Source organism: Chanos chanos, chromosome 9 (genome assembly GCF_902362185.1).
Source record: "Chanos chanos chromosome 9, fChaCha1.1, whole genome shotgun sequence".
NCBI classification, from domain to species: Eukaryota; Metazoa; Chordata; class Actinopteri; order Gonorynchiformes; family Chanidae; genus Chanos; species Chanos chanos.
In genome coordinates, this window is record NC_044503.1 from 15,295,639 (window position 1) to 15,366,804 (window position 71,166).

Below are 71,166 nucleotides of genomic sequence, written 5' to 3' on the forward strand. Positions count from 1 at the left end.
AGACTACATGTTGCCTGGAGACAGGTATCGCCAGGGGTGAGGATGTCGATACCAGGATAGTTTCTTTACAAATCGAAAGAAGCACAGGCTAGTCAAAGTTATACACCTCCTTCCTATCTCTTGTCTGTTCATTCTTAAAGGAGGTCACACAGGGAATATCAAGACACTTTTAGTGAGTTTGACCCAGAGACACCCAAAGGCTACCATCACCCTGAGTGTTGCTATGACGACGACCAGGAGCAACCCATTTTCCAGGAAATCAAAAGATCCCCAAAGAGACGACTGCTCCTGTCCACTCCGCAGGGTGGGTTACACTCTGTCAATTATTTGCATGCCTAGTTCAAAACCTGTTTGACAGCACTGTATAATTCCAAAATTAGATTCAGTAGGCAATTTGTAGGGAGATGAGGGGGGATACCATCCCCCTTGTTAGCAAAATGACCAAAATGCATCCCCCTTGTTAACCTGCTATCTCCCTATATAATCTATAGAGTAGTGTCAGTGACCATAGGGACATCCCCCTGTTAAAAAATAACATACCACCTTCTGATTCCATTCTATTACTTTTCCATTAATTTGGTAGAAAATGATACATGTAACATAACACATACTGCCACAACATTAATGTCTTGGCACCATAAAACAGCAGCCAACAAAAACAGATTCATATCTAATCTTCTTTCCATTGAAGAAGATTCATATTTGATCTTATTTTCATCAAAAGGACGTCAATGTAAACCTCATTGTGACACCGATTTATGAGTAATATTTTTGTCAAAGTGTCTAAGCCGGATGACATATGTATGAGAGAGCATCAGACCCCTCAGAGCAGTCAAGAGTTTACGCCCGAGGCATAAACACAGTCAGGCCTTATTCTTAGTGAGGCATTTCTTATTTTCATTTGTTCTTCCTAATGTTGAAAACTTTGTTTAGACAAGTCTGTGTTGAAGCTAAAGTGTTTTTCCTTAATGAGCCTTTTTTTCCCACGCTCTAGCTCACCACAAAGCCAGCTTCAACTTCGAATGTCTGCGGAGACAGAATAGTGAGGACGAAATCCCACTCTCCCCGTCATGTCACCAATGCACAGCACTACCTCTGCAGCTAATGCAGCATCAGGTACAACTAACACATGTACATGCACGCACACACACACACACACATATTTACATTTAAATATATGTATACATCTCCCAAATCTTTTTCAGGAGATCACTTTGGCAATGAGGGTTGTTGACAAGTCGTTCTTTGACTTGTGTATGTTGCTAGGAGCAACTGTACTTGTCTTGAATTTGGTTGGTCAACTTCTGACCTTTCTTTTCTGGTCACCCAGGTGATGGCAGTGGCTGGGCTAGACTCTAGCCATACCCGACTTTCTCCGACACGCTCAGTTTGCTCCTGGGCCACCTCACCTGCCACGTCCCCATCCTACGCCCCTCTGATCCAGGTAGACTGGCACGGCGTGCCACCCAGCAGCAGCAGCAGCCCTGCCACCATCAGGCACAGCTCCTGGTACTCCCAGGGCCCAGGTCGACCCTCTAGGACAAACTCCCTCTCCCCTGCCTTACACAGACCCAGCCGCATGCACTCCTCCACGCACCTGCAGATCCCAGCAGAGTACCCAAGCCAGCAACTCCAGAAGACTGGCAGCGCTAACAGCTTGGTGGAGGCGGTGAGTACCTGTCGCACACAAGAAGGTTTGTTTTTTGTCTGCCAGTCTGTATCTGTTTCCTGTTAGTTTGTATTAGCTTATTTACAAAGGTCTTCAAAAGCATCCTCTCTCTTTGCCTCCTCTATTCCATTCTCTAAATACGGACCATGAGGATGAAAGCAAAGTGCTGGTCACTTTGTCAAGACTTTGTTCGTATTCATGCAGTCTTCACCGAGGAAATCAGGATCAGCACGGTAGTCTATATGAAGGAGCTTAGATAAGGAATGCAGATTTCTTTTCTTTAATCCAGTGGTGCTCATGAATTGTTTAGAGATTATAGTTAGTGAGAGAGGTGATGAGGGAGAAGATGAACAGAGCAGAAGTTGCTTCAGCTTTCTTTCTAAGGAGTACTCTTAAAACAAAAATAATGACACTGCATTGACCGAGGTTAACTGTGCCAAGCAAAGCCTTGTGTAGTCAAGGAAGCCAAGGAGGCATGGTTCATTTCTTTTGTCCTTTCTGCCTTCAGGTGTTGATATCGGAGGGGCTGGGAAAGTATGCAAAAGACCCAAAATTCGTGGCAGCGACGAAACACGAGATTGCTGACGCTTGTGAGCTGACCATCGATGAGATGGAGAGTGCGGCCAGCACACTGCTGAATGGCACCATGGGTAACGGGGAGGCGTCAGACTGCACGGGCATGCCCAGCGGCAACAGGGAACGTAATCTTCAAGACTACAGTGACGAGGAGGCGGAGCAAGGCAGCAAATACGAGGAAGACTTGACAGATGAGATGATATGCATAACAACTTTATAGCATTTGCAAAAAAATGAATAAACAAATAATAATAATAAATAAGTAAATACATGATAACAAACAAACAAAACCTCAGACAAACCACCATGCCCTCCTCATTCTCAAAAACAAACAAAACAAGAAACAAAACAAAATTAATATAGTGCCTTTTTTTTTTTTTTTTGAGAAGAGGAGGAACTGAAGGATCTCTATGGGCTGACAGAAGACCCAAACCCGCCGAAACTAATGAATGCACAGGGACTTGGTTTGGATCTAGATGTGAGATACTTGTGCTTTGGAGTTTGTGTTCCAGCATGTGGGTGTTGTACTCTCTGGAAGGTACAAACCTGTTTGTTTCTGAGGGGAGGAGCCTTTTTGCACCTCTTGGCAGCCTTTCAGCTCACATATCAGCCAATCCCATCTCCTGCTGCAGCCATAGTCCTTTCCACCGCCTTACCCCTGTGCAACATGAGGAGTGAACTAAAGTTTTCAATGCATGTCAGATAAAACAAAAACAAACAAACATCCCCACTGCCAGTCATTTCCATCTGTCTGTGTAGAAAGTCTGGCAGTACTAAAAAAAAAAAGAGAAATCATAAATGTTTTCACATTTTCTCAAACTTGAAAGACAAACCTGTTTGACAGCACTGTTGTTGCTGTTGGGGGGGGGTTTGGAAAAAGAAGAAAAAAAACATTCCACAGAGATAGATAAAGCCAGCCAGGTTGGCAGGATTTAAGTCATATAGTAGATCATAATTGTATTTTCTTTGTAGAGACAGTTTAAAAGGTTGAAATAAAGGACTTTGTATAGAAATAATTAATATATTTTGTTAATAAAAGACCTAAGTCAGGTTATAGTAATGTCCTCCATTTGATTGTGGAACAGCTGTGTGTTACTAAACTAGAGTAAGGTTATATAGAATTATCTATGGGGTTTTTTTTTTATAGAATTATGTTTGTCTTTGTGCTGCTGACTTTTTGAAGAATTGAGTAATCAAACCAAGGATGGTTTAAACCAATGTGAATTTATAATGTACATGATATGCAAAAAAATCACACTTCCTCTTGGTAGTATAAAATTTTTAACCTATGTTTTTTTGTGTCAAAACTGACATAAGCACAGAGAGTACTCCACAGCCTGGTTCAGATCAGCAATGACACATCTTGAACGAGAACTGTCATTTTAAAAGTTCCAAACAAAATCATATTTCACCAGGAAATCATGGGGGAATTCATTTCTCCATTTAGAAAATTAGCTCATAAATCGAAACTCATAAACAACTCACAGTAATTTGTCTTCATGAGCTGAGTCCTGATGCTATTTTAACATAGTGTAAAATACACTGGGAATGATTGTATTAGGGAGAGAAAAAGAAATCAGATTTTAGTTCAGATCCAGGAGGAAGGCTGCTGCTTTTCTGCATATTCTGCACATGTCAAGTGCACAGGTAGAGAGAATATTGTTTTAAATGCGTTTTGCGTTTCTGATGCTGCTGGACGGGGGAAATCAAGAAACCACTGGTTTTCTTAAAAACTGTTCAGAAAACTCACACATTTGATAAAATGATTAAATCTTGCTTTCTCTCTCATACATATTTAAATGCAGTAGACATCCTTTTAATGTATAATAAAAAAGTTTTTTTTGTTTTTTTTTAAGACTTTCAACAGTACATACCTTAACGCAGACTTTAGCGGATACGTTGTAAATTACAAACACCTTTTCTTCAGGTTAAGTGAGTCCAGGACTCAGTTTTACATAATTTAATTTCTACAATTGATCTCTCCTACCTCTACCAATGTCATTCAATGCCTCTTTTATGTCATTGTCACTGTTTGTGATCAGGTGGAGATGAAAGATACAAGCTGTCCAAATACCTGGGGGGTATTCCATGATGTAGGTTTTTCCAGTTGGCTGGGTAATTTGAACCAAAAGTCAAGATTCTCTTACAGGAATATTCCCTGATTGTTCTCTCCTGTTTGGATCATTTTGACTTTTTTGCTCAAGTTGGTCGACCGATAAATGAATTGTGTTTTATGTAGTACCACCCAGGTGCCTGCACAAAAAACAACCATGTCAGATAATCTTTGTTTCTTCAAATCATCAGCTGCTGGTGAGACACAGTGCTGACCATTTGTTTTTAAAGGTATTGTCAACCCTATCCCTGCTGCGCTGGAGCTGAAAATCTCCATCAGAAATAAAAAGCTTAAATCTCAGGACTCCTCTCTAATAGGGAGTAGAGCACAGCAGTCTTATTCCATAGTGAGAGCGTTTTGGGGCCTAATCATGTTTAAGTATCCATTTAAGGTTGAAGAAATGTTTGACCTGCTGACACACACAGAAACAATTATAACATTTGTAACAGATAATTGAAGCATTAACCACAATACACTTGAAACCTGTGACACATAAACAATGTTTATATATACAGTGGCGTCTGGACGTTATTATCAAAATATATTGGTGAACAAGGCTGACGTTTTGCTTACAGGGTTGTCAAAAGTAACAAGGTTGCTGGGACAACAGCAGTTTTCTGAAAGTGAGAACACAGCAAGTTAGTCCATTTTTATTCAATGTTTGAACCAAGGCCTTAGTAGTAAGTAACACACTTAAAGGCAATGTGATGAGTAGGGTGAGCTGGAGAAATTCGGGAAATGACATCACCGAAACAGCAACGGATGATGCCTCCCTTTGACAACCAGGAGAACTATTTTGATTCCGTCTTGTTCAAAGCTTGTTGCTCTGCCTCAGAGTAGACCATTTTCCAAGGATGCAAATGTCTTCCAATGGAATTCCCTCACCTCTTGCCTGAGACATATACCAACTCTTGAGTGGGGATTGTCTTTCAATTTATTTTGTTTGCTCCTGTAATGGATTCACCATTGTGGTGAGTTGCCTCCTCGCATTAGTGTGGCTGCCTCACGCTGCCTAAAAAAAATCTGTATTGGTCTACAGGTTTCTTCATTTCTCCATTTAAAGGTATCTAACAACATTTTTCAGAATGAGAATCAGAATCAACTTTAATTCCCCAAGTACTTTAAATGCAGCAGGAATTTCTGATGACCAGTGATACCAGGAGTAAAGTAATAAAAGAAAAGTACATGAAAAACAGAGAGTATGCCTACCAGACAAAGTGCAGGCAATTACAATCACTGCACGAAGTAAACAAGGTTCATGGGAGACCACATCCAGAGACAACATAAACATGCGTAACAAAAACATATGTATGTACACTGTATAGTCTAGAGAATTGTGTTAATGAATAGAATGTAATACTTTTGGGATGAAGTGCAAAGTGCATGTCCATCTACTCAGCATATTGGGTTGAGGGTGAGTTATGTTGATGCAGTATAAGTCACTTGGAGGGTTGATTAAACAGGGTGACAGCTCTAGGAAAGAAGCTGTTCAGATGACAGGTGGTACCGGTCCCGAGAGACTGGCACTGTTTTCCTCAGGAAAGTTTCTGGAACAATTTTAGATGGATCAACGACATCATTTTCCTGAATATTTCTTCAACCTGAAGTTGTACTGGGTTGTAATAGAGGTGAAATGACAAAATGACAACTATCCAAACAGCTTCTCTGCAGATTGGACAGGTTGTTGAAGTCTATCTGTGTGTGCAGAGAGTGCAGATGCAAATCTAAATCAGACAGGGATTGGGGATGTGAGGATGCTCTCAGTGGTGTCCCTGTGAAACTTGAGTTTCTTCAAATGCCAGAAGAACTACATGTGTTTCTGAGGGTCTTTTTTTAATGATGTTGGTAATGTCAGTCACATTTGAATTTGTAAATGATGACAGTTCCCAAGCACTTGAATGAGTTCACCATAATGAATGGTTTATTGTCGATTTGTGATGGGGACTGAACACGGTTTTCTCAGTGTTAAGCTGGAGATGGTGGGAAGTACACCCTGGCACCAGACACTCCATGGTCTCATTCCCATTAACAAGGAGACTTAAAAGAGTGATGTCATCGGCAAACTTCATTCATTTTACCGGCGTTCCTGACAGCAAAGGGAAATGGACACAGCCCTGTGCGGTCCTAGTGCTAATACCAAGAGAGTGATTGGTCTCTGAGTGCACACACTGCTTCCTATCTGTCCGTAAGTTGGTGATCTGCTGACAGATGGAAGGGGCAACATCCAGGCAGGCCAGTATGATGTGAAGGATGTAGGGGATGACAGTAAGCTTACATACAGTATCCTTGCATGCATGCCTGCGGAGTTCAGCTGTTGCAGGACATAGTGGAAGCCAATATTAACAGCACCCTCGGCTGACCTGTGGGCTCTGTAGGCGTTTCTCTTTTCATTTCAGTTTATGTTTGGTCACACATGCTTTTGTCCAAAGGTACTTATAAAAGAGCATAGAAAATAGACCTTGAATTTGACTTGTCTCAGTATGCAAAGGCTCGAGAATCACTCCAGGGACCATGTATTGATTAGAGCTTTATTTGGGTCAGAAATATTTTGGGCTTCGGTAAGTATATACCTAACGTTTAAAATACTGTCAAGTAAAGTGAAGTTACAGGTTAAGTTTGAAAGTGGTGAGTTTCTTGAATGTGTCTAGTGTGTCTGCGCATCTGATGGAGAGAGGCAAAACATTCCCCCAGCAGACAGGTGCAATATTATTGGTTGCTCTGAAGGCCAGCATCAAATTCTTAAACCAGATGTGCACTGTACCAGGCAGCCAGTGGAGGGATACAAAGAAGAGTGACTTGTGAAGCCTGGCTGTTTAAAATCTGAGCAAGCTGCTACATTTTGAATCCTCTGGAGTGGATGGATTGAAAATGCAGAGAAACCAGCCAAGGGAGCTTTGCAGTAGCCCAGGCCAGAAATGACTAGAAGCCTGATATTCCTGATGTTGTAGGGAATGATCACCTGACTGCCGTAATGTGGTCTATGAATGCCAGATTCTCATCTGCCCTTGCTCCAAGATTTCTTAACTTTTTCTCAAGTGTTACTGTCAATGAACATATCTTGACAAGATACTTGCACCCTCCATAAAACCCAGTAGGAACCAAAACAGCCAAGTGCCAGTTGCAAGGCTCACTGGATCGCTAGCAGGATCTGCCGGTTTATGATGTCAAATGCTGCAGATGGGTCAAGTGAGAGCATAGTGTCTTAGTGAAGCATTGTAATGAAGAGATGTGAACTGATCTTGTGAGGAGCATGAAGAGGACACAGCACAGTAGAGGGTGAAAAGGTCGAAGAGTGTAGGTTATACTGAAAGGTGACAGGAGGAGAGGTTGTGGGGGAAGGTGGAGTTGCGATGGAAAAAGATACATGACATAAGATCTGAGGAGAAATAGAGAGGAAGAAAATAGAGACATTTATGAAACAGCTTTATGATATAAGTGTGTCATACTCAGTCATTTAACCTGGTAGGTACCGTGCACTGATGTGCTACCTAGCAAGCCCTTTACGAAGGCTAAAGGACTTGGTGTTAGACTACAATATGCCCTCTGTACTAATTTGTTTACCTCACGTCAAAAACAAACTGCCATGTCTTTGAGCTTAAGTCAACACTGTATTCAACACTTAATTTGGCATTTTCATAACACTAAGTTATTGCCAGTACCTGCAACAGGAAGGATGACCTGTTTGTAATCATTTAACAGTTGAGTTTTCCCCACTTCATCATTTTTAAAAGTGTTTCCTCCTTCTTGACTCAATAATTATTCATGTTGGCAGGCTGTGTTGACAACAACTTGCATGGGAGCCCTGCCAGGCAGTTTGTTAAGTGGTTTAGAGGAGTAATTTGTCTTCACCTGGCCAGGTCAGTTCTGCATTTTACCCTGTATATCTCATCTTCCTCTGGGTTAAGGTTTACAAGATCCACGTCACGTGGTATCATCCATCGAATCTAAGGGACAATATCATGGAGTGTGCGGAGGCCGACTTGCAATTACCAATGGAGAGCAATTCAGAGACAGCCAACGGTGAACGCTCTCACGCATACAGACTAACATACCTTCACACCTCATTGTTTTGACTAATGTTGCATCTGTTCTGTGTGAATACTGATGTAAAGCCACATGATGAAATTTGAATACTCTTCGCCACTGGATCTCAATCCATCCAGGGCCCCGCTGTTATCATAGCAGACTGAGCTGATTGTGAGATAATTTGAGGTTTGTGTTCCAGCATGTGGGTGTTATACTCTCTGGAAGGTACAAACCTGTTTGTTTCTGAGGGGAGGAGCCTTTTTGCACCTCTTGGCAGCCTTTCAGCTCACATATCAGCCAATCCCATCTCCTGCTGCAGCCATAGTCCTTTCCACCGCCTTACCCCTGTGCAACATGAGGAGTGAACTAAAGTTTTCAATGCATGTCAGATAAAACAAAAACAAACAAACATCCCCACTGCCAGTCATTTCCATCCGTCTGTGTAGAAAGTCTGGCAGTACTCAAAAAAAAAGAAAAATCATAAACGCTTTCACAATAATTTTCTTACATTTTCAATGCATGTCGGATAAAACAAAAACAAACAAAACATCCCCACTGAAAATCATTCCCATCCATCTGTGTAGAACGTCTGCCAGTGATCTCAAAAAAAGAAAAACTATTAACGCTTTCACAATCATTTTCTTAAAGAGTTTTTTTTTTTTTAAATAAAAAAACATTCCAAAGAAATAGATAAAGCCAACCAGGTTGGCAGAAGTCTTAGTTGAATTTTCTTTGTAGAGACAGTTTAAAAGGTTCAAATTAAGGACTTTGTATAGAAATAATTTATATATTTTGTTATTAAAAAACCAAAGTCAAATAATAGCAATGTCCTCCATCTGACTGTGGAATAGCCGTATGTTACTAAACTAAGGTTAGTACGGTCAGTAAGGTTATACAGAATTATCTATGTTTGTTTTGTGTTTTTGTTTTTTGTTTTTGTTTTTGATAGCATTATGTTTGTCTTTGTGTTGCTGACTTGAAGAATTGAGTAATTAAACTGAGGATGGTTTAAACCAATGTGAATTCATAATGTACATGCAGGGTTTGGTAAGATTACTTTGAAATGTAGTCAGTTACTGAATACAAATTAATCCATAATCCACTGGATTACAAAAAAGTTATCCAATCTGAATACTTTTGGATTCCTTCAAAATCAAACACTGAAAATGTTACAGCTTATACTAAAAAAATGGACGCAGCCACGAACATTTGAGTTCCACAAATATTCTTTTTTTCTGTGATTTCTTTTTTACCTAACCGTGTACCGAGGAAGATGACTTGGACTGTTTTTATATAGAGGCTCTGGGTGAAGTTAAGTGACAAAGCAAGGCTATGAAATGTTTCAAACCAGATTCACAAAACGAGGAGTTTTTAGGCACTTTTATTTGAATGCTATTTTCTGCAAAGGCTGAAAAAAGAAAAGAAACAGCCTAGATTCAGAAAGCTTTAATGTACTGTTGTGAATTGTGTCCCTCTTGTTTAAGCAGTCTGTCGAAATCTGTGGGATTTAATGTTGTCAAACTTTTTTTTTCTTTTCTTTTTTTACGACTGCTTTTCTCATCTTTATATAGCATATTTTTAACGACAGTGCAAAGACCCTTATTCATCTGAATAGGTGAGAAATGTCTCAAGAAGAAAGGACACTGATATGAACTCGTAACACGACGGACATAAAAAAAAGAACTAAACTAAAAATGTAAACAATATTTTTCCCTTCTTGCAAATCATGAATATTTTCAAGATTGTTTTTCATTATCTTTCACATTGCACCATCATTGAAGCAGAAAGGATCACAATTGGGTCGTACCAATCACCTACCCATTAGCAACATACATTATAATCTCATTTTGTATGATTCATATCACTGTGCTTAATAATACTGTCATAATACTGTCATATAGTATTGATTAGTCATTTCAGTTATTTTGAAGTCATATTGATTAGGCATTGCAGAAAACATAATTCACATTGAAAAAGCTAATCAATAGCTTGCACTGTTATAATATGCATCATTTTAGAAAACATACTTCACAGGTATCAAGTGCAGGTCAACAAACCCTAGATAACAGCTGCACATCCAGCAAGAACAGTGGGGCAAGAAAAGAAAAGCATCAAACATCTTCATATGCCTGAGGTCAAACTACACTAAGCATAGACTGTGTCAAAGTTTAAAGCAAACGTTAAGACCTGGTTTTGTGTGTATTAATCCAGATTTTTAAAAGTGATTAATTAATGTTTTCTTGGGCTCCCCCTAGTGTCAGAAGACTGGACCTTCAAAAGACAAATCGACCAAACCAGTTCCTAGCAAGAAACTCAGCCATTGGCTTCTTGTATCTTGGTGAAAGAGAGAGAGAAAGAGAGAGAGAGAGAGAGAGAGAGAGAGAGAGAGAGAGAGAGAGAGAGAGAGAGAGAGAGTGGAGTTTAAGCTGTCAGTGAGGTCTGGAGTAGTGTTTGTTGACAACATAAGGATATTTCATCGTGCTAAATCCAGTTCAGAAACAGTGTTAGAGCATAAGTCTTAAAGAGTTACATCACATTTCTGCTGGCAGTTCTCAAAAACTGAGCTTTTGTGTGTAGATTCTGTTAGTGTTATTTGTGGTGGTCCTCTCGTTAGGCGTGGCTATTTGTCTGTTTCTCTCATCGCTGTGTGTCCAGACTTGGAGGCTGGTAAACGGGCACACCGGGGTCATGGAGAGAGGGCAGCCCCTTGATGGCGTCGGCCGCTTTCTCTGCGATCATGATAGTGGGAGCGTTCAGGTTCCCACTGACCACACTGGGCATAATGGAGGCGTCCACTACCCTCAGCCCGTCCAGGCCGAACACCCGCGTGTCTGGTCCCACTACCGCCATGCGGTCCGATTCCTGGCCCATCTTGCACGTACAGGAGGGGTGATACGCGCTGTCGGCTTTCTGCCGCACGAAGGCGTCAATCTCGGCATCGGTGTTAACCGACGGGCCCGGCTGGACCTCGGGACCACGGAACGGATCAAAGGCTTTCTGGGCGAAGATTTCTCGAGACAGTTTGACGCACTCTCTGAACTCCCAAACGTCAGTGTCTGAGACAGAAGAAGGGAAAGAAAGATAACAGAGACAGAGAAATAATGGTGAATTTAAGACATATCGACAAGGGAGGGGAACAAGTCCGAAAAGGCAAGAGGTACAGAGAAACAGAGAAAGAGAGAGAGACATAAGGAGAAAGAGAGAAATAAGCAATGATAGGGAGTTAGAGAAAGAAAAAGAGAGGAAGATGGAGAGAGGGGTTCCAGGCACTCCTACAATAACCATAGTTTACCATGCAGTGGACCATGTATGACCTACTGTCCTTACCAGTGGAGAGGTAATTGGGCTGAACGATGGGATGATCCAGAGGGTTTCTGCTCTTCAGTTTTAACCATCCAACACTAGTGCTCCTCATTGGTCCCACATGAACCTGCCACACATCACAAAGATTTTTCAAAATTATGTTTTTTTTTTTGTTTGTTTTTGTTTTTAAAAGAGGGCTTCACGGGAACAAATACATAGATGGACGATTCTTTCTCCAAAAATGAACAGAGTATATAGCTTCTGCTTGAAGCTTTGATCCAGCTTATATGAGACATATATTGTTATATTTTAAGCTGTAATGTATATTTGGAGTTGTTGGGTGAGACCAATAAAGAGAAATGATTTTTGGAAGAGGTAACACAATGTATTGGAAAATCACACTTATATGTGTATTCCACTTTCTTGTTGAGTTATCAAGAAAATTAGGCTTCCTAGTCATCTGTAGTCATGTTTTCAAGTTACCTAATGTTATTGTTTACCAAAGCCTGTCAAGTTCAAGTTTATAGTTTAGAGCACAATATCACTCTTTAAAGTCTCAAAGGGCTTTACAGGCCCACAACAACAAAAAAAAAAGGACGGCACCCCCTGACTTAATCCTCATAGTGGGCAAGAAAAAACTCCCCAAAAACCCAGGTGTAACAGGGAAAAAATGGAAGAAATCTTGAGAAGGACCACAGAGACAGGAGACCCCCTTCTTGGCCAGTCAGGTGTGGAATAGGTGCCAATCAAGTGGAAAGTTACAAGTAATACAATCATAATGCAAAAGAACACACACTAGCAGACAAAACAAAGACAACAAAAGCAGGACCAGTAGGGGGGCGATGAGGAGGAGGCTGACAGGGAGGGATGAAGAGGATGGAGGGGGGCGGGGCACACCTGGGAGGACGACAGACACACTCACACAAGGCGTTCACACTCAAGCATACACACACAGAAGATGAGGGGGGGGGAGACAGGAGAACATTAGTGGGGCGTCAGGACTTAATAAAGCAAATAAAGAATGTAGTGCGTAGATGCAGTAATGCAGCAAAGCTACTGGCTGTTGATGTCGATCAAAGTCTGTCTGTCGTAGGTGATCATGGCATTGGAAAATGTAGCACTGTTGCTTAAAAACAGTGCGAATAAATTAACAAAAACAATAAAGTTGAGGAAGAGCCCTGAGAATGCCAGCCATCTTGACGGCGCGTTACCACGGAAACGTCAAACTGTTCTTCATCATTATTCTTTAGTCCATGCATTTGTACTCATGGATGAAAGCAGTATTAACCATACCTGAGACTATACACGTATACATGTTATAAACCTTTTCCCACATAGCCCTTCTATGCTTTCAGTGTGTTTCACAAAACAAGTTGTTGTCACATGAGTAATGCCCGATAACCACTGTGATGAGCATAGCGCTGAATCATTACAGAGATCTGATCTAACAAATAACTAATGACTCCCCACAGCACTGCATTGTCTATTGATAAAGAGATGTGTTTTCCTTCAATAGAGGTGATGATTCAGACATGAGTTCTGAGTGAGTTATGAGCTATAACTGCAGCATGTTCGTACAGGCATCAGACAAGGCCATCAGACCCTTTCCCAGTCTGATATTTAATAACACTATGAGTTAAAAGAGACATGACTACATGTTTTAGGCCATCGGTTGCCTATGGGTTTGTGTAGCACGATGCTGTGACAAAGAAGCTTTTGATCGAATGAATTTCAGAGCCTCCAATTGTTCTCATGTTGTCATAGGCACAGTCCCTTTACAGTCAGCTACTCTATTGTATGTATACAACAAACCATCATCCTGTTTTAAAAAATGAATTGAAAAGACAGGATGAAAGGAAATACAATGCAATACCATCTGCCAGTTGACTTAATGGGGTTAAACGGCACTGATGGGAATGCTTTTAACAAAGAGATCTATGATCAGTGGGGTTTTTTCCAGGCCAGTGGAAGAGCACAGTCTGAGTTCCTTAGAAACAGTTCCTGGAAAAGCTTAACAATGATGTCAATTATTTGGTAGACTAGAGGTCTAACCCTCACAGACCAGACTTTAATATTCCCTTTTTAAAATTTTTTTATTGCAATATTACAGCCTTTTTTTTTTTCTGACACCATCCCTTTGCCAATTCAAGAGGGTGAGGATGGGTGTATACCTCCTCTGATGCGCTAGAAACACTAGGGCATGAAAGTGAAAACGACTAAGGTCAACACACTTGCCCAAGGGTGTTTCCCTCCACACCCAACTACAGTCAGCAAACCGAAAAAGCGTGTGACGTCGTGCCATTTAAAAAAACGAAACAATACAAAAAAAAAAACAAACCCAAAAACTTCATGGGAGTCTACATAAATTCAAAATGCGTCTTTCTCACCTGGTAAGCCTCAATTTTTGAGCTAACGCGGCCGTGATCGATGACCTGGGAGGGTAAAAAGTGGAACTGAATGTCTGGGTGGGTCACACCTGGACGACTGCGGATGAAACCTCCGCTCTCCAGGTGAGCAGTGGCCCCATAACCTGCATTATGGACAAGGAAGGACAAATCAAGGTCATTGCCATAGCAACATGAGCATTTATTCTGTAATGAATCCCTAATGAATTCCTATTCAACCTGTCAGTGGCCCAAATCCAGAAAAAATTACAATGAGAGTTTGGCCTCCTCGTGTATCTAAAGGCAGAATATTCCCTAGACTTGGTTAACCTTCAACAACCTTTAGCAGCTTTTTTACTTTTGTTTTTTTTTTTGTAATGGTAGCTAACAGAGACTGACACATAACAGAACCTGATAACAACTGATTTATGGGAAGTCCCGAAGCAACACGCAAGGACTATTCAAAAGCTAGCTGCCAAAGGACGGCGCACGTGCGTAAATGTGAATGAGGACTGAAAGCCACAGGACAGCGATCAGTGAACGGCGTAGGAGGACAACATCTTCTCCCCTCAGAAAACTGGTTACGTCACGTCTGAGCCGCAGTAGGTAGATGGTGTTCATTTGCTTGTCACTGACGAAGCTGACAGTTGTCATATTATTATTTAATATCTGTATTTACCTGTGTATTTAAGCAACCACTCCAAACCAATCTTCACCATATGGAAAGGTTTCTGAGCTTTGTATAATGTAATAGGCTGAGTACATTGCTGCTGAACATACAGCTCCAGATGGTCCTGAAGATTACTGCCTACACCTACAGAGGGAAAAAAAACCATTTCAAACACATGAAACAAAGAAGCATACGTGAAACTCTCAAAAACAGGATGTGAATATGTGAACATAACTGGTATATATTGTAGAAATGTCAAACATCAGAATCTTCTGGCAAACTTGAATGCTTATCCAGTCGCACATTCAGCCAGTCAGAGACCTGGATTGCTGTCCTCTGAGGAATGCGGTTAAATCTTATATTTACTGATGTAGCTTTATTGTCCAACATCTGCCTCTTAACAATTTACTTTGGTTGCTTCATGGAACCATCTTGTGAGGTCTCTTTAACAATAACATTTATGTTCTCTGTCTTTCTGTTTTATTACAACTTGGTGACATTGCACTTATGACAAAATGTTGGATACTTGACCACTAAAAATTTCAAAACTGTTTTTTTTCCCAACATAGCTTAGGAGATATGAAAAGAGAGCTAATGTGAGGCGGGAACATAGAAAAAGGGAAAAAAAAAGAAGAATGGAGGACCAGAAAGCAAAGAAAATGCTCTGTGCTTAGGATACTGTAGCCAGTGGTGTATTTGGGGGGAACAAGATCAATCCAACAAAAAACAGAGCACCGCTACATGCTTATCTATCATACCTTGCGAGGGCTATAGGAGAAGGGAGCAGAGCAAAAGGAGACGGTGGGAGAAAAAATTAAAAGATTGGAGAGTCACCTGGGAGGTGCTGGACGACATTGATATCCATCTTTTTAAGGTCATCAGCATTGCCTATACCAGACAGCATGAGGAGCTGGGGAGAATTAATAGCTCCTCCACTTAGAATCACCTCCTTCTCAGCGAACACCTGAGAACATACACACACACACGCTGATAAATGTGCATCAGACAGAACCTGAGACACACGCACACACACATACAGATAAATGTGCATCAGGCAGAACTTGAGACACACACACACATACACATATATGAGTTGAGAAAAGTAAGCTGTGGGCATAAATGTTCAAAAACAAGTTTATCTTGTTCAATAATTCATGTCAGAGCGCTTAAGTGGTCTACTTTTCCGCTAAAACGAAAGTTTCACTTAGCAATGAAGAGAGAGATGGAAAGAGAGAGACATACAGAAAAAAAAAATCTGATTACAGTTTGGAAATGAGATCAGAGATAGCAGTGAGGCTGAGGCCCACTAGAGGAAATGACATCACGTAGCAGCTTCATATCTCATTTCACTGGTAATGATCTGACCATGTCTGCAGCCGTGAAAACTGAAGATAAAGCAGCATGTTCTTCAGGCTTCAGCAAAACATCTCTCCAAAACACAAATCCTTTCAGTTGGCTTCTTCTGCGCTCAAAATCAGCATCCATGTTCCACACAACATCCATATTTGCAATATGCAATGGAAGTATTTTACTGTTTGCAGACTACTATGAATCTTCTCTCCTGATCTTATGTTTTTTTCAGAACATAGTTTGTTCGTAAGACACGGACAAAAACTGAACTGAATATGAAACTGTAGTTTGCATCATGCCAAGCTGTGCTCACTATTATAAAAACATTAATATCATTTTCATGTTACATCAAATTCAAGGCTGCTTGTTATTTAAGCATCAGTATGTACCTTAAAAAACTTTCCTACACAGAATTATGCCATTTATCCCCCTTCCCTTTCTTTGCGAGCTATTGTGGTATAAAGCTTAAGTGCATAACTATTACCTAATGGAATTCAAAACATTTAACAATCTGATAATATAATATTGATGAAATGAACACGTTAGAATACATTAGGGCACATTAGATTTGCATTTGTGAGATGAACAGATTAGAACTGATTCTATATACGTATGTTCATGGTTAAATTACAATTACCACTACATTTCCTCCAAGCTGCTTTCACACTGAGTTGACCAATACATGTATTTGTACTCATTGAATTTCTACTCGACGATCAATCAAGTGTCATTTTCTGATATCTTACCCTATCTTCAGAGACAGTTTGAGGAGACATTCCACTGCTTTGCATAATCTACAAGGGCTCTGAAAAAACATTAGGTAACTCATGGCTACTCTAATTTCAAGATCACACACTCGGTTGTAGAGATAAAGGAAGAACATTCTAATTCTACACCGATGCCAACTGCATCACACCTGTCTTAAAAATTTCCCTTATAAATTAGTTTGCAGTGACAGCTAAAATGTAATGTTTAGTCCTTAAGTCTGTTAAACAGGATTCAATTTCAGATTTTTGTATATTCATGATTCTTTCCATGACCGTCTTAATGCTCGAGCACACCTTCTTTGTCTGGCCGTTCTGTTGATACTCCACGCCAATGGCTCGGCTCCCGTCGAAGAGGATGCGGGTAGTCAGGCATCGAACCTCAGCCTTCAAGTTTGGGCGTGAAAGGGCAGGACGGAGATAGGCACTGGCTGTACTCCATCTCTTTCCTTGGAAAGGATTCAAATGAAAAAAAGAATGAAAAACCTGTCCACTTAAGTCACATCTTGCCCTGAAGTCAATTATGAATGGTCATATCCCAGTTACAGGTACAGTCTTGTACTCTGGACACATCTTAATTTTACACCTGAGAGCTCATCAAAGTTGTGAAAGTACAGTAGCAGGATCCCATACCTTTGTGGATGGTCATATCCATCCATCCAAAACCCTCCTGCTGGTATCCATTCATATCCTCTGTGTAAGGGTACCCCGCCTGTTGACCCGCCTTGATGAATGCGTGGTGAAGTGGGTGATCGGTTTTACCTCGGGAGACGTGAAGGGGTCCATTACCTCCACGGTACTGGTCCGCGCCCAGCTCGTGCGCCTGGGCTTTACGGAAGTAAGGCAGGCAGTGTTCGTAATCCCATCCCTGGGCACCCTCCTTTTGCCAACGGTTGTAATCCTCAGCGTGTCCCCGGATGTACACCATAGCGTTGAGCGAAGATGAGCCGCCCCAAACCCGTCCGCGAGGCCAGTACATGACCCGGTTGTCCATGCCGGCCTGAGGCAGAGTGTGGTAGTACCAGTTGTACTTATCGTCGCAGAGGTTATAGGTCAGGGCCGCAGGCATGTGGATCTTCCACGAAAGTCGAATATTGCCTAGCAACATGTCCTTAGGCCCCGCCTCTAGAAGGAGTACCGATTCTGACGGGGTTTCCGACAGGCGGTTGGCCAGCACGCACCCGGCCGAGCCGGCACCGACTATGACGTAACTGAAGGACGGGGTATTCTGATTGGTTGTGGTCGTGCTGTAACCGGATGACACAGAAACACGGCCCTTGCCCTGTTTCTGTGTCAACTGAACAGGTAATTGAAGGCAGCCTGAGGCACGGGCCTGGTGGCCTAGGCCCGCAGCCACCATCCGACTGGACAGAGGGACACGCAGCATACTCAGATAGAGTCAGTTCTCTCCTCAAAACACAGTTCTCTTATCACTTTCAAATGACAGCAAATGACAAATGACTGAAAGAGCAAAGGAGAACAGCACAGGGATTAGCTGAACATCACACATTAACATGCTGTAACATGCTTTAATCTAATTGTTAAATTCTCCTCAAACGATTCTTCCTCATGTAATTACGACCATGATTTTATTCAGCATAATTACTGGTGAATTATATGCATGTTTGCACGCGATTTACACAGCAGCTCGAACGTTTAATGTTTATGGTTTCCCAAAAAGCGTTTCTTGAGTCAGACATAAAAAGAAGACAAGAATACTGCATGGAAACGATCACACAAAACAGTTTATGCAATTCGTTTACTTCACTATGTAGGTCGCTGTAGTATAACTTGATCTCTCATGCTGTTTAGGAGACTGAATGCTATAGGTTGTTAGACAAGGTTTGGTTTCTTCTAGGCCTGCTCGCCCTACTTTGGTTTCGCAATCAAAACTGAATCACCTTTTATTGTCAAACTTTCACTGCTTTGTCGGCTTTAAACAAGTTAACACCAACCCCAAGAGTTTAGTCTGCAGAAAGACGCCGCGATCATCTTGACGACAAACACTCGAGTATATTTCACTTTTCCCTGTACTTTCAAAGGTTAAACTGGACTGACAACGGCCGTTAACAAACTGCACTACACAGAATTGAAACATTTAGTACGCATGTATTAAAAAAATCGAATCTCTTTTGATTACGAGAAAAGTCTTGCCTTGCCTACTCACTCTCATTCACCACTTCCAGATGATCCTTCTGGCAGTTTGGACGCTGCGTGTTAGCAGTCAGGGGCGGAGTTTCAAGTCAACTAACGGGAGAAGTAGGGAAGGGTTGGGCTGAGAGGGTAGTACTGTGTTGGGAATTGTGTGTTCAGTCTCAAGTCATAAGAATTTAACGATTGCTGACTGTCAGTAAAAGGAAAAAAACAGTAAATACTGCCACCTATGTAAAAGAAAAAAAGCAGCAGTTTCTCCTCTTTCAGCCAAGATTGCACTGCCTTTGCTATCACTAATGAAACAGATTAGGCTGAACTTAAATTGCCATCCACCAAAATTCTGTGTAGCTGCCATCTCTTTTTCTTTTGTAATGGTAGCTAACAGAGACTGACACATAACAGAGCTCCATAACAATAATTTGCAGATTACGGAAGTCCCGAAGCATCATGCAAGGAGGACCAATTTAAAGCTCGCTGCCAAAGGGCGGCACACGTGCGTAAACGTGAATGAGGACTGAAAGCCATAGCACTATAAATATTGAGCTGAGAGACATCAGCCATCAGTGCACGGCGTAGGAGGACAACATCTTCTCCCTTAAGAAAAATGGTTACGTCGCGTCTGAGCCGAAGTAATTGGATGGTGTTCATTTGCTTGTCACTGACGAAGCTGAAAGTGGCCGAACTGATGTCTCCCAAAATTGTAAGCTGTATTTTCATTCAGTAATTACTGTGTAAAATGTCTTACTTCTGTCTGAAACAAACATGTTGTTTACTTAATTTACAGAGTGTTTCCTGCGAACTAAGTGGTGAGTAAAATCTATGTACATATCTATCTATCTATCTATCTATCTATCTATCTATGCAGGTGGCAAAACGTTTATGTTTAAGCCTCTAATGCCGTTAAAACTATGATCTTCGATATGGTCTGGCAAAGAGATGAAGTCGCTTGCCTTAGTGAAAGGTCCAGACTTGATTATAGCTCAGACAGCATCTCATGTTTTCTCAATGAACATTTTCTAGGGGGGGGGGGGGGGGGGGGGGGGGGGGGGGGGGTTGGTGGCTACTTAAAGCCCTTTGAGACTGGAAACAGTGATATTGGGCTCTAAATAAACTTGGACTTTAATTCCAGTCAACCAGTTGATAGCTAAATATCCAACGTTTCAACAACAGGATAATAGGAAATTAATGATTTGGCAGGCTTGCGGAAAAATCAGTGATGCTCAAGGACCGCAAGAAACTCAAAGCGGTTTCAGAATGAGTGGAAACAGCCATGATATTTCCGAGTACGTCCTTTCCATAAAGGAAAGTTTTATTGGTGCCCACGTTTCCATATGAATCGCTATCCAGATGACCTGAGGGGTATTCCAAGTACGTGGTTTACTACTTACTCTGGGTTAATTTAGCTGGGTTAGTCACTAAACCACATACTTGGAACACCCCCAGGTAGGCTTGAAATTTCATTTTGATTTTCGACTGTAAATTGAAAGTGACAGTCTGAATTCTCATCTTGTGGCACAACCGAATTTTTGTAGCTTTAGCATATTGCTCCCCGGGTCATCAGTATTTGTTTGTTTGTTTTTATATTTTATCGGGTTTTGTTATTTATTTATGGCATAGATAAGGGTGTAACGATACACTCAGCTCACGATTCGATTCGATTCACACGTGTTTACATTTCGATTCTTCTACGATACTTTTAAAGAAAATCAATTGATATGACACTGGAATGAAAACAATGGATTTATCTTTGATGCATCAAAAAAGCTGAACTATTGTTCTATTTTTGTACTATTAAACCAAAAGTGATGACAGCTTGACCCTAGGAAGAATTCTATGAAAGCTAGACAAAAAATAGTCTTCAAATATAAAATAATATTACATTTAATGGGTCTGTCTGTATTAATATGAAATTATGAAAATTGCACCTCAACAGACAACGTCAAATTTAGACACGAGTTAATGAGCTACCTCTCCGCACCTTTCAGAATTTCTGTAACTTTGGTTTGCTTCGTTGTTCAAGGCTGGTTTTACAGACTAAATCAAGTGGGGGCGTGACGGGATGTTGTATTTGGGCTCTAGTGTCTTATATACGAAATCCTTCGTTGTCGACTACCGAGAATGGTCTCATGTCATTAGCAATGAACACTCCTATTGATCTGGTGATATCCTGTGCTCTTGCATGAGGCAACGGGGATGCAAAACTTTTCTTTCTCACATCCCCTAACCGGAGTTTGTCGTTGTGGTGGCATTGTAGATGCTGCATCATATTCGTGTTATTAGCAGCACTGTACGTGATAGTTTTTCTTCGTTTTGTCAGTTAATTTGTCGCTATTCTCCTGCTGAATGATTGGAAAGGCAAAAATGTTGCCACACTTCTGATTTAAAGTAGGATGGCGTATCTTCGATTTCAATCTCAGCTCCAGCCACACTCATTACGTTTCACGCTGACGCTGCTAGTCTGCTACTGAAACCTCTTCTTTCTGTCTATGACTGAAACCTGTAAAACGTGAGGCCTTGACTGAAATGTCGGAAGCGTTACGACACTGGTAACATGAATAATGATACGGGTGACTGCTTTCATTTTATATATTCATTTACTACCGCTGGTGAATTGTAATGTATGTTATATTTGGTGTTTGTATGCATTTTTATGTCTAAACATTTGAAATAAAATATATGTTTAGTGGTGATAATACTACAAAAATATAATAAGAGCTGACGACTAAAACCGTCCAAATGTATCATGCCACGATTAATCGTTACACACCTACATATAGATGTGTTTAGTTGTCATAGGCTACACTACTCTCTGTTTCCTCACTGTACTCTTTTAGTCACACTCACTGAGATTGAGGTGCTGGATTTCTTGAAACCAGCGAGTGCCAGCAGCAGACAATTGAGAGTAGCTATATCATAGCTGATCTCATTTGAATTATTGATACGAAGTTTGTGCTAAACCCATTTTTATGCTTTTACTTTGAGATAGAGTTCAGTGTTAGCATAAAATGTAATTTAACATAAAATGTAATTTAGTCATCAAATATCAAATGCAAAAAAAGACATGATATTTATTGTGTGTGTGTGTGTGTGTGTGTGTGTGTTTAGATGACCCTTTCCCTGTGGAGTTGTTATATATGTCTGACTCAAACCCTTCAGTCTTGCGTGACCTAAGGGTGACACTGGGCTCCTCTGGAGTTGCACAAACCTTAAAACCTGTTCTGAATATCAGCTGGGCCGTCAGTGTTGACAGTAAGTATCACCATTAACAGGCTCTATTTTCCATGCCAAAGTCACTAAAACTTCTTTTTTAGGTGCAAAAACCAGGACTACAGCCAACAGTGAGTTAAGATCATGGCTGAAAATCATTGTCAAACATTTGCTGTGACTGATAAAATTATTGATTTTATTTCAGTGTATTAATTGAGTATTGGCTAACATTTGGCTTTAATGTGTGCTTCCATGCCTCAAGGAGGACTATGTAGTATGTATTGGTGATATGATGAATCAACCTTTAATGCTTTAGTTAGCAGTGATATCTAAGAGAGATGTCACCCTTACTCTGTGTTTCAGTTTATCCCAGATGTGAAGCTTGGACTTCTTTACACACACACACACACACACACACACAATCCTTGGAGCTGAAGATCAGTTAAGATTATCAGGTTCTGTTATCAGCTAATCACTGGTCATTTTCAGTTAAAATACTGTTCATCCATCTAGTCATAGTGTGTCTGAATTTGCACAAACAATGCTATGGCATATAGGTCCGAGAACCTCAAATTTTGCAGCAACGCTGAACACTGGCGCTTGCAAGTGTAAACATAAAATATACATCCTTAAGATGTCCTTCTTAATCTTGCTTGAGGAAGCAATATAGAATGCACAAAACTTAGAAAATAATAAACATGATGAAATGATTCCAAATATGGGAGCTTAAAGGAATACTTTCTTTTAGTCCACTTTCCTTCAACAGTGATGAAAACATACGCCGATGAGCCAAAACATTACGACCACCTGCCTAACATGCTGTTGGGCCTCCGTGTGCCGCCAAAACAGCGCCGACCTGCCGAGGCATGGACTCTACAGGACATCTGACAGTGTCCCGTAGTATCTTGCACCAAAACATCAGAAGCAGATCCTTCAAGTCCTGTTCTTGGCGACGGTATTCCCTGATGGCAGTAGCAGTAATGCGCCCTGCCACACTGCACACATTGTTTGGGAATGGTTTGAGGAACATGATGAAGTGTTCAAGGTGTTGCCGTGGCCTCCAAATTCTCCAGATCACAATCCGATGTGGGATGTGCTGGACCGACAAGTCCGATCCACAGAAGCTTCTCCTTGCAACTTACAGGACTTGAAGGATCTGCTGCTAATGTGTTGATGCCAGATACCACAGGACACCCTATGGGGTCTCGTAGAGTCCATGCCTCGGCAGGTCGGCGCTGTTTTGGTGGCACACAGAGGACCAACAGCATATTAGGCAGGTGATCATAATGTTCTGGCTCATCAGTGTATTCTTCTCTGTTAAGTAAAAAACCCCACTTACATACATATGCGCACGCGTGCACACACACACACACACACATCTTGTTTAACAGTGCTTCCAAACTGAGCAGAAACCGTACTGAATTTTTTTTGTCTTTTCAGACAGCATAAGGACTCTCAGTGGCACATGGATAGACGTGATGGATAAAAGTTACCGCTGTCACTATGAGCCTCCATTTAGCAAGGTCAAAAACATTACTGTTGAGCAGGTAGAATTCCTATAGCCAACTATGCCATGTTTTACATTAAAACCAGTGTTTTGACCCTAATACCAAGTTACATGTACATGTATATAAATACCTACAGTATGCATCTGTGTGTTAAAAATATCAAAAATACTCAGTTACTTTCTCGTGTTTTCACAAGGCAACTCCCCTCAAAATAATCCTTTGAGGCCAAATTTTTTAATATGTGAGGAATTCTAATATTAATCCCACTTTTAGTGCCTCAGTTTGAATGGTTTTGGTCACTTTTGACCAACACAATAACAATTTTTGATCAACTTAACCAATTTGGATACCCATTATTGTCTTAGCTCTTAATAAAATAGAGGAATAGAACATCATTATGTAAAGGTATATGTCACAATTATCACTTTTTTGTTTTCTTATTTTGAAGCTTTGGTTCCATTTTGCGGACATCCTAGCAGAGCCAAATGTCCACTATGCTGTCACAGCGTACAATCTTCCAGTCCCACCAGATGGAGCTGAGGAGGATCACCAATTATCAAGAATCTTTGAACCTGGTTGGGTTTTTTCCTGCCTTTATCATACTTTAAATTCATACCTCCTAATGTTAATTTGACAATTTGAACAAAAACGGACTCTCTGCTTTTCAGGGTGCTCTGATAAGCATATGAGGCACCACCCTGGATGCAATGGTAAGTGTGTTTAATCCGTGTGACAAGAGAAATCGTCCAAATACACAGTTTAACCATACTGATTTCTGGGTTGTACAGAAATAGAACATGTAGATGATTAGCTAACCAGATTACTCTCCATGCTGGGTGGGGCAGAATTGAAGTGTGTTATACCAGGTTTGTACTCTTATTTAAATACTTGTTAAGGAGATGAGATTAACTTTTTTTAACTGATTATTCGTGATTTATCAATTTAAGAAATGTGATGTAAATTGTGGTACAGAAGTCCACCATCAAAATCAGACCGAACTCTTTGTGTACTCAAAGACCTGAGTGAATGAGCGCACATATGTAATGACAAAATATTTAGAAAATGCTAAATTTGTCCTGATGTTGGTGGATATGGAATAAGATTAGGTGAATTCAGATTAATGGGATTTTGCTTTCACAGACACTGGACATATTAGCCTTTGAGGCTTGAGAGAGCACCGCTTATTTTCTGAATAATCCCTATTCTTATCCACATGATATGTCAAGTTTTTTTTTATTTGCCATTTTTTAGAGGCACCGTGGGATCCAAATGTTTCTGCAGAATTTAAGGAGAATACCATCAAAATTTGCTTCAACACTCATGTGAAGGCCAGACAGTATACCATAAGACTCAGGAGGGAAACAGTCATACTAAATGTAACTGTCATCAAAACGGTATGTTTGGTCTTATACACTTTCATACTGTCAACCCAATATACTGAAAACCCATGACACGTGTTTTCCAATATTGATCTAGTCCAAATAAATGTTGACAAAGGTAAACATCTTTACATTTATTTTCTGTTGAAGTCTGAAGTCTGTGTTTCAAGCAGTAGAGGTTTCAACAACCACTTTTTTTTTTAATAAACACTCTGGGTTTTTTATTTATTTATTTATTTTTAAGGACGGAAAAGAAGAGAGACAAACCACTGAAATGGAATTTCACGAACATTGCGATGACAAACTGAATGTGTCTGTGAGCATACACTCTTTTCCTTCACGATATTTATCAAAATACTCTGTCTTTCAGGATATATTGAGTTGCCAAAGAGCTTAAAAAAAATGAACATTGTAGGCAAGGTTACAATGGCCTTGCATAGTATGTTAGAACAAATACGCGCTGTGTGTCTGTCCATATTCATTACATGTTCTACGTAAACCCTAATGAAGTAACATTCATGTGATTATTTTCCAGATAATGCTGGATCTTTCTTTGCGAATGCGCATTCCAGTGCGTGGAAGTACCTGGAGTAAAGTTAACTGTGACAGTGAGGGGAAAGGTACGTGGTAGCACTAGTCAACTACAACTGCCCCTTCTCTCCAAATAGTAGACTGATACCCAAATACAAACAATTGTACATTTTGTTTGATTCGGGGGGGGGTCTATTAACCATGTCAAAGTGATATACTTTTCTGTCAGACAAAGTGGTGCCACATATAACAGAAAGAGAGCCTGAATACTTACTAGACCTCTTAAACAATAATTTAATTGAAATAAATCCTAAACACCACAGGCCACTTTCAAATGTGCTGAAATGGTGCTGTGAAACATTTGTCATATCTGAAAATGCATTTTCCCCCCTTCTTTAGTTTCAGATCATGCAAAAAGGGGTAAGTGTGTTTTTTTGTGAACACTCTCTCTCACCTCTTAATAAATATTATACCTTAATTCCACAAGAAAGAAAGGAGAATGCTGTGTTTTTTAATTAATGGTTATATATCTGTAGTGAGGGAGAAAGACCCAACTGCTGCCATAGCGACTGGTTTGGGATGCATATGTGCTGTGTTTCTGCTGATTTTCACAGGGTGCCACACATGTAAGTTCTGAAATGAGTCTTAACTAACATGTAATAATTCTTATCATGCCTGCATAAGCTGTGTGAACAATTTCAATCCATTTTCATCTTTCATTTCATTGTTCTTCACTTCCAGATAAATATTTGAAATTGAGGTCTTCTCCCTGGCTGAGAAAAACGGCGGTGGCTAACTCCAGCGTGGTAGAGGTGTTGATTGTGTATCCTGCCGTGGACCCGCCCTTTCAGCAAGGCGTGGCGGCTCTGGCCAACTTCCTGCAGAGTCGAGATGGCATCAGTGTGACGATTGACATATGGCAAGGCAGCAGCTTGGCCAAACAGGGTCCGCTCCGATGGCTAAACACAAATACTACCAACGCTAAGACTGTCCTTTTTGTCTTGCCCCCAAAGCCTTCACACACGTGGTCTAGCCTCAGCAAGGACACTGGTATGGCTTTTGAGTATCCATACAACCAATGCAGTGGAATCACTTGAACACGGTCATTAAGTTTAATAAAGCTATTTAAAGCACTAGGGTGAGGCAGTCACAATGCAGAAGTTGTAAAACTGTAGTGTGACTCTAGTTAAACTTTACAAACTCTCCTTTGCCAGCATTTTTTTTTCTTCTGGCACAGCTCTGATTGCAGCAGAATCAAACTGTCCTCCGGTCAAACCCTTGATTAGCTGAGTCAGCCACATCAACATTGCGCTAGAATGATTAAGTTCTATCAGGTTGACTCCCACATGTTAGGTTAGCAAACTAGCCTGTAGCTTGTTAGAGACTGAAGGTAAATGGCTGTCTGTGCTGCTTGACTGACCATTTGAAAAGAAATGGGGAAGGGATATCTAATTATGTGGTCTGATACCCTCCACAGATGTTCTTATACTAAACCCTGGGCAAAACACCAACCCCTGTGACTACACGGTGCCAGCCTCAGCGTATGAGCTCTACTCATTGGCTCTCAACATGGTCAGCAGTCAAGCCAAGGATGCCCGTGCCCAAGGCAAGTTCTGGGTCGTCCATTTGGGCCAGCCTGTAGATGGAAGCTGCGTTCCTGTGGAGCTGAAGTGTTGCAGACGCTTTACTCTACTCAAGGACCTGGAAAAGCTCCTCCGTAACCTGACCGCTAAGCCCAAGGAGCGGTTTTCAGGACCGCGCCTGTGGTCGAGATCTTGGTGGCAGTCGGAGCCGCCCTATAAAGACGAGGCCAGTCTTAGGCTTAGTGAAGCTGTGCAGCAGTTGGAAAGGTGGGGGACGGGGACGGTTGCCGTCTCCATGCCATCCAAACCCAGTACTTTCAGCCAGCTCTAATGCTGGTAAACATACGACAAAGATTTTTCTGAGGCTGTGGTTCAGATCACACGAGCTACACGCTGAGGTCTCACGACAGAGATCAGAAGTTTCTGTTTATAAGTGCACTTGCTCAGTCTGAAGAACCAAGAAAAGCTGTCATTCTGTTTCCCAATGCTGATCCACCCATTGCCACTCATAACTTATTTTTTCGCAAAAAGCTAATTGTTTTAAATGTTTTTCTTCAGCACTGGAATGCCTTGTCATTCTTTGGTTGCACCCAGTTTAGTCAGATGCTTGACATCTATCTTACAGGAAGTCAAAATGCAGGTAGACGGCAGAGCTAGAGAAAACTGTTTTTCTCAGTCTAGGTGGAAACATATCTTTTGTCTCATCTTTTTGCTGTTACACTGCAATCTTGCTTCAGTGAAGACCACAATCTATGTGGTCTTCCTGGATACCAGCTAATCTTTTTAAAAGAACTGTTGCACTTGTTTATCAACTCATTTGGGTTTTATTATTTTCCTATTCATTTCTTACCCCCAAAAACATCGATAAAGACTAACATCTTTTGCAATTGACTTGAAGACGACATATGTAGCTATACAGACATACCAACACATGGATACACATAGTTGTGCTTTTTCAAACTCATTCCTCACAAACATACACACACAAACAAACAAACAAACAAGTCATCTGTCTCTCTCTGGCTGTCTTGGGGTCACCAGACGAACGCCGCCCTCTCACGTAGCATTCGAACCCCAAAACGCTGCCACTCTCTTTTGTGGATCCACAGCTCTTGTGTTGTGTCCAAACAGGCCAAAACAGCACCACCTTTCCAAGCAATCAGCCGCGGATCCATGTCCTGAAGGGAGAGGGGATAGTCACATTTTACCTAATTTTTTAGTAACTGCATCTTCTGAGAAAGTTCCAGAACTTACTGGGAACAATTGATCCTTTGTGCCCAAAGGTTCAATAGTGTTCAGATTAAAAGGCAGTTTCAAGTAGCATCTTGAAAGTTCAAAGAGTGGTTTTTGTTTTGATCTTTTTATTCTAAATTCAAGGCATATTTTTCAAATTGAAATAATATGAATATGAAATATTATTACTGATGTCTTCTGTTTAACGTATGCACTGTAATGTCTGAAACAACGCTTTGTGCATTACCTTGGGTCGGGTGATGACCTCCACATTCTCTACCACTCTGCGGAAAGACGGGGGCATCTTATTCAGGATACGGTGCTGAAGGAACTCCTGCGCCCCGTGGAACATCATTCCTCCTCCTACCACCAGGATGGAGCTGTACATTTTACGCTTGGTCTCATCCGACGCTACCAAACACACACACACACAACACACACACTCTATTTATAATCTGGCTGGTATTTGTAAACGGAGCCATGGAAAGCCTCCTGATATTTCATAAGTTTGTTCATTTTGTATAAGCGGCCTTAGAATATACATCACTGTCAGGGCTCATAGTATTTTCATAAGTAATACTGCTAGGGGGAGTTGACCAGAACATGGTTTTTGGGGTTCAGGAGAACTGTGTCTGAAGGTGTGCATATTTTTGTATCAATACAATGAAAATATCTATGACGTTTTAGCTAGTTACTGACAACACAAAAATAATAATAATTAAAAAAAAAAAAATGAAGAAATTGCATGAAAAACAAGCTGTAAATAATGAATAAAAAGAAGTGTAAAAAGTGGGAGATTACCACAACAGTCAATGCTGTGTAAGATGGCTTTGTCAAGACCCAGTGCTTTGCCTTCAAACTGTGTCATCGTGGTTTTTCGGGAAAGAAGAGCAGAGGGCGGATCCTCTGCCTCAGCCCCGCCCAACAGACACTCCCCTTGAGAGTGCCCCAGATCTGCTTCCTGGCCATGGCTTCCTCGCTCAGACTGCTCACCACCTCCCTGGCTACTAGACTCGCCTTCAAAGCCGGGGGTTTTAGGCAGAGCTTTCCGTTCTGCTGTGGCCTTGGAGGACTGACACAGACAGAGATAGAGAGAAAGAGAGGAGAGAAAACAGAAATTTGAAAACCACGTGCTGAGACAGTAGGGGCTTTTCCACCACAGGAACTTTTGCAGGAAGTCAGAAACTATAGCCCCTTCTCCACTGGAGGAACCCATGCTGATTTTGGTTCCTGAACCATAGTTCCATAGTGCTCTGGTGGTTCAGGAACTCTTGAGTATTGAACATTGCTAATTTTCACAGAATGTCCAAGGAGACCAACCTCTAGTTTGCAACACCCACATTTAGCAAGTGAGAATATGGTAGTAAATAGCAGCTTTTTCAGAAGCAAGTTGTACCAGAATGGAAAATCAGAACACACCAAAAGGAGTGGAAAGATGGACTGACAAGGAGATGCAAGCCTTACTTAGTATCTGTTCTGACATTTAGAGAGTGTTTCAGTTCTTAACAAAAACGTTCTTTGTGTTTAGTTGAACTGCAAAGCAATACGAGGAAAAAAAAATGAAACAATGACAAAACTAATTAAATACCATAATAACTGAACTTGCTTATACAGAACCCCCCGCCACGGCTCGCTAACGCTGCCCAGCATCAAGAGAAAGTATCCTACCACGTATTGCTAGCCCAGGAATTTCAAAATTTGAAGTACGGTTTCTACTGTATATGTATCGCTTTCGCACCATTGTGAAGTCGAAAAATCGTACGTCGAAGTCGGGGAGCACCTGTACATCATAGAGAGATAAGTAATAAATTGGGACATTTGAGCTAGTGAGGTAGGGGTGACGTCCAGGCAGGTGGGTTAGTTTGTGGATGTGGAAGTAAGGGTTTCCCCATAAAGGAGGATTTCACCGTGACATGTCAAGTATAAGAGGAGGTTAGAGAGAGAGAGAGATTGAGGCAAAAGAGAGACTGAATCACAACCTCAACAACTCAACATCCTCCTCCCCCATCTTCCCCTTCCTGACACATTCTGTAGATCACACAAGTGCAGACACAAAGCAGTAGATTCCCAGTTACCTTGTAGCATTCATGCTCAAGTCAGATGTGTGGTTATTACGCCCACTCAAAAAAAACCAAAAACCCACATCTGGCTGTTCCAGAATATAGCTTCTTGCCTGAAGCTTGAGAAATAGTTGACTTCAGCTCTACACCTGTTTCTATCCTTATATGGAGTCTTTGCTTAACAAAAACTATCCATCAGGTTTGGTTTTGTCTCGTATGTATTTACTTGTTTTTTTTTATTCATCCATAAAATGTGACGATTTATCCCGTATCCTACTAATAGTTCTTCTAACCATCTGAAGTATATTTTAGATACATGTGGTTTAATTTTTACATTTCAGAATGCTTGTATGCTGTGTGATCTTTGCTCTAATTTCCTTTCAAGAAAAGTGCGTTCCAAAAGGCCCTGGGGTCAGTGATACAGACTCTTAATCCTTGAAGAAGACCATGCTGTGCTCTATAGCTGTGGTTGCCTAGAGACTTTGCACTCTTCCTGTCCTTATCAGTCTGCTTCAGCATAGTTTATATTTACCGAGATGTGCTGACACCATGGAAAATATTTAAGCATTAACACTACCTGAACATATATTCTGCCTAATCAAGTCTTAAGCAGCAATATTAAGTGTCATTTTAGGTTGAACCGTGAAAAATAACAAAGAGGAAATTATGCGAGAATGCCAGGGTTGAGTACATGCAGGAATGTGCATGCAAGCCCAAAAGAAGAAGTATAACAGATCTGCTGTAACCTCTATATAATCAGGAGATTCGGTCACTGCTTGAACTGTCTGTAACCTTTGGCGAAAGTGTCTTAAATTAGAAATGTTAAAGGGATGTTGGGCTGGGACCATCTGTCACAGTCTAAAATACTGTCTGAATTCAAAATAAAATCATATGTCAGACAAAGGAAAGTTGTGAGGGAGCAGTTGTCCTCCAAGAACATGTTTTGTTAGAGTTCAAAAGCAAGACAGACTTTCCCCACTCCCACATCACGACACCTCTAAAGCTGTTTGCGTCATGTATGAATACTTTGTACTTCTCTCTGTTCAGGGAGACTGTGCTCACAATTGACAAGAGCTCACTCTCCTTTGATAATGCTGTTGGAATAAAGGAAAATGATTCATCACATCTGACGTTTGTTGTCTCTGAGACTTAGCCAGTCTCCATAAGGAGACTCCAAATTTCCTTTACAGCACCTGAGAAACCTCGTGAGTGTGAGGACTAGATGTCAGCTATTGCCGCTTTTCCACTGCATGGTACCGGCTCGACTCTACTCGCCGCTACTTGATTTTTGGTATCTGGTATCTCGTTCATTTTCTACTGCAGTTAGTACCCCCTCGATGTAGCTGGTGACGTTGGGATTTCACACTACACCTATGAAAGAGAAGGTAGATAACTTTGTTTGGCTACTAAGCCATGTTAGATACTTGTTCAGCTCATGTTTATTTACGTGCCTCCACTGGTTTAATCATTTCCAATGCACCGACTGTAACTATAGACATGCGAGTTGCAGATATATGTATCATTGCTTCATTTAGGCAGAGTAAAAACGCTATAGCTTAACCACCGTTCCAAAATGCAGGTGAGAGCGTCCTTTGTTACCATAACTTATACTAACCTAGAGTTAACGTTAGGTAAAAGGCCAGATTTGCTAGCGACTGAAATAAACACAAACACGAACCAGAAACTCTTAGAACTCTCTGACCCATCAGAAGCCTGCACTGTTCTCACGACACCTTTTGGTATCGCCTCAGCTCACTCTAATCAATGTGATATCAAAAGAGTACCAGGTACTAGATGCTAGATTTGCCTAATGAAAAAGGAAAAAAGGCGAGTTGAGTCGAGTTGGTACCACCAAAAGGGGCATATGAAGAGGAGGATCCCTGAACAGCTATACAACCATTGATTTCTTTTCTTAAAGACTCTTTCTCCTGTCTTTATTCTGATTTTTTTTCTTTTGCTCTTATTCTTTCTTTATCACTCTTATTTTGATTTGAAGTCTGTCTCTCTTTAATTTGCTACCAACACTGTTTTTTCTTCTCCTTTACTGTCTTCCTAGATGGCACTTGTCTTCTTATGTTTGGATTGTGGAGAAACTCTCTATACTGCATTACATTTTTAAATGTGTTATAATTCTCACTCTGGACAGACTTAATCTCGTTGTTCTTGTGAAATGACAATAAAGATATTCTATTCTCTAGTTGATTTCTTATCCATTTTTATTGGCGTATTTGGGATATACAGCAAGTTCTCTACACCACATTTTAGCTAGCTTTCCTACACAAGACAAACAACTCCTTATGGTCACTGCAGCCATGGTTTATAAAAAAAATAAATAAATAAAAAAGAGAGAGGGAGGAAGAGAAAAGCCTGACCTGGTCCTGTTTGCTCTGCGTGGTCAGCAGATAATGTTCGTCGTGAGGATCCTCTGGGTCTCCCTGACAACGATGCTGCAGTGAAATCAGCTTCTGGCCCAGGATGCCAAACGTGGCAGGGTAGAACAGCGCCATGGGGGCCTGGGGAGGGGACGTTGAAACGCAAATTTAAATGTTGATGCGCAGACGCGCGTACACGCAATTGCGTGTTCAGTGTTAACCGATGACTATCTTTGGATGAAGGAGATGGGAATTAGTCATCTTGACCTGAAGTTTTTCATCTCCTAATCGCAGCTGGTAGAGGAGAGCAGGGGACTCTGGGAAACGTGTGCGAAACTCATGATCTTGTAGTCCACAAATGTCCTTTGGAGAGAAAGAAACTGATCATTATTGATGTTCACTGAGCTTATCTCTACATTGCCTTGTTGTATATACAGTCAGATCCATAGGTAATTGGACAGTGACACAATTTTTGTAATTTTGTACACCACCACAATGGATCTGAAACGAAGCAATCAGGATGTGATTGAAGTGTAGACTTCCAGCTTTAATTCAAGGGGTTTAACAAAAATATTGCATTAATCGTTGAGGAATTACAGCCATTTTTATACATAGTCCCTCCATTTTCAGAGGCTCAAAACTAATTGGACAAACTAACATGATTCTAAATATGAGGATTATTTTTAATACTTTGATGAAAACCCCTTGCAGTCAATGACTGCCTGAAGTCTGGAATCCATGGACATCACCAAATGCTGAGTTTCCTCCCTTGAGATGCTTTGCCTGGCCTTTACTGCAGCTGCCTTCAGTTGTTGCTTGTTTGTGGGTTTTTCTGCCTTCAGTTCTGTCCTCAGTAAGTGAAAAGCATGTTCAGTTGGGTTGAGGTCACGTGACTGACTTGACCATTGAAGAATATTACTTTTCTTTGCCTTGAAAAGCTGTTGTGTTGCCTTCACAGTGTTTTGGGTCATTATGAATATGTACTATGAAGTGCCGTCCTATCAGTTTTGCAGCATTTGGCTGAATCTGAGCACATAACATAGTCCTATACACTTCAGAATTCATCCTGTTAATTCTATCAGCAGTCGCATCATCATTAAACACCAGTGACCCAGCTCCATTGGCAGCCAGACATGCCAGATGATGTGGTGTGCTTCGGATCATGAGCTGTTCCTTTCCTTCTCCATACTCTTCTCTTCCCATCATTCTGGTACAAGTTAATCTTGGTTTCATCTATCCAAAGACTCTTGTTCCAGGACTGACCAGGCTTTTTTAGATGTTTTGTGGCAAATCTAATCTGGCCTTTCTGTTCTTGAGTGTTACCAGTGGTTTGTACCTTAAACCCTCTGTATTTACATTCCTGAAGGTGTCTCTTGATTGTAGACTTCGACAATGATACGCCTACCTCCTTGAGAGTGTTCTTGACTTGGCTACATGTTGTGAAGGGGTTTTTCCTCACCAAGGAAAGAATTCTGTGATCATCCACTTTAGTTGTCTTCCGTGGTCTTTCAGGCCTTTTGGTGTTGCTGAGCTTGCCAGTGCACTCTTTCTTTTTAAGAATGTACCAAATTGTTAATTTGGCCACTCTAAAAGTTTCAGCACTGTCTGAGAGGTTTGTTTTGTTTTTTCAGCCTAATGATGGCCTCCTTCACTTGCACTGACACCTCTTTGGACTGCATATTGAGAATTCCCATGAACTACCAAATGCAAATTCAACATTTGGAATCAACTCCAGACCTTTTATCTGCTTAATTTGTCATGAAATAATGAGGTCACACCTAGCCCTGACACTGCTTGTCAGTCAATTGTCCAATTAGTTTTGAGCCTCTGAAAATGGTGGGACTATGTATAAAAATGGCTGTAATTCCTAAACGGTAATGCAATATTTTTGTTAAATCCCTTGAAGTAAAGCTGAAAGTCTATAATTCAATCACATTTTGATTGCTTGATTGATTTCAAATCCATTGTGGTAGTGTACAGAGGCAAAATTACAAAAATTGTGTCACTGTCCAAATACCTATGTATCCGACTGTATTAAATACAGATAAATTTTAAAAATTCCCCCTGCTGTTTATGAATTTTCTAACTGGTCTGTGTGAATTTAGCACCTGGTCCAGGTGGCAGAAGGTCTCTTTGAGATGCTGAAGCAACACGCAGTCCATGCGGTTGGCCAACTGACATTCTCTATAAGGAAAGCCTGCCCTCTGCAGGAGCCAGAAGAAACAGCGCGTCACATCTGAACCTCCGTATGCCAAACACAGCCTGTGGAGGGAGGGATAACCACACATAAAGAACATATTCACTCTCACATACACACATACACACACACACATACACACACACAAAATGCACATCTGGAACCAAAGTACAGCTTACACATGGGATGCCTACTCTCTTGTGTCTTGGGACACATTATCAGGTGTGCTCTATTTGCCTGCACTGAGCATGCCCAGAACAGGAGGAAAAAAGGACTTTACTTCACACGGACAACACGTGACCACAGTTCCTAAAAGAGTGTACATACATACAAATTCACAGAAGAACACAAACACTGGCATATGGTCCAGAACCATGCACAGGTTCTGCTCATTCAGTAACTGGGGTTTGAGTGTCTGCAAAGCTCTAACACAACACACAGCTACAGGGCAACAGCAGACAGGGTAATGACTCAGAGGTAACACTTAATCAGGTGTTTTAAACATAGATGACATGACACATATTTGTTTGGGTGACAGAAACACATGGTACTTACTGCAACAGTAAGAATAACACAAGAACAAACACACAAACAAACGTCAGGGACTATATGTACAAACAGGGAAACTACTACACTAAGCTTGGGTTCCACAGTCACTATAATAATCATTACAAATCAATACTTTATTTATACGTCAATAATTCTGACATCGTGATAAATGGGAGCACAAGTAAACATTTTATCAAGAGGAGACCCCCGAATACAGAACAATCTTGTAGACCACTGCAAGTAGTTAAAGGAAATGCGCTTAGCCGACAGAACCGCCCCTGTAATTTGTAAGTGGTCTTTGGGAGCTAAGATTGTATGTAAGCTAAAGCATCAAAACACTGATGTGTTTAGGTTTTTCTGTGTGGAGCTGGTTTGGGGAATAGCAGTACCTGGAGTTGCGATGGGACACGCCATCTTCTACACAGCACACGCTGGTCTTCTGATCCCCGACATCCACCACACACGCACTGCTCAGTCCACTGCCAAACGTAGCACACACTGACTCCTGGTGCACTACAACGGCTACAGGTCACACACACACACACACACACACACACAGACTTTTAGGATTAAGCCTGTCAATTTACTGGTAGTTTGGTGTGTTTGTTCTGAGTGTGCGTGTGTGTGTCTGGAGTAGTATATTATATTATCATTATCTGAAGAGCTTTACCCGAGAAGCCCATGCTGCTCAGAAGCAAACTGATGAGTTCCTTCACATGCTGTCTGTTATAGATGTCTGGGATCAACAAGATACATCTGTAGTACTGCCGAACAATCAAAAGATATTCAAATTAATCTGATGCTTGTAGCAAAATACAACACTCGGTCCCACCATAACTGATTGCTAATCAAAAGATATGTACACTGTCCTGTGTGCACTGACTTTTATGACGTGGATTTCCTTCCCTCTTTGACTGGTACAACCAAGCACTTATTTGTGATACTTGCTGTTGGAGGCATTTGATAGTTTACATTAGGGGGGCTGTTCACCCACTTGTAATCCAGTCTCTTATTTTCCTTCAACATTCTTACATTTGTATCTGGTCTAATCCTGAACTTATCAGTAGTACTTCAGTAACAGACAGCTCATAATGGATGTATACTTAGTTTGCATTCTGCCTGTCTCTGAAGTCGCACTGGATAAAAATGTCTGTTAAATGAATAAATGTAAATGATTATGTAAATCAGGAGTGAGAAGTGACACAAAAAGAGTGGGTCTGTCTTAACAACTTTGGTTACTGTTGGTTTTTTGGGGGGGTTTTTTTTGGATAAGAGCGTTTACTAAATGAATAAATGTAAAACAAAATTGTCAACCAGAGGCATACACATAATCAACGACAAATACCTTGTAACACTACACAGTGCTAACAAATGGGTGCTGATCAAATTCATGTTCACAGATACAGTGGACACATCAAGAAACTCACTGAAGTTTACTTTACAAGTGGGTTTTACCTCTCTAGCATCATGCAGCCATACCTTGAGGTCTTTGAGAGGAATTTCCAGATGTTTCTGGATGGCGTGAGACCAAATGGCTTCCAGGTCGGCCAGCACAGCAGTCAGAGAGCCCCCTGCCTTATTGTGGATATTCAGTTGACCCCTGCAGACGGGCCAATGGATATCATAACAGTCTGCTGGGTTAACGTACAGAGCCTGTCACAGAGAGAGAGAGAGAGAGAGAGAGAGAGAGAGAGAGAGAGAGAGAGAGAGAGGGGCTGTTTATCCTCAGACTTCCCTTGTGTGCTTGATAACTTGATAACAGCATTTCTTGTCAGTGCTAAGCAACTCTTTTGCTGCTCTTACAGCAGCCTTTGGAACTGCAGGTATAATTAATGCTGAACTTCTTCCCCTGTCTGTGGCAGTATTTTGTTCTTACCTCGTCTCCCACAAGATACTCTGGCTGGTGGGCTGTATTGGTCCATTTTACTCTGGAGTTTGGGTCCAGGACTGCTGGGCGGATCTGTCTGTTATATGACCGGGCCTACACACACGTAGACACACAAACACACACAGTCAGAGTGTATCCTGATTATGGACTGAGCTTCAATGAGCGATATTTAAAAATTGCACAGACTGACCTGTTCAGCAGAGACTGGTGTCCTTCTCATGCCATTGGACATTTTCTTTGACCAGATTGCCTGGTCCACCATTTTAAGACCATTTTGTCTCTGTTCATTACTTTCAGGTCTCTGAAGGAAAGGAAAGAGGAGAACGAGAGAAAGAAGAGAGAGAGGGAAACGGATGTCAAGACAAGAAATTTCACCTTCTAAAATAAATGTTCATGTGGTCAAAGATACATTTAGATCCACAATACAACTGTGGTGTATCACAAGACTGCACATTTGTCCTCCAGTCAAGTACTAACACATTTGATTCTGTCCATCAACTGATCAAGCATTTGGTTAGATCAGTCATGCGGGTAAGAGCTAAGTAACGGTAAAATCTTGGAGTAGCTGTTAGTCTGCATGACAGAAAATGCTTCCCACAAATCATTAGCGTGCACTAGACATCCTGCGCCACTGACCACTTTCTCAGTTAAAATTCCTGAAAAGGAAAAATGCAGACTTACATTCAGTCCGTCTCGCAAAAGCCAGGGATCTTCATACCGGGGCTGACCAGTTTGTTTGTGTCTGCGGGCAATAACATGGGGAATCGTCACGGGTAGCGTGTCCGTGGCTCGACCGATCCGGAGTGTTTTAGATCCAGGGTGGATCACCACGATAAAGTTGCTCTGTATTTGCTGAGGATGAATGATTAATCTTAATTATGGTTGCTGCAAACACTACAGAAATTGATCTGCACGTCACAACCAAAGTTTAGAAGTTCTATTATCGTGCACTGAGTGCTCCAGTCACAATGTCAGTTTCAAAAGGGTTTACAGATGTACGATATTGTAACCTCCAGTAACAACGGTTAAAAAGAAAATAACAGAACCGTTATGCTTAAACTTTAAACTGTAAGATTTAGCAAATCCCTCCGTTCCTGTCAGCTAGGATAAAGTGCACAATGCTAACACACTGCTTCTAATTGACACACCAATGAACTGAGCTTTGTATTAAAAACCATTAACTGTGTACGTACTTTGACCCGCAGACTATTCAGATATATACGAAAAGGGAAAGTTCGTTAGCCTGCAAGATAACCCATAACCCTGCAATTAAACTACTTGGTGACATTTTCGTGTCTTCACTTACTTCTTGTAGAGGCTCTGGGATAAATGGAGGAACGATTGGTCTTTTCACGCCGCGTTGCTCTTTCTCTTTGTCTTTCTCTCTTTCTTTCTCTTTCTCTTTCCCGTTTTCTTGTTCTCTTTCTGCCTGTGTCATCGTGCTGAAAGTTTTAGTTACACTAAGCCTTCATTTATGTACATACAATGCACTTCAAATCCAAACCGCCGCGTTCAAAACATTGAGCACGCTGAATTTGTAAAGGATGGCCAACCATGGTATTTCTCTGCGTTTAAAGAGGATGGGCGACTATAAACATTAAACGGCACAAAACGAAGAAACGAAGAACATAAAAGCTGTTCTCTAGTTCCACTATGCTTCTGTATCGCTAAAAGTTCTCCTAATTCTAAACAAAATACCGTATTTCATCACAGGAAACTATGCAGTTAAATTATGTAATTGCATGTATGCTGGAAGACAAAATCAAATAATAAATTAATCACTGCTCTTCATCTAAGATTGTATCTGCTACTAGGATTATACATGCCACTAGCATATCCAGCAACTAATTAGATGAACTAAATTTTAAAAGATTAATTAATTCACAAATACATATGTGATCAAAGGAGAAAGGCCCTCTGGCATGTGTTTCATCAAAATATGCAGGAACTTATGAGGATTAAGGATTAGTCTGTGATCAGAGTCAAGGTTGGCACGGTTTATGCTTCCTTTTCTACTATCTTTGAATTAAGTTCTTATACTGAAGATTTACTAATTGAAAAAGGTGTTTTGATTCAATAAAACATAGAAAACTTTTTTGTAAAGTAGTAACAATTTCAGAGATTGTTCCAGAATCCCAGAGATCGTTCTAAGTCTTTAGAGGGCAAGCCCTTGCAGAAATCCAAACACAAACCACAAATGCTGTATGAAAAGTCTCTAAATAATGAAAATTATAGAGGGAAGACAACAAGGCCAGCAAGATAAAAAGTAAGACAGTGCAGTGAAACCATCCATTTATTTAAGTACATTTACACATAGTCTCAAAAGATTGGAAAAAAAAATGCCAGCAACATTTCACCAATACATAGCTTTATTTTACAGATGCTACGAACACAAATCAAAGAGTAATGTGTGTGCGTGTGTGTGTGCGCGTGTGTGTATGTAGTTAAAAGTGGCAGCTGAATTCAGCTGCTCTGGCCCCTAGGTGCAGGAATTCCCAGAGCAGCGTCAAGAGTCTGCAGAGCAGAAGCAGCCATAGGATGAGAGGGGACTGACAGGTGTGTGTGTGTGTGTGTGTGTGTGCGTGTGTGTGGGGGGGCAGCGTTGTTGTTAAGCTCCTCCAGGGTGGAGAGCTTACACTACAGACAAGCCGCCTTGGTTTAGCATGTCTGACCCTCTCGGACGCCTGCCTCTAAAGAGCAGGCGTTTACCTGTGGGAATATGAAAGATGGCATTAGACAGAAAAAAGAGCGCATTAACCACAGGCAAAACTGTTTATCTGCAGAATACATGGTCTGAAAATAGTCAGTATGATGATTATCCCTTCTTGAGTTACACTGGACAAATGACAATTCAGAACAGTGCAGATGTAGACACCAGAGCTGCCATCCTAGATCCATAACTTAAAGGGTGAAGTTTCAAGTCTCTCAAATATTGCGACATGACAATATGTGAGTTCAGCCTAACTATGACAATCTTAGTAACTATGACCAAAAAACCACGAAGTGGAGAGAATCAGCTGTCTTGCACTGTGTCAAAACAGCATGGCCTATAGCTGCAGGTCTTAAACAGCGCCCAACTCTTCCTCACCGTCCTCATCCTCCTCCGCCCATGGGGGGAGCACTGGGCCCTCCACCGTGGTTTATCCTCCCTATTCGCCTTCTTCCACCGGGGAGACCAGGAGGCCTGCAGAAAACCATGAAAGAACACCGTCAGGCTCAACACATGACTGATACTGCTTTACATATTACTGTCTACATAGCACAAGGGGACTGATAGTTACACTGTAATTTGATCTCAACCTGAGTAGAATTCCAGTCAAAAGTATCTCTGTACAAGCAGCACTGTTAACATAACAACTGACTATGTGAAACAACCGGCTGCGTAGCAAAGCTTCCCGACTTGGTGTTTTCAGTTTAGTTTCTCGTTTCTCACTCTTGAGACTTACCCTCTGCCATCACTGAAGCGTGACGATGAGTTGGAGTTGCCATTTCTGGAGAGGTCTGGCTGAACAAGCGTCTGAAAACTGGGGGGAAATATTTATTTAAATTTAATAATGAGGATTCAGACATATAAGTTCACAGCATAAGCCAAGTCTATAAAAACACTGGAATTGTGAACACAAAGCACAATCTGAACTTACAACAAACCGACAAATTCCACAACGCCCCAGAAGAGGTCGCTAAGGAAAGATAATCTCCATGGTGACTGGGTTCTGCTGTCCAGAACCTGACCTGAGTTAAAAGATAAAATGCAGTTTCGTTATAAAGCTCGTTTAGCATTGCGGCTCACTTCGTAATGGGTTGCTTGACCACAAATGCAAATCTCTAGACCGACAGTCAACTGTCACAAGAGGGAACTGCTAGCAAGCTTGATTTGCTGTCAGGTTAGCATTCAGAATAGAGAATATTATCAATATTGATATAAGCGAGTGACTCATTATAACAAACACAAGTTCCAATGTGAAATTCTTACACAAGAGTACGATTTATCATGAAGCTATATTAGATTGCAAAACTGACAATCAGGCGTGCACGAGGTTCTGTCAAATACGTCAACTGGCGTAAGCAAACAGATAGCTACGCAGCAAGCTAATTTAGCTAGCTACCAGTCGCAGCTGACTTGTCACATACTGTTCATGTATAATATGCCAGTATGTAGATAAGCTAATACACCTCTTTCTTACCTGACACCAAATGTAACAAATGGTGTTTACCGGCCTGTGCCACTAGCTACAGCAGCCTTACACGGCTTCAAACCTTAAAAACTAGTTAGCTATGATAAGGGGCGCCAGCCTATATTGGCTTGCTAAAATTGATCTTGCGTCGCCATCTAGGGGGTTTTGTCTTATTTTATTGGGTAAACAACGCGATAGTCACACAGTTTTAAGACACTTATGTATTAATATTCGTGGTTTAAAGTATGGCTTTACTTTAAATTTATATGTCTAAAATTGCCACTCACCATTAGACACGTACACCATTTTGGTGCCCTCTCTGTTGATGCGGATGTTTTGCAATGCATCCGGGTTTACGTGATGACGTTTTTGCGTAAAGCGTCGGACGGCACACATTTTGTTTGTAGCCTATATTTATTTATTCGATGAACTAAATAAACATACAAATAAACAAATGAAAATGGAAACAAAACATAAGCACTTCTCTTTTGCAAGCCTGATTTTTTTTCTTTTTTTTTAATATCCATAGATGACCATGGATGTGGTGCAGGGGAGCTTTTACACGTCAGTCAATATTCAGATATCAGTAAATAAATCCTGTCAGTAATTGAATCCTAAGGATATGCTTCAAATGAGTGGTATTATTTGTGCATATGGTCTTACAAGAAAACAAGATAATCACATATATGTTCTGAGATGGGCTTAGTGGACACTGTTTGCATATTTTTATTCCTTAGCTTTGACTTTGTGTAGATTGAGTAAGCGCACCCTACAAAAACAATTTTTTTTTTAAAATCTGCTCGTTTTACAGTTTACCACACACATTTTTAAGTGTCTGAAGAACTAGACACAATAAAAACAGTAAATACACTTTGTGCTATGGAGGCACGCAAGCTGCTCATTTCACAAAAGAGTAGATAGAGCTTCATGAACCATTATACCTTCTGCCCACATCTTAACTTATCTGCCCTGAGAGTCCCACACATCTACAATGGTGTTATGAGGAAAGTATTCGTATAGCAAGCAAAGAAGTAAACAGCAGGATTTAGCTTTAGCCTTCTAAACAAAGGTTTTTTTCCATTTCTGAATCCTCCCTGTGAGATGCACAGCCATTTGCATGAGTCCTGATGCACAAGAAGAGAAAGCGAGGGGGGGGGGGGTGCAGGGAGGGGGCAATCCACAGATTCTCTGTTCCTTTCATCTGCGCTTTGCATATGATTTAATTGGCTGAAAGCGTGGCCCAGTGTGATGGTTTGGACGCTAAGCTGCTGAAGCCCCTGGGTCGTTTAGTCTCTGCGACGGACAGATTTGATTCCTCTATTGTTCCCTTGCTTCTGGGTAGAGGGGTGTCACTCCGAATGGTTTGGTTTCTCGTAAAGCAACTTCATTTAAAGCCGCATACTTTGAGATATAGACACACAAATACATGGTTTTGTTGCCATTCAAACCAGATCTATTTTGGCTTTGACAAGGTACAAGAATGATTTGACTTTTGATTTAAAAAATCACACCTATTCAGGGGCGCATTGATAAAACTACATTGTGCAGGGAAATCTCATTTCAAAAAGAGTTAAACTTTCTCATGTTACAGAGAGGCATAAATATAAAACCAGAAGACTTCTGTAACCCTTTCCCTTTAGAGAGAGTGCTCCTTTAATCTCTGAGATTTGCAGGCTGTTACTCATCGTCACATATGGTGAGACAGATTTGAACTAAGACCGTTAGCAATGTGTTTATTAGGAGAAGGAGCTTTGGGTAGTGTATTAACTTAAATATTTAATGGCAATACAAAATACAGTTACATTAAAGAGGTGTGTATATATATATATATATATATATATATATATTATTCTTCAAAAGGGGCACACAACAGAGAAACACAATCATGCTTCATTCTAACGACTGATTATATTCAACACTGAACAAAGAAATAGCTTTTCTCTTGTAAGGACTTAATACGAATCATTGCAGAAGAGACACTAAGGGACTGAAACATTAAGCACAATCATTAATAAAGTTAATTAACAGTGGCAAGGAACAACCTTGAAGTTGTGCATAAGAAAGGCATTGATAAGTCCTGTGCTAAATGAAGGCTCATTAGTTTGGCTGATGTCCTCTGTGGTATGCATCTTTATGTTTGTGTGTGTGTGTGTGTGTGTGTACGCGCACGTGTGTGTGTGTATTGGGGAGTTCATGATGGAAATATCTTATTAGTCTTGCCAACTGAAGAGACTATGGTCTCGTCCTCTGATTCTTCTGACTCAGACGCCCATGGATTTCTCCCACACAGCAGGATGGGCACAGCACAGTCTCTGAACTGAGAGAGAGAGAGAGAGAGAGAGAGAGAAAGAGAGAGAGAGAGAGAGAGAGAGAGAGAGAGAGAAAATCAACATGCTTCCCATCAACTTACTTTCCCAAACTGACTGACTGCCATTTCCTTCTTTTTAGGGGTCAATTTGTTGACGTCACGTCATTTCGTCTCGATTTTGACAATGGTGAAGGTAAATGTGGCAGTCATAATTTAGAAATGATTTGTTTTTCGAGATGAGGGTCCATATCAGTCTAACTCCTCAGTGAAGAATGTAATCACTTGTTATGATGAGTATGTCTTCATGCAACATTAAAGACCTAATTTAAAACCCAATAAAAAACTTATCAGTGGAATACCCAAAGGGTTTACCATGACTAACAATGTTGCAATGCATCAGAAATCAGTCTCCATGATAAACAATACCACATTTTCGGCATCTAATATTATTTTTCATTGTTATTTGTCTTGAAGACACTGTATAGCACAGAACCGCTCAACAGTCCATTAGACGGTCCCTCTAGTGTAGAACTTTTTTTTTTTACAGTATTACTTTCAACTCACCTGTCTGTTCATAAATATATAGATGATGGGGTTGAAGACTGTGCTGCTCTTTGCCAGATACATGGGCACGGTTGCGATCAGAGGGTCAATGTGAAGATGTGGGTCCAGAATCACAGATAGGGCAAACGCCGCATAAGGCAACCAGGTGAGCAGGAAGGCCATCACCATGACGACCACCATCCGGGCCACCTGCGTCTCTGCCTTGGCTGTACTCCAACTCTCAGACATCTGGAGTTTGACCACCTGTCAGGACAGTACAGCGTTTAATATACAGTGATATTTGTGAATTAACTATACTGTAATACCTGTAATGAAAACCATAACAACCATATTTTTTGTTTCTTTGCACGAGCAGGGTGCCTTGGTGTGAGAACTAACAATTTTAGGTGATCTCAGAATGTGCGAAGAGAATTACAAATGAATGTTTTCCTGAGACTGCATTCTATCCAGAACAGTCACAAAGCATTTGGATCACCAATATTTCCATTTTCCTTGTTGTAAGGAGACACTTTTGTAACAACATTTAGCACTCGTTTCACAAGAACCTACAGAATGTTTCGCAAATGCTCCTTGTTAATTAACTGTGTGGTGTTGCTTTGTCCATTCTTACTCCTGATTCTTTAAATTATTCTGTCTCTCATTTGTTACATCATCTGTTTCATATTTCTTACAAATGTGGTCAATTAAATGAATTTGGGTTACTCCTCCCCTTTTCTGTTACATGTTTACTTCATAACAGGTGTGAGGTAGGGGATTATCTGCCTCCCCATCTGTCAGTCATGTTATATATCATATCTTATTGGTTGATTAACTCTGTTAGTCCCACCTGGCGTAAGGTCAGCAGGAGACGTGTGTAGGAGACCACGATGACTGAGAAAGGCAAAGCGAAGCAGAGGAGAAAGTAGCAGACGATGTATGAGACGTTTCCAGCATCTCTGCTGTACCAGTCAGGAGCGCAGGATGTCCTCACTCCCTCCAACTCAAAGCTGCCCCACCCAAACAGTGGGGGCGTGTTCCACACAAATGACCACACCCATGAGAGGACCACGCCCAGCACCGCATGTCTCGTCTGGAACATGACCGTGCCCATTGGCCTGCACACCACAATGTAACGGTCGACCGCGATGACTGCTACCGAGCACAACCCCGCAATTCCTGTCAAATCAGAGTATTACGTTAGTCATTCAGTCAACGAAGTACTGTTGCAACATCTCACATCACTATTCACCTCATAAATACACTGCACATGAATGTTAAGTTTGTCCTATTACAATGCAAAATATAAAACACACACCTCATGAAAGACTCCTTTAATAAGATCAGTTCACTCAGCTTACTGAGTACCTCTCGCTAATTTCTGCTCATGTTAGAATCTGGAACAGTTATTCTGATGCCAAAGACTTCAAGGATTACCGGATACTATTATAATTATACATTATGGTACTGTCTTAAATAACTTCTGTCTTCCATGTCATGATATAATGCCAAATATTGAGACACCATAGACTCCTGCTATTAAGCTAACTACAAAGAACAATACAAATTTGAAGACATACAAAGATCTTTGTATGTTTGACAGAGCATTTGCCTGTTTAGCAGTGGTAAACTGTCTCTTGAAAAATCTTCTCTCACTATGTTGCTCCAAACCTAACCTGACATAGTTCATTCTCATTTTTACAGTTCTTTAGAAGCATCCAAGCACTGGCCTCAGTTGTGTCAGAACAGACTGGAGGAAGGTTGAAGAAGAACATTCTAGAATAAAGTTTAACATCAATCCTGCTTTTACTGGTTTGTTTCTGACTGTTTGGTTTGTTTCTGCCTGTCATGGAAGTTGCTTTGGATAAAAGTATCTGCTAAATGAATAAAGGTAAACGTAAATGTTCTTTCAGTCATACCTCAGCTAAGTTTAGCTTGAACCACTGACTCACCAAAGAAAGCCACAGCGAAACCCTCCAGAACACAACCAACTCTCCCCAAACTGAAGTAACCCATTGCATTTGTGACAGTGGTTGGTAGCCCTCCAAATGCTGCGCAGCCCAAATCGGCAACAGCCAGGTTAACGAGGGCATAATTCAGAGGCTGACGCAGCTGCCTGTGTCGAAAGGTCACCACTATCACTGTCACATTCAGGATGACTCCAGCTATGGAGAAGATGCCAATGATCACTGCTAGAGTGGTGTAGCCTGTCCGCGGCATGATGTCATCGTTCACCGAGCCCTCTGCTGCGCCCAAGGTCGACTTGCCCTTTTCCATTTCCTTATTTGGACTCATAAAAACATACGCACTCATACAATGTGTTAACCCAGCAAAACAACAAAACAAAAAAGACAAACACGTAAGGATGCAAGTCCCAGCTGTCGTATCAGGAGTTCAGCAGACTCCCTGTAGACTCTAAGCAGTGAGGAGGATCTGGCAACGAACCCCCTTTTTATTGCGGCTCTCTTCACCAAAAGTGAGCGATGTAGATTATCTGACATAAAGCCTTAGATCCGGATTGGGTAAGGGGTTCAATAGTGTCGTTGGCTAATTTGCCTTAGAAGATCCATAATGGCACTTTTCTTGATTAACCACCCCTCCTCCCACTCACCCATCACTCTATCTCTTACTGGGAGAAATTCTTCACAGCAGTAAGATAGTATGAGGTTAAAACACCACACTAAGAATGTCCCTTAGGGGAGTAATCATGCTGTTGGATGTTGCAAATTCTTGGAACCTAATCTTGAGTTTAAAGCAGCATCTGAGGTTTATCGAACAGTCCTCTGCTTTCGTCATCCTTTGGTGTCCAAGATTAAAGGACTACTTCAGCTCTATGATAAAAATAATTATTATATTATTTAACAGGGGTCATTTTGGTTTGTCTTCAAAGTAAGTACAGGTGCACACTGAGATGGACAAGGGAAAATTCCATCAGCTGAGACAATACTTTTTTTTACTTTTTTTGTCATGTCATGTCTACATGCAATATTTACTCACATGTCATTTCATGTCATACATGCAATATCTACTTATGTCTTTCATGTGCAATATTTACTTATGTCATTCATGTCATTTCACCCATGTAATTTCACACTGTTATCATTGGAGTACATGTAATTTTCACTTACATGTCATTTCAACCACTGATTATGTGCAGTATTCCATATCACCCATACATGTCATTCAACATGCCAATACACCATCACTCCATGTCACACCACACCTTTACTGCACCCCAATACACCATCACCCCATGTCATGCCACACCTTTACTGCACCCTAATACACCAATGTCACACCACACCTTTACTGCACCCCAATACACCATCACTCCATGTCACACCACACCTTTACTGCACCCCAATACACCATCACTCCATGTCACACCACACCTTTACTGCACCCCAGTACACCATCACTCCATGTCACACCACACCTTTACTGCACCCCAGTACACCATCACTCCATGTCACACCACACCTTTACTGCACCCTAATATACCATCACTCCATGTCACACCACACCTTTACTGCACCCCAGTACACCATCACTCCATGTCACACCACACCTTTACTGCACCCTAATACACCATCACTCCATGTCACACCACACCTTTACTGCACCCCAGTACACCATCACTCCATGTCACACCACACCTTTACTGCACCCCAGTACACCATCACTCCATGTCACACCACACCTTTACTGCACCCCAGTACACCATCACTCCATGTCACACCACACCTTTACTGCACCCCAGTACACCATCACTCCATGTCACACCACACCTTTACTGCACCCTAATATACCATCACTCCATGTCACACCACACCTTTACTGCACCCCAATACACCATAACTCCATGTCACACCACACCTTTACTGCACCCTAATACACCATCACTCCATGTCACACCACACCTTTACTGCACCCTAATACACCATCACTCCATGTCACACCACACCTTTACTGCACCTTTGCTAGTGGCGCTGTTGCATCCTTGATAGTTGTATTTATTGTTAATTATATTTTATACTTTACACTGTTTATATATCATACTTATTGCTTAAATTCTGTACTTTTTTATCACCGATATTTATATTTCTTATTTTATTGCTGATATTTTATATTTTTCATATTTCTTACTTTTTTTGCAAATATGTGTGAGTCTTAATATAATTGCACTGGTTGAGGTTGACAGACTTGCAATTTTGTTGTGCTTGCACAATGACAATAAAGTTCTTGAATCTTGAATCTTGGAGTTTCACACCCTGCATCAACCCATGTCCAGTGGAAAACTGTTCAGTTCTCAGTAAGTACTGAACCAAAAATCCTTTCAGTACAAACACATGTGCTATTACATCCCTATAAAATGTTATGTTTTAAAGGATATTTCTGTTGTTTTCTATGCTCAGTCCAGTAAATGAATTCACAATAGGTTAAGTCAGAGAATGTACAACAGTCTTGTCCTGCTCCTAGAGATCCTCAGATCTCAGAACATTTTCGATCTCCTTCCTGCTCTAAAAGCTTGCTTCAGCCAGTCTGGCGTTTAGCTGAAGGGGTGAATCAGGCGCATCAAAGCATAGAGAGATGTAATCTGTGCAGTGCTGTAGGTCTTCAAGCAAAGAATTGAGAAAGACCGGGGTTAGGATACCTGGGCCTTTAGCACTGAGAAGATGTTTACCTCAGCGCCACTTGGAAAACAGTTTCAAACTGTTTCCTAGTCTCTCACTCATTGGAGGTTGTTTGGGGTAAATAACATTTAGCAACGGTACATACACGCCCCAGTGACTACTAATCTGGGACTCAGGCAAACACCTGCAGTCACAAACAGATGCTGACATGCACGTATAAACAAATATTATCTCAGCAAATTGCATAAATAATTAACAGCCGGGTACGTGTACTATATTTAAATATAATCTCTCTCTCGTGCTCACCCTTCCCAAGCGACTGTGGATTACCGGTTAAAGTTTGTAATGTAAACAAACAACTTCATGCCTTGAAAGCTTCAAGCGTGGAAAACATCTTTTGTTACGCAAATGGCTGTTGGCGTATGAGCAAATTTGGGTCTGAGGATTGTGCGCGTGTCTGTGTGTGCGTGTTTGAGTGTTAACGAGTGCGAGTGAAATCGTGAGTAAATTCGCAAGAGAGAATGAATGAATGCAAACGTTCGCTGTAAATCAGAAACAGTTTGTACATCTGTATATTCTGTTCAAGTATACTTACATTTTCTGCTTTTGAGACTCGTGATTGATGCATAACTATGTTTGTGCTATTAAAAAAGTCTAAACATCACCACTTGAGTTTTTAAAGCAACAGGTAACGTAACACATACCAACATGTTATGCTTATTAATTTGAGATGGTCTACTTTTTACAGTCACTCAGACCAAATGACCACGTAAGATATATGTATAACGTAATATATCTTACAGATCTCATAATTACAAGAAAATATCTCGCTATTACAAGATCAGGATGTCGCGAGTATGAGATCAGTATCTCGTAATTATGAGAAAAATTAAGGCAGCCTAGTTCTCAATCATTGATAACCTAGTGAGTGTCATGCTTAGGGTACACTGAATCTTTGAAGAACAACACAGTGCGGTACTTTAATAGTATTATTAGAAGTAAAGGCCGTGTCTCAATGAAAACACTACGCCGTTTCTTAATATACGTTCTTCTCTGTACATGTGTTCTCATGGAAACGTCATCAGCCAGCCGAAGTACTGTTCCAGTTCAAAGTTAGCATCTAGCCAAGTACAGATCAAATACCCGATTGTGTTCTCCATTCCTGGGTTTTATCAAGGATGCATCATGATGTGACTTGTGTGGATTTGGATAGTAAAGTTTCCCAGAATGCATTTCACACAAAGTCTGGACTCCCGAGCTGAACTTAGCAAGTCCGAACTCCCAAGAATGGGAGTTCGTACTTGACGTACTCAGTATTGAGAACTTGCTCAGATCTGGCATTGCCAGAAAATGTAATATAGTGTGCGCATGCTTCGGATATTGCGCATGCGTGCCGCAGGTCGGGCTTCCAGGTGCCGCAGATCGGGACACACACACACACACACACACACATATATATATATATAGTATGCTTGGGTAACGTACCTGTACCCAAAGCGCAAAGCATGTCTGTATGAAACTGTACCAAGACACTTTCATTTCCTGTTGGGGAGATCGTTTGTGATAGAGATGTGTCTCAACTGGAAGATCACGAACGTAAAATACGGATTCATTTTTCAAGTGACAAAGAGGCTGCTACAGAGGCGATTTCGTTTTAAATCCTTTTGAAAGTCTTTCAAAACAAACACTGGGAGCCTCCAGTGTCGAGGACAGGGAAGACAATAAGATGCATGCATGGACCACCTTTCAGGTCATCATGCCTTAAGCATGATTAAGGATTCTGGGAATTGTATCAACACAGATTCTGAGAAGCCTATTTATCGCAAAATAGTGGATATGTCAAACTGTTCACGCTTTAATATTGATTTATAACAAACCACGTCAATGAATACTGGGTGTGCCAGGTACTACTGTACTGGAGATTTTGTGTATTTTCTGTGAAACATAATCCAGAATCCTGGGAGTTCAAATGATTGTCTCCAAAATTGTTCATAGTATTGGCAATACAAAACTCACTTTATGAGGAACTGCTTAGACAGGAAAATTCTCAATAAATGCATTCAATCAGTGAAGTTATATCTGTTTGAACTGAAAATCATTTTTAAGGGTTTGAAAAACTGTGGCATGTCCTTCTGGGAAAAATATTAATTGCAGCTTAACACTAATATCACTTTTTGTTATTAATTGTATACAATATTAACACAACAAAATTAATGTAATTCCACATGGCTCAAGATCTGCACTAATCAGCTACTCATATGCATTCATGTTTACTTACAGACCGAGTGTAGTACCTCTACCTAAGATTGAAAGGACATTTGATAGAAATACTAGATAAGGAGTGAGTTGTGAATGTCCACTAGATGACAGTAGATTCACTGCGTGAAAAGAGGTGTATTCGGCCTGGAATACTCCTGTATATTCTCGGATACTCCACAGATTATCGGCTGTATCCGTCAGTTTGCAGCTCTGTTACGCGGCATGGAATACTCCTGAATATGTACCGTGTTTTGGGGTCTGCCTAGAGCCCTTAGTTGCCATGGTGAATAATCCCTTGGGGGTGCTTGGAAGGGAACATTTGCACTTCACACCTTGGGCCACAAGGTATCCTGCAATTGGTCAAAAGTCTTTCTTTGGATTGGTGGAGCAATGTCTTGCCCCTCCTCTAAAACCCTTCCCCATTGGTCCATTGTGGGTCCCCAGACATGAATTCATATGGTTTATATAATAATAATAATTATTATTATTAATATTATTATTATTGGTGGTGTTGTTTTATGTTCATAGGTAGATTGTATAGATAGTCTGGCAAACAAAAATGAATTACACAAATTTTATTATAAATAAAGCACATACAGTATAATATAAGGCATATAAATTGACAAATTTTATATAATAAATGTACAATATATAATAGAATAGAATACATTAGAACAGAATATACTGTAATATCATAGTATATAATACAAATGCTTTTGGGAGCATAAATGAAACTCTAAATGTTGAGCATTCCCAAGAACAACCCAGCTTCCGTGGTCTCTATTCTGAATGCAGACAACTCTGTGCTAGGCGGGAGGACCCACGCTGGCCTTCCATCCAAAATGGCGGCGTCCTCTTCAGAAATTATCTCTACTGATGCGGTCCTCCATATGGCAGCCTCTTCCTCAGTTTAAAGACCACTAGCTCTGGCCTTGAGCAGATGCAAAACACAGTGAAAACAGAAATTAGATCACTGAAAATAGCAAATGGAGAAAAAGTCTAAGTACTACTAGGGAAATGATGTTTTGACTTACTCTTCTCCTCCTTTGCCTCATTCGAGTGGCGATCCTGCCCCCCTTTTTGTTCTCTGGATTCACCCGGTAACTCTTTCGAATAGTCTCAGTCGGTCTTTCAGGATGCTAGAGAGAAAAAAAAGCGGAGAAGAAAGGAAGATTGATTAAAAGTTCGTTTAGAATTCCAAGCATTGCTATGAAACAATCGCGACGATATAGTCTACCAACAAAACACGCTGTCCTACCTTGTCCGTGGATCATATCTGTGCGTGTTGTTTTCAGCATTATGCATTATCCGCACAGATTCCTGTAGAAGCAAAATTAATACAAGAGTTAAATTCAACCACATTAAGGGATAAAGCAGATAAAGAAATGTGAACAGAATGCGCGGCAGTCAAAGACGAAAGCCAGAAGGTTACAGAAATAAACTTACCGAAACAGAGTTATTCCCCGCTCGTCTTCTTTTCTCGGGCAGACTCCTCTTGCGCCTCTTTGATGGGACTCCATCCTGTCCAACCGCCGATTAACATTCTCCATGAGCGTTTACTGCTGTTCAGACATCTTCTTAAAAAATGCATTTAACGGGGACACCAGTTGTTTGTTTTCGTTCGGACTCGGCGTTGGAAAAATTGGATATTCCCGGCGCACGAGTAGCCTCTCCACACCGCTGTCCGTTCGAAAACTTAAGTGTTCTTTTGCAAGCCATCTTCAAAATGCACACTATCGACAAAATACGGAGTACAACTTCTGTAATCCTTCAGTGACTCGCTTCTCCTTACCTTACTACTTGTAACCCCTTCCCCAAAGCAAATTTCGCGCTGCAGTTGCACACAATGCTATTGGTTACTGTCACCCTACGCCATGCACGCACAGAAAACTGATTGGACAGGACTCAACCTTAGATTCTAAGTGGGTGGTTTGAAAACGGGGCGCGTCCTCGTACTGAGGAGAGACATTCCGAACAAACAAGCGAGAATCAACAACAAAAACTCCTATGCCCTGTAAACTTTTTTTTTTTAAGTCCTGTATCCTTTGTCCCGCATCCTTCATACTGAGATAATGTCCCGCATTTTCGCCGGTCGTTTGGTTTTTAACTGTCAGAAATAACAAATATATGGATCCATTATTTTACCCGCCCGCACATGAGCATAGTTTCTAATCTATTTAATAGCGCTATGTCAAAAGCAGTAAAAATGCAACATAGGCGAGTTTTTTTAAAAGCCTTGCTTTCACCAAATGGCTGAGAGGAGAGCGTTGAGGGCGGTCATCAAGAGTCTGTGGCGGCCGTCAATCAAACTGTGCAGCTGTGGGGCCGACGAATTTCTTTGCTACGTCACAAAAACCAAACTTAGTAAAACTTTACAGATATGAAGATAAACGCTGTCAGCCGACGTCATGGTCAAAAAGAAAGGAAAAAGTTATTTTATCCCTTCTGACCATGCTTCTCATCCAATAGAGATTTTGGCTTGATATAAAGATTTGCATTGAAATTGTTTTATTTTATGTAATATTTTATTTTGAGCCTTATTTATTCTTATAGTTGGATTTGGTCAGGGGTTTAACTTGAAAGACCTGAGCTGTATGATGCCTGCTGCTTTGCTTAAGTACAGTTGCCTTTAATGGGCCTGTAATGGCCAATGCATGTTGGATGTCTATCAATACAAGTGTATACAAGTGTTTCTTATACAGTTAGACTGACATTATATCTAAGTTTTACATCATCTCTCAGCATTAGTAACATGTCCCATATTGTCCCACACAAACTTACTACTTGTCCCCCATTTGGTCTGTTTGCATCTGGTCACCCTGTACCTTTGACCCCAAGTAAAGGACAGCTGCATAACCATCAAATATGTAATTAATGAACCTCTCATTTAGACTTTTTTTAAATTATGTTTTCAGTGTGTTTTTGTATGCTCCATTTGAAGTGTCCATTGTAATTTACCTGCACGACAGAGCAATGACATAAAAGGCTACATGGGCCTACCACTGCTATATTATACACCATGCAACACCTAAGAAGTTTGTGTGGTTATCAAAATATTGGCTAAATATTACATATAGGCTAACTGCTAGAAAGTTACAGTGAGGAAGGGGGGCAGGCTTCTATACCCAGTCCCACCTAGACCACTGACTGTTATTAGCATTTGAAAGGCCAAGCCATCAGCTAACGACTGTGGTCACGCGGATGCCTGAAAACTGCCGTCTAACAGCTGTATTCGGACATTTGCAGGAGTTTTCAGGTCCGCATGACAAAGTTCTGCGGGCATCCGAATACCTCCGGAAAACAGCAGGTTTAGCGGAAGTTTACTTTGTCCGGACATTTCCGAATACACCACTTTTCACGCAGTGATTGTTATTATTGTGAAATGGTGGTCTCTTTGTGCCTGCTGATAGGCAACTCTTGCGTTTCAAGAGCACACTGAACACACATGTAAATACATAATACAAAATAGTGTTATCTGTCAAAACATAGGCCTATGCATACAGCTCGAGCTGCAGCTTCACAAATGCTCTATCCCTCTCTCTCTCTCTCTCTCTCTCTGTCTGTCTCTCACACAAGACACACACACACACGAAAGTTTGTTTTGTTTTTACCATGTATGATGTTCTTGTGCTCTAAGCAATTTCGAGATTGAACCTGCTCTATCAAACTGTTAAACTCAACGTTAAGATGCTCAGTGTTAATATCTTTACCCTTTTTCATTCTCTTTTATTTTCTTCTTGGGCCATTATGTGAGCCCTCATGAGACTGACAAGCGCCCATTCCAGATTGCGGTAGCGGAACCATATAGTGAAGAACCTTATTAAAAAAAAGGGAACACTTGTTTTAACCATAAAGGGCGCAACATATATTATGAAAATATGATTCGTTTTACTTACCATTATGTAGCATTTTCTCAAACGTCACGTTGGCATGAAAGCATGAAAAACGTTAGTATAGTAGTGCTGCATGTTTGTTTGCGTCTACCAATGTCTGTCCAATGTATCCTCACAGGAAGGGAAAAGTCAAGTGTATCTTAGCCCTCCAAACTTCTGTGTGTGTGTTTGTGTGTGTGTGTGTGACCATGCGGGTGAGTGCATGCGGGCAGCTGCAGACATTTTTGACAGGCCTGTGCTCTGACAGATAGGAATTGTGGTCTTATACATTTAAAGCTGTCAGGCATGAAAAAGAGACTTGGTGGGGGAGATGGGACTTCTTTTTGTGGAGGATTGGTTTGCTCAGGCCAGATTGTGACTGGGCTCTTCTGTGTTTTGCTTTGGACCAGATTGTGGTCATGTCCTTGCCTTTAAGCTGCTTTTCCTTTCCCCTCAGCTCAGCAGCACAGAAGCAGTACACACCACTGCCTCTCACTGCGCAAACCTGGATGTCAGTCAACCAGTCAGCCAATCACAGCCCGAAAATCTTGGCACAACTGGCTGGCACCCCACCCCCCCAACCCCCCTTTGCATGCTGAACCAAAATGATAGAGGGATGTTGGCAAAGGATGGGTATTTTCTGCCTCTCACTTCTTCTGACATTCTTTTGTCTCATCTTTCTCTTCTGAGAAAAAGTTTTGTGCTCTCTTACTTACTGTCCCTCTTTTAAAACTCTCTCTCACTCTCTCTCCCTCTCATTGAACCTCTAGCATGATTTACCATAACCTGTTTGAATCAATCTGCGAGTTTATTTGAATGTAAAAAGGTTGCCTTGGGAGTAACATGTTGCTCCTTGTTTTCAATCATCTCACTGTTTTTTTTTCAACAGTGACATACGACAATGAAGCAGAAATTATCAAAACCATTTCTGAGGTACTTGAGTGTTTTCAAGATTTTGTCTGGGTTTCAGCATAGAAGTGAATGTTTCAAAGGAAATGATGGGTTGGAGTGCCTTTCTCAACTGTTCTTTTTTAAAGCCTGAACTTGTCAAGGTTATAATAAAATACTAAAAGTACACAGGTTATTCGTCACTATTAAATCTGTCCGAAGAAGACATCCGTCAACTTGTAGATTCAGCCAACCACAGCTGCTAGACCTTCCTTATTTTCAAAGAAAAAACAGCTTTGGCGACTCAGATCTCCAGAAGAGTGTGGAATTAAACGTTTTCATATTATAACTTTCAAAACCTTTGCAATAACCTGTCAACAAAATGCCCTGCGATGGACTGGCGACCTGTCCAGGGTGTTTCCCCGCCTTTCGCCCTATGAGCGCTGGAATAGGCTCCAGCACCCCCCACGACCCTAATCAGGATAAGCGGCTTAGATAATGAGTGAGTGAGTGAGAGTGAGTGTCAACAAAATTCTAACTTGGACATAATCATTTAGAAGTTATTGCTTTTTTAAGTTCAAGGTTTTCTGTTTGTTTCTTCTTTTTTTTTTTAATCATTGGCTTGTTTGTGATATTTGGTGCATTTTGATGCTGTGCTGATGCGTAGTTTACCTCTGATCACAAAACGGTGAGAGTGTAATAACACGACGCTCCAGCCTCGCCTCATTCTCTCTGCTGACTTTTTAATATCCTGTTACAACACGGATCAGTTTGGCTCTCCAGGCAAACAGCACGCCTTTGAAGAGCCATCTCAAAAATATACATTTTAATAAGGTGCACTGGACTGAAGCAAATGAGAAGAAAACTGCCAGATAAAAACAGATTGCCTATCTGAAATGAACTGATAGAGAATAGAAAGAGAGAGAGAGAGAGAGAGAGAGAGATGAAAGAATAGAAATGCTTGTAAGAGTAAGGTGGCATTCTTCTCCCCTTTTTTCTGTTAAATGAGGTGGAAGAAACATACAAATGTAGCAGATCTTGACGCTTTAGGCAGAGCAAATCAATAGGTGCATGGAAAACAGTCAGATTCAATTTTAATTTCACTCTGGGTGAAAATGTGACTCACATTTATATAGTTATTTCATTGAGGACACTGAACCCAATTGTATGATCACGTTTCATTTGCTTTTCATTTTTTTATTTAGTTCTCAGTGTCCTAAAATTTAAACGCACTAGGTAAAAAGTTAGTAGAGTGAAAACTTACCAAAAGTGTTTTTAAGCATATTGATTGAGAGAAACATGACTGATCTACTGTTTTTACTATATATCTGTGCTTGTGGAGGATCATAGCATTAAATCTTCGGTCAGAAGAATCAAACCATTATGAATCCTCACAAAATCTGAAGCCAAGCACCTATTGGCCAACAGGATTATGTCATCTAACCAGACGTGCTTCAAAATGGCTCATATTTGGTATGTAAGCCTGACAAGTCACATAATCACGTACTGTTCTATTCCATTTTGTTTATTCGTTTTACAACTGCTCTTATCCACAACAACTTCCAAAAGACACGTGGAGGATGTGTAAACAGCATGAATGTAACATCCTGCAAGCACATTCAAAAAGAACTGCTTTCTTCTGAGAAATTTCCACTGGTCCAGCGCTTGTGCTAGGTTATGATGACACAGAGAGCTACTCCAGAGTAGAGCTCCGATAAAAATAGCAGCGAAAGGCAAATGAAAGCAATTTCAGCACAGGCAGTACAGTTGTTAATGTCAATATTGATCACATTTTAAACATTAGTCACATTTTGAAGTGCTCTAATGTACTGGAGTCAGTTTGTGAATTCTTATAGTGTTTTGAGTCATGGCTAGGTTTGCCAAACTTGCAGAGGCAGGGCTAACAAAAGCCACAGGAGTTCTTTTTACAAACCAGACTTTTCTCTAAGAAGTTTTGACGCCCTCGTGTAACGAATTAAGCCCCGCCCTCTCAAAATGATGATTAATATCAGGGACATAATGAAATGTCAGTGATGCATTGTGGCTGATTAATGTCACCGTACGTATCGCCAGAGAAGGAGGATTAGTGGTGTGTGCTGCCTTGAATGTTGTACACACACACACACATCATTTCTGGTAGGTCTACATCCATCTTCAGACACACCCCCCCACACATATAGCCATCTGCTCACTATACACTCTCACAAACCCACACAAGTACTTCCCTATAAACCACACAAACGGGTGAACTGTGTGGAAAGTCTTAGTTTAATACTGCAGATCAAACCATAAGATCGCTGGACATTTCCCTCCTTTTGTTTCTCTAAACATAAACTTGACTATCAAACTCCTAACTCAACTCTAACACCAGAGAGCACTTGTAGGGATGTATATTTTGATCTGTACATTACAGAAGGACTAAATTAACTCCAGACTCCAGTATTAAAACTGCCGGTGTTTCTTGAACCTGAGTCTTCTTGAACAGTCTGGGTCTTGATCCTAACTCTTATCTTAACAGGGAGTTGGCACAGGTGGAAGCGTTGTAAACCTGACAGATTGACAAACTTGGCATGTCACATGAAACAGATAAAGTTGAGTGTGCTGTCAGCTGTGTGCTTCAGATTTATATAGGTTACAAATACTTAGATCATGTTCCTGGGGCAGATGGTTGTACGTGTTTGAATAAGACGGTGATGCTGTGCTAAAGACAGACTGAGTTCATGCCCATATATTCAGATCCATGCACATAATACTGTCTTCTCTTATTTTTGCTTCTAGGAAATGACTCAGTCTTATGTTGCTCGAGAAGTCTCTTATATATTCGTAGAATCTCCTTAACCCCCAACGCCCCCCGCCCCCCATCCCCGAAGAAAAATTATGAAAATTAATTTGCTTTTTAGGCACGGTGAATTTCCCATTTGTATTCCATATCCCAAATCCCAGCCCATGTGCGTTTCCAGATTCCCCTGTACCCAGTACCATATCCTTTATGGATCATCTTCCGTGGGTCCCGGGAAGTCCCTGCAGCCTCTGTTTATCTTACTGAGCATTTCCAGCCGGAGGAACAGTTTCAACTCCATTAAAAAGTGAAATGTGTTGGACTGATCCACTGTTCTACCATCCCATAGCTCTCCGCCTTCTCTCTCTCTCCCTGTTCCTGGGCTCTTGGCTCTGCCTCCTGTGGCTGGTCCTGCTATTTTTGGGTAGGACAGTGTTAATAATGCATGTCGCCGTAGTGCTTTTAGTATTACTGTCTGTCTGTCAGTGAAGACAGAGAGGAAGGGATGCTGGAGCTGTGTTTGATTATTGACAAATGATGTGTGTGTGTGTGTGTGTGTGTATTTGTGTGTCTGTATGTCTGTGCATCTGTGTGTGTGACACTCATCAATTGCTATCAGCTAATCCAGCTGCTAAGTAAATCTAGGTCAGAAATATCACACAAGCAGTCAAAACCAGTCCTAATGCCTTTTCTGAAATCTTGTCAGCTTCAAAACAAAGTGACACATCCCTCTGGAAACTGACCAATGTTCAATTGCAGGAAATGATTGAGTGAGCTGTCTTTTTCTTCCTTGTCTTTCAGTCTACCTATGTCTATATTCATTCATTCATTTTCCAAGCCACTTATCCTACGGTGCTGGAGCTCACATGTCTTTGGACTGTGAGAGGAAACCAGAGCTCCCAGCAAAAACCCACAAGACATGGGCAGAACATGTAAACTCTACAAAGAAAGGACCCTGACCAGCTGGGAACTGAACCCAGGACCTTCTTACCGTGAGGCGACAGCGCTGACCACCGCGCCACCGTGCTGCCCACCCATGTCTATAACCTTTATCTCAACTATGGAATGAGTAATGGAAAATTACCACCTAATCTTGAAGTGGAACACTGGTCATTTCAGCAAAAAAAGGGAAGAAAATCAGATTTCCAGAAATCCATCATAACTAGAAGACTCTGCAGGGAAAAGCATAAAGTTGCAGCCACAGGCCACAGGTTTTTAAGAGATTGTTTACATTAACATTCTTCAAGATGGCAGGGCTGTTCAATGGAGGGGAAAGTCCAGATCACATTAACGATTTTGGTTTTGTTGCTTTCTTTGATATGTCTCTGGTAATAAGCAGGTCATGATTATCCTTGGTAGAGAGGGCGAAAGATTGTCTTGCTGATATTGTGAAATGCTTTAGCTTGTTTTGATGTTGTTGTTAAATTATAGAATTTTTCAAATTGTGCTCTCAAACCAAAATAAACTCCTGCTGTTAGTGAATTTGAAAATATGCTTTTGTTCGTAAAAGATGGAACATTTTGCAGTCTGTGTTTATGTCGGTCTGAGAAAATTTGCCTCTTTTAAAGCGAAGTCACAAGCAAAAAGTCATTATTTTTCTTTGCTGCTTTTATCAGGGCTTCAAGTGACTCAAATAAAAGAAAAGTGTGCTTTAAAGGAGAGAACAGAACAAAAGCAAAAACTGTCTCTCTGATAAGCCTGTAAAAGACAGATCAGGAGGACAGAGTCTGCGACACAGAGAAGGTGTGAAATAATGTATGTCGAGTCTGAGGTTACGGCATTGGTCAAGAATTTTTCTGCCAGTGATAAGGAATACACGAGATCAGCTTTTAGAACAAAGAGAGTGGCCAGTGAAGAGATCAGCTTTTAGAACAAAGAGAGTGGCCAGTGAAGAGATCAGCTTTTAGAACAAAGAGAGTGGCCAGTGAAGAGATCAGCTTTTAGAACAAAGAGAGTGGCCAGTGAAGAGCAAACGGAAAACATGGTTTGTGTCATTCTCTGATCTATCAGTTTACTATTAATTAGCAGGAAAGCATGTGTTAAAGAAATGAAATTTGCTGCCCCATTGCAGATAATGATTTAAAATATTGGCAATTAAGGAATATAATTACTCATATTTACAAATAATAACGTATTATTTGTTTATAACCATAATTGCTGCATAATAACTTTAAATACCATAACAACCTTCAAAATTGTTTTGTTATTGATATTTCTTAACATGTGTATGTGCATAATGTAGACACACATTATGCACATACACATGTTAAGAAATATCAATAACAAAACAAATTTGAAGGTTGTTATGGTATACTGTATATGCTCTGCTGGAAAAATGTCAATGATTTTTCAGCAGAGGGGGACTGGTGCTCTCTCTCTCTCTCTCTCTCTTTCTCTGTGTCTGTCTGTCTCTCTTTGTCTTGTTCCGGCATTCGCTGACTCTCATAATGATATTTATCAGTTCATTAAATGGTCCACCAATCCCCTTGCCTCTTCCTTGTCCTGTCCCTCTGTTGCACCTCCTCACTCCTTTTCTTTATCGCACCTCCCGTCTGTGTTTCTGATGCATTAGCTCATTATATTACTAATTAACAGCTGCATTCCCCACATTACACTGGTCCACTGCAATCAGTGGCGTAGTCACTCGCTGTCAGAATGAGCATTCATCTTTACACACACACAAAAATCTCTAACTATATCGTCGGCTGGACACACACTGAGTTATGAGTGTTTGTTGAGAAAGTTCCCTGACAGCTTTCCATGCCCCCCTCCCCAACACACACACACTTTACCTGTCAGTTACTGTTTGTGGCACATTAGAAAGTGCAGCTGATGTAAAGAGGGGAGTTAAAGTTAAAGTTAAAGGTACAGAGAGGCAGAGTGGTCTCTGACTCCTGTGGAAAGTCCTCTGAGGAGGTGCGGGGGTAGTTCTCTCTTTGATCGTTACTGCAGAGTTTTTAAAATTTGCATGATTTAAATACATGAATGCAATTCATTTGTTATTAAAAAGTCATAATATGAGGAGCCAATTAACCTTTAGAAAAAAAACAACAAATACGCTAGTGTAACATTGATTGTGAGAGTGTAATTGCTCATTACATATGAGTATTGCAGTGGTTTATGGACACACACACACACACACCACAGCAAATGCAAAAACAGCCTTCTAGCAAGGAACTGGATCAATGCTGGTGTTTATGGGTGTAAAATAATTCTGAAACAGACTCACTGCAACTCCAAGAAAAATTAAACTGAAAAAAAAAAAAAATCTAAAATTTGAGGGAGTTAAGAAGCAGTTTGGTTTAACGAAGTTGGCATTTATCTTTATATAAGTTTTACACTTGCTGTGTAATTAACAGATGGTTTGATGAACTCCTGCAGCATATTAAGACTCCCAAAGGTAGTTATGAATGATGGAGGAATGAATCCGGCTAAAAGTCTCTTATGAGAAGGTTCTATTACTTGCTTACATCAGCGCTGATTTATTCTAGGACAACATAGTGTTACAAGATGGTCACTGAGGTAAACCACGATCCACATGATTCACCTTGTTACTGATTGGATAACAGATTGTATTTAGAGTAAGTGTACACATCCAGAAAATTGACTCTTGTTGTTTATTAATGACATTCTTACATTCCTCTACCCTGCACAGCTGATAATCCAGTTTGGGAATTGTGCAAATGTGTGTGTGGAAGGACACTTTGATGATCGATGATAATTACCTTAAAGAATTGCAATGATAGTCACAAACATCATCACAATTACAGATCAAAACAACAACAAAAAAAACCCCCACAGCTGTCACCTCTCAGCTTTTTTCCTCTCCCTCTGTGCACACTCACTGTATATGGATTTGAAATCCGTTTTTTATTTTACACGCTTTCCATTTAAAGTTTCCATATATAAAGCACTAAATGACAACCTAGTTTTCATTTTTAGATTTCATTCTCCACCATTAGTGTATTGTAAATGAATGCATTTTAAGGTGCCTGAAAGTACTAGCAAAATGTGATACAAACGGAACAAAGTCCCTGCTTCCATCTCTCTCACTCACTCTCTCTTTCACTCTCTCTCTCTCTCTCTTTCAGGTCAGTTTTTGTGATGAATTGATGCTTGGAGCAGCAGTGGGCTGCGAGTTCTTTTTTTTTTTTTTTTTCTGGTGAATTCCAGAAGAGGAGCCGTATTCTGTAGTGTTTCATTGATGTGGACGATGTGGGGAAAGGGATTTGTTCACTGACATGCATTAAGGGACTTCAAACAGATCAGAGCAAGTTGCCCTGAGAATCGCCTGCTTTAAATTCACAACCTGTCCCTCCAACATTAACACACAATGGGTCCCTCAACATACACCTCATAGACACTTATCCAGTGAACTGTAATGCACCACATTTTTTTAAAGGGTGATTCTGTCAGGTTATTTCATCCTTACAAAAAAAAAAAAAAAGTACAGTGCCCTTTTTGAGTTTGGGGCCATGCTTTGGCAGGTGAACTCCTTAAATGTTTTGACTGGTGATTAGGTTTCTACCTTTTTGCGCTTTCCTGTATGAAAGAGGTCACTCATTTCTAAAATTGTAGTTCAGGTATCTTTATTTATAACAGTAAGGAGCATCTCATGATTAATTAAATTAAAGCAGATGCATTTGAAGACAGGTGCACTCCAGGAATGGGAGATGAGAAATTATTTATTGAGTGGTTCTGTGTTCTCGCCTACTAATGGGGCTGGTGCCGTCAGAGTCCATCTGGATCAGAACGGAGCTTGGGATACAGACGTCCTCTTCCTTTTCCCACCTTTGACAGGAACAGGTATGAATCATCAAAAGCAACGAACTGACCACATCAAGCACCAGACCTTCTCAGCATTTCTCACCATCTCTCAGAAAGATTGGAAGAAAAAAGAGAGAGAGAGACAGAGAGAGAGAGAGTGTGTGTGTGTTTTGCTGTATAGAAGTTTTGCTGTTCTGTGATGAGACCAACCAGGTATAAGAAGAACAGATGAATCTTTATCGAAATTCTAACTGGGAGCTCAGTGCCAGAACTCAACAAACATCAGGCAATTTAAGTTCTGTTCTGAAACTAAGGATCAAAACAAAGTTGTGAAAACGACAAGTACAGTCCTTAGCACCAACTACAATATTTATGAGATATTTTTTCTTCTTTTATGGCTCTCTTGGCCTCTGTCTCTCTCACTTTTGGCCCCTGCACTGATGCGGGGCTGACGGCATTGACCTTGTCTCTAATGAGGGCGAGTGTGCAGATTATCGTAGTTTGCCCCGGGGCAGTTCTGATGATAGTGGTAGGGATGTTCAGTGCGTTTAAAATGCTGAGTTTACACTTGCTAAAGAATATAGTAGGGGAAACAAGCATAGCATGGTTTGCAAGAGTAGTTTTGAAACAGACCTTTAAGGTCCTGCAAAGAGATAAATTCAAGTATATGTCTTTATGCTCTTCCCTGTTGGGCATTTTTTTTCTGTTTTTCTATATTATATGTTCTTCCATAATCAATACACTACTTATTAGTCTAGAATGGAGTACACCTTTAGAACACAGTCAAACAAAAGGGTGTAAATGAATAAAACGTCCCATCTTCCCATTTCATTTATTTCTCTCTCATATATATGCACAGGGAGAGAGAGAGAGAGAGAGAGAAAGAGAAAGCGAGAGAGAATCCTGTACATGTACAGCTCTGAGCAGAACGGGAAGTCAGTGTTTCTCTGACGATGACTTTCAGCTTTACAGTCAGAAATGGAGGTTTTTTAACTCACTGCCAGATAGCTGTGTGACTGGCCTCTATTAACCAGAGATGTCATTATGTGATTCCAAGGATTTTGTTAGAATATGTCAAGACCATCACAAGCTTTTCCGCTTTTCCTTGGACTGTCTGGTGCCGTGTAATAAGTACTTTACATTACACTGCAAATCCTCTAAGAGAGAGAGAGAAAGAGAGAGAGAGAGAGAGAGAGAGATGAGAGCAAGCAGGATAATTCAGTTGATGATGGTGGTAACTGCATGTATCTTTATCTGTGGTGCACCTTCACATACAGAATGTCTCTTTGTCCCCATTGCTTTCTTACCCCTCCACCCCTTTGTTCTTTTCATACCCACTCATCTAAAATCCTCCCACTGGAATACTCCTCTTCTCTACCCTTGGTTTTGATCTGGGTGATTTTGTTGTTGTTGTTGTTGTAATATTTTCTATATGGCTTGTAGATTAAATTATATACTGCAAGCGCTTATTAAGTAACGCCTGCTTGAGTGAGTGTACATTCTGCGTGGGCCAATGGAACTGCATCTCACAAATATAGCCCTGAAGACCGCTCATTATGTGTACACACATTTCTGATTCTTAAACGTAAGCAAAATGTGATATCTCCACTCGAAAAAAAATGAAAACTGACGTTTGTAGATTTAAAGCAAATAAGTCAAGTTGAAATTACTTGAATTTGTGATTTGTATATTTAAAGCAAATAAATCAATTTGAAGTTCATGAATTTCCATGTATTGCTTGAAATGTTATAGTCGAAAGAGCATAAATAAGCCAATAGTTCAACCAACTAAAACCAGTCATGTAAAATGCACTAGAATAAATTATGTTTATCCAAGTCTCACGGGACTTGGTTTTTAATTGTTAGTGCATACCTATAATGCCAGATTTGTTGTGGTTTTTCAGGTGGTTGTCCATTTAAATGACAAAGAATCTGTCCTTAGGTTCATACTTAACATGTTTATTGATTGAGCCACATATGCCTTATGCCACTGTGCACTTGTGCCGCTTATGTGTGTGATGTACCTCATTCTGCTGTGTGGAAAGTTTTCAAACGCGATCACATTAAACTGAAGTTACCACAGTAAATTACATTCATTTCATCTGTCTTAATTTTGTTAGATCAACAAAATTACCTAACTTTGAAGGAGCATGATTTATTTTCGTGGAATAACTTTCCACAATCAAATTAAGTAGATGTAACCTTTGCTTTTTTTCAGTGTGGCTCCATTTTAGTTGGCCTACTACTTGGGGTTTAGTGTTGGGCTTAAATGTGTTGGAGTTTAGTGTGTTTGTTGGGAGTTGGTGCATTTGTGGGGGTTTAGGACGTTACTTGGGGTTTAGAGCAGATAGTGTCTGATACGTTGATTTTGAAGGGAACCTCAACTGAATCTGGTTTTGACTTAATGAAAACCATGTGAATGAAATCAGGTCCTGCTCTCACACACAGAGGAGCCAGGATTGTAGGCGATACACTCTTCTTCTCTCTCTCTCATTCTTTTCCCACAGCTACCACCTGTCTTTGATTCTCCAGCCACCATTTTCCTCTGCTCTCTTTCTCTTCTTTTTCTCTCTTCTTCTTTAATCTCTCTCTGTCTCTCTCTCCCACTCTCTCTCTCTCTCTCTCTCTGTCTGCTCTGCCATCTTCTGTTTCCTGCCATGATTCTCACTACAATCAACTGAAATTTGCTGTGTAATTACAGTCTGTTTGAAGGACTGAAGGCGCAGTTTCTGCTGTAGAGGCGTATGGAAAGAAAAAAGCTCTTTCGATGGCTCCTCCTAAGTACTCGTTACCACAGATAAACAATACTTCTTATCTAGCTCCCGGTGATTCTTCACATATCATGGATTTACTGTCATCTCCTTTTAACGAAATTGGAGAAATAAGTGGTCCCACCTAATTAGCCTTTGTGACACACGTAAATGTCTCCATGGATAAAGGTGACTGTAACCTGTCCTGAATTCATGTGTGGAGAACTGGCTGGTTTCACAGCCAGGGGAACTCTTCACGGTTCGGCTGGGCCCAAAACCGTATTGTAGTATACATCGAACGAGAAATGATTTTGGCGTGTCTTGAAAGTGTTACGGTATCTCTTTGAGGCAGAGAAGATGGGACATTTGTCAGTAACAATAATTTTCACTCTCTCAGTTGTGTGACCTACACAAACCTTCAGAGCCAAAGGAAAACTTTGTTCTGGTCCCTTTTTGCTGCGTACAAGACAAAGGCTGACATTTAATGTAGGCCAAACTATGCAAGGGGAACATGGTAGGTTAAATGGTGCCATGCATGGTAGCTTGTATATTTGTGTTGACTAGTAACATATAGCTACCTTTGGTAAGCTACCAACATCTTAACCTGATCAATAGAAGGTATAATACTAAAATCATGGAAATTAATAAACAAGCTGGAAATGTGGTTGAACCATCTTGGTTGTCAAATATTAGAAAAATGTTTTACAACTGGCCATTGGACATCTGTTATAAAACAGTATGCAGTTTAACCAATTAATTATTAAACAAATAATCTTTTCCAGGGTGATTGTTGACAGAGCACCTGACAACACCCTCACTGAAGGGATCTTTATACAAATTCAAACGAATCTTAGATTTGTCTTATGGGAAGTCAAAGACAGCAGTGATAAAGCCAAGTTCGAGTTGGCAAATCTAAGAACTTCAGGAGAAAACTTCAGTTTAATGTCATAAAACTTCATTTATTTTTTCCATTTAATTAATCTGTCACATCCCTAACTACCAGAATTTCCTTTTAAAGAGTAGCCCCTAAATAAGGAGTTCACCAGTTTTTTGACTGAGTATCTGTGTGCATTGCATATATCATATTTCATTAATTGCACCATCCAGGCTACAATAAAACGCTGAATATATTCCAGCTTTGACACCCCATTCCACAGTGCATTGTCAAGAGCACAATAGGAATCCTGTGCAGCATTAATAAGGGACTTTGCACTTTATGTTCAGTGTGCAAAGCGATGCACCGTAGACTTTTCAGTGAACTTAGTCACCGATCTGTGTTAGGAGCAACTTGACGTTAATGTAACACTACACTCTGTCACCAAGTTATCAGACAGTTTCACACAGTCATTTCATATAAAGATATCAAATTATGTACTAGCCCAATGCTTTGACATTACAGACTTATACATAACACTGCACATGATTATGCTATAATTGCAAGATATTACATTCAGCTCTGCCTTTGTTTATTATATAATTGTAACTGAGGTCATCTCCTGCTGGACTACAGCTACCATTGACTCTTCACTCATGTGTTACTAACCTACGCTGTAGCCTACAGGAATATATGTGATCTGTTGTTACCTACTTGGCTATCAACACATTTAAAGGAAGAGATATGCATAATACTACTCCAAGAGCTTACTGATTTCTTTTCAGTGTGAAATTTCCGCAGGTGTAAAGCCAATTGTAGTATTTTGTGAGCTTGGATCGACAAGTATCAAGCCTCATAAAGCTAAACTGTTAATGGCTCTCACAGAGACATTGAACTTCAAAGAAAACAGCATGTACAGCAGTAATACCTACAAATCTATAGCCTCCTGTTTGTACGTCTCAGGTTCTGAACACAGAGCAATGCATAACACGACTGCGCTCACAGTTCTGTCTATTGTAGGGGCAGTGTAGTATACATAATTGACAGCCAGTCTTTACCAGGACAGTTGTGTTGTGTCGTTTGTTGATGATGTGCTGTTCTGCGACTTGTTGGGTGAGCTTTGACTGACACGTGGATTAAGTTGTATCCCAACTAAAAAAGTTCCCTGGTTCAGGCAATTATAAACCACCTCTCTCCATGTCTCTCTGCTTCCTGTGTCGATTCCTTACACTATCTATCTATCTATCTATCTATCTATCTATCTATCTATCTATCTATCTATCTATCTGTCCGCCTGTCTGTCTGTCTACCTGTAGCCTACCCATAACAACACGAATGATTAGGCTGTGGTGCATTAGGCTGCAGCAACTGTTGTGTCACCTGCTTTATTCCGCGTGGCCACTTTTTTCAGGAGTGTTATCATGTAATACAGAGCACCACATTTTTAGCTTAATGAAATGTATAGAAATTATTCCATTATCTTCACACATTTTAGAGAGGCTCATATTTGTTTAAAAAGAAAGTAGACGTATTTACTTTAAAAATAAAGTTTTTTGGAGTGAATCTCGCGTACTGTAAGGACAAGGCAAAACACTGCGTGAAATATATTTTCTCTGTGTGACTTCTGTACCTGGGGGAGATAACTAATGCCGTTTGCTGACTTGGTTGACTTGACAATCCATTTTCCACACCGCGGGCTCTCCATCAGGCAGCGCGAGATAAGAACACTGCACTCAAAGAGGTCTCGTGAGTGGGCAGGTAGGAGCGCGCGCCAGGTTATGTCTCCGATCGGTTACGGGAAACAAAAAGCGTGGCTGCGAGAAGACATTAAAGACACTAGTGCTCATGGAAGATATAAAAAGCGTATGGATAACTTACAGCAAAACACCGTGCTTTTACAACAGCAAGAACAACCGCAAGAACAAACAACAAAAACGAATCAAACACTTGCGTATGACTTCAGTATGGGCATAGCTGATAACATATAACTGTCGCGTAGTGCTTGTCTGTTTTTACTCCTTTAACCTAGCAAAGTAAGCACTTTGCGTCGAGCTCATATTTTACTAATTTAAAATATTTACTGACAAACATTAATTTTTAACCGCACTTATAGTTGTCTCGCCGCTAAAGTTTGATATATAACAAAGGAAGAAATCATGGTAACTCAATTAAAATGAAGTCAGGAGAGGAATATGCCGCTGTAACTAATGCCTGTGATATCCATTCATGCCTTTCTGAATATCTCCATCACAAACAGGCCATGAATAATTTATACCAACCATCAGCCAGTGCGCATCGATTTGCTAAAACTGCATTTCCCTCTTAATCTATGCGGCCCATATTTGAGTGAATCCCGCAGAAAATAAGTTGCTCGTTCACTGGACGTTGCTACTCTTGAAAGGGATTCGGTTAATGTAGATGAGATGCAAAAGAACGCATTCGCGATGAAATACCAAATAATTCACCAGCAGGGCTGAATAATCTCGTTTTGTGACAGGCCTTCCTGAATGGACTTGGAGGGATTTGGATAGCCCCATCTAAAATCAGAGATTACGAAATTAACTCCTTTCCACCGCACTAACCTTTTCAAAGAGAAAAGTGAGTGACTTGCAGTGGCGGTTCCTTCAACTCAGTCGGTGTAACCCAATCCCTCTCGTGCCTTTTTTCTGCTCGCTGGGCACAGAGCGCCAGTGCGCTCAGTGTTTCTCACCATACAATCTAAACTGCTGCATGTGTTGTTATTTCTCTCTCGGAAAAGTGCGTCTCATCATATCTGGAGAGAACCTGACTCTTTATAGATCACTGTCTCTCTCTCAGTAAGCCTGCCTGTCCCCACTCTCCCTGCATTTCCCGGCTTCTGTCAGCACTTTTACACTAATTCTTGCTTCAGTGAACCGGCAACAGTGTCTGGTTTTATCTAACATGAAGGTTATCACAGGTATACCAAACGAATCTGTTATGATTTGCTAGATATAACGGAACGGTTATATTGTAGGTTGAAACCTCAGTAACATTGTCGACACCTTCATCATCTTCATCCTCACCATCCCCAGAAGAGAGAAGAGGAGAAGAGAACAGCAGAGATGCTCGTCGTATGATTCGATAGGCGTGCTCTCTTCTCCTCTCTCGCTCGCGCAGCATCCCCCTTTCCTTTATTTTAGTCTCGCTCTCACTCGCTGGGTTCTCTCTCTGTCTGCGCGAGGGCAGCTCGCGGAAACACTAGGTCACTCCTGACGCTTTAACGGACTCCGCTCACTGCGGGAGTTGGGATTTTGCTGGCTGTGAGAAGAGAAGTAGCCTACTATCGACGTAACCGAAAAATAATCGACATTGCTCAAACAGCCGCACTAAATTTAGTTTACAGAGGCGCCAGTATATAAATTGTGGAAGACAAAAGACGAGTCAAAGTCGCACCAGTGCCCAGGTTTCCTGTCGAAGTATCAGGATATTTGAATTATGAATATGAAGTAGCCTAGTCATCTTTTGATCCTGAACTCAGGGCTGATTTTGTTTTATTGCTTTAGCAGTTCTAGAGCATTGAGAGTTTGCTTCAAAACTACGCTTCCCTTGGACGTTAAATTTACTAAGATGCAGTGGAATGCAAAGTCGTTTTTATCGTGTTTGTATTGCACATTTTCGCTGTTCTTTTGGATAACACTTGGCACGACACTGGTCAATGTGGTTGGATCCCATCAAGGAATTCCCGTGTCAGTGTAAGTGATTTTTTCTGTTTTCTTTTTTTTTTTTAAACTGTAGTGAAGTTTTAAATGGGATTTTTAAAACATTAGATATATATAACTTAATT

General features: G+C 40.8%; 6 protein-coding genes across 7 annotated transcripts in view; 2 read left to right on the forward strand and 4 right to left on the reverse strand.

Annotated features, from left to right (window-relative positions):
• cacna1db (calcium channel, voltage-dependent, L type, alpha 1D subunit, b) overlaps positions 1-2,465 on the forward strand; it is a 67,316-nt gene extending 64,851 nt beyond the window's left edge. The window contains exons 40-44 of the mRNA XM_030783997.1: positions 1-24; positions 141-304; positions 995-1,116; positions 1,331-1,669; positions 2,178-2,465. The exon at positions 1-24 is cut by the window's left edge and continues 120 nt beyond it. Coding sequence (XP_030639857.1) covers positions 1-24; positions 141-304; positions 995-1,116; positions 1,331-1,669; positions 2,178-2,465 — 937 coding nt within the window. The remainder of the gene's footprint in view (positions 25-140; positions 305-994; positions 1,117-1,330; positions 1,670-2,177) is intronic.
• A 7,464-nt stretch (positions 2,466-9,929) lies between these two features.
• Positions 9,930-19,050, reverse strand: chdh (choline dehydrogenase). Its single transcript, XM_030785018.1, has 8 exons — positions 19,023-19,050; positions 17,489-18,316; positions 17,153-17,304; positions 15,576-15,705; positions 14,751-14,885; positions 14,075-14,217; positions 11,712-11,814; positions 9,930-11,440 (listed from the first exon to the last, which is right to left on the reverse strand). Exons 2-8 carry the CDS (start codon positions 18,240-18,242, stop codon positions 11,022-11,024), a joined length of 1,836 nt encoding a protein of 611 aa, XP_030640878.1. The 5' UTR covers positions 18,243-18,316; positions 19,023-19,050; the 3' UTR covers positions 9,930-11,021.
• A 9,079-nt stretch (positions 19,051-28,129) lies between these two features.
• actr8 (actin related protein 8) lies at positions 28,130-38,954 on the reverse strand. The gene is made up of 13 exons (XM_030784831.1): positions 38,823-38,954; positions 38,198-38,368; positions 37,707-37,817; positions 37,505-37,609; positions 37,108-37,281; positions 36,299-36,392; positions 36,018-36,150; positions 34,991-35,144; positions 33,150-33,245; positions 32,883-33,023; positions 29,252-29,522; positions 28,698-28,861; positions 28,130-28,395 (listed from the first exon to the last, which is right to left on the reverse strand). The coding sequence occupies exons 1-13, from the start codon at positions 38,952-38,954 to the stop codon at positions 28,252-28,254; spliced, it is 1,890 nt and encodes a 629-aa protein (XP_030640691.1). The 3' UTR covers positions 28,130-28,251.
• A 1,646-nt stretch (positions 38,955-40,600) lies between these two features.
• On the reverse strand, positions 40,601-42,024 carry selenok (selenoprotein K). 2 transcript variants are annotated; one of them, XM_030784213.1, is made up of 4 exons: positions 41,979-42,024; positions 41,158-41,248; positions 40,963-41,040; positions 40,601-40,700 (listed from the first exon to the last, which is right to left on the reverse strand). In XM_030784213.1, the coding sequence occupies exons 1-4, from the start codon at positions 41,995-41,997 to the stop codon at positions 40,601-40,603; spliced, it is 288 nt and encodes a 95-aa protein (XP_030640073.1). In that variant the 5' UTR covers positions 41,998-42,024. The 2 variants fall into 2 exon arrangements, with proteins under 2 accessions (XP_030640073.1, XP_030640074.1); XM_030784214.1 differs by having other exon boundaries at positions 40,610-40,700.
• Positions 42,025-43,882: 1,858 nt separating this feature from the next.
• Positions 43,883-46,819, reverse strand: parapinopsina (parapinopsin a). The gene is made up of 4 exons (XM_030783855.1): positions 46,492-46,819; positions 45,390-45,718; positions 44,564-44,806; positions 43,883-44,008 (listed from the first exon to the last, which is right to left on the reverse strand). The coding sequence occupies exons 1-4, from the start codon at positions 46,814-46,816 to the stop codon at positions 43,883-43,885; spliced, it is 1,023 nt and encodes a 340-aa protein (XP_030639715.1). The 5' UTR covers positions 46,817-46,819.
• Positions 46,820-70,949: 24,130 nt separating this feature from the next.
• Positions 70,950-71,166, forward strand: part of cacna2d3a (calcium channel, voltage-dependent, alpha 2/delta subunit 3a) — a 172,846-nt gene continuing 172,629 nt past the window's right edge. Inside the window, exon 1 of the mRNA XM_030785246.1 lies at positions 70,950-71,074. Within this exon, the coding sequence (XP_030641106.1) occupies positions 70,950-71,074 (125 nt within the window). The remainder of the gene's footprint in view (positions 71,075-71,166) is intronic.

What these genes read in the sequence shown, in the direction of transcription:
- actr8 (XM_030784831.1), bottom strand. Translation starts at nt 38,954, where the DNA reads ATGACACAGGCAGAAAGAGAACAAGAAAACGGGAAAGAGAAAGAGAAA. An exon ending in TTCCTCTCAAAGACCTCAAG is followed by an intron (nt 36,393 to 37,107) that starts GTATGGCTGCAT and finishes ATTGTTCGGCAG; the next exon opens with TACTACAGATGTATCTTGTT. An exon ending in AGGTCATCACCCGACCCAAG is followed by an intron (nt 28,396 to 28,697) that starts GTAATGCACAAA and finishes CTCTCCCTTCAG; the next exon opens with GACATGGATCCGCGGCTGAT.
- selenok (XM_030784214.1), bottom strand. An exon ending in GTGGAATTTGTCGGTTTGTT is followed by an intron (nt 41,041 to 41,157) that starts GTAAGTTCAGAT and finishes ATTTCCCCCCAG; the next exon opens with TTTTCAGACGCTTGTTCAGC. An exon ending in CGCTTCAGTGATGGCAGAGG is followed by an intron (nt 40,701 to 40,962) that starts GTAAGTCTCAAG and finishes GGTTTTCTGCAG; the next exon opens with GCCTCCTGGTCTCCCCGGTG.
- chdh (XM_030785018.1), bottom strand. Translation starts at nt 18,242, where the DNA reads ATGCTGCGTGTCCCTCTGTCCAGTCGGATGGTGGCTGCGGGCCTAGGC. An exon ending in GTGGTTGCTTAAATACACAG is followed by an intron (nt 14,218 to 14,750) that starts GTAAATACAGAT and finishes TCCATAATGCAG; the next exon opens with GTTATGGGGCCACTGCTCAC. An exon ending in GCCCAATTACCTCTCCACTG is followed by an intron (nt 11,441 to 11,711) that starts GTAAGGACAGTA and finishes CTTCTGTCTCAG; the next exon opens with ACACTGACGTTTGGGAGTTC.
- parapinopsina (XM_030783855.1), bottom strand. Translation starts at nt 46,816, where the DNA reads ATGGAAAAGGGCAAGTCGACCTTGGGCGCAGCAGAGGGCTCGGTGAAC. An exon ending in TTTCGCTGTGGCTTTCTTTG is followed by an intron (nt 45,719 to 46,491) that starts GTGAGTCAGTGG and finishes CTGATTTGACAG; the next exon opens with GAATTGCGGGGTTGTGCTCG. An exon ending in ATATATTTATGAACAGACAG is followed by an intron (nt 44,009 to 44,563) that starts GTGAGTTGAAAG and finishes TCTCTCTCTCAG; the next exon opens with TTCAGAGACTGTGCTGTGCC.